The 72,089-nt window shown below is 29.6% G+C and overlaps 2 protein-coding genes across 2 annotated transcripts; both read right to left on the reverse strand.

Moving 5' to 3' along the window:
* Positions 1-29,049: 29,049 nt before the first annotated feature.
* LOC106690549 (ADP-ribosylation factor-like protein 6-interacting protein 4) lies at positions 29,050-30,086 on the reverse strand. The gene has a single exon (XM_014436006.3). The coding sequence runs from the start codon at positions 29,884-29,886 to the stop codon at positions 29,377-29,379; it is 510 nt and encodes a 169-aa protein (XP_014291492.1). The 5' UTR covers positions 29,887-30,086; the 3' UTR covers positions 29,050-29,376.
* A 4,477-nt stretch (positions 30,087-34,563) lies between these two features.
* Positions 34,564-41,312, reverse strand: Dtwd2 (DTW domain containing 2). Its single transcript, XM_014437039.2, has 4 exons — positions 41,108-41,312; positions 40,763-40,948; positions 38,425-38,620; positions 34,564-36,317 (listed from the first exon to the last, which is right to left on the reverse strand). The coding sequence occupies exons 1-4, from the start codon at positions 41,188-41,190 to the stop codon at positions 36,042-36,044; spliced, it is 741 nt and encodes a 246-aa protein (XP_014292525.1). The 5' UTR covers positions 41,191-41,312; the 3' UTR covers positions 34,564-36,041.
* Between the last annotated feature and the right edge of the window lie 30,777 nt (positions 41,313-72,089).

Here is a 72,089-nt window from a genome sequence, read left to right on the forward strand (position 1 = left end):
TATACCCCAAAAAAAATCTTTTAATAATCCGGCAAATTTAATTTTTACTATTGATCAACTAAAAATAGTTACCTTTTTTATTCATCAAAACGTCAGAATAAATTTTGATATATTACAGGAGAACATCCTTGATTGTAAAAAAATTTAGTTAGAAAGCCACAAAAGTAAGGTACAAATTTAAAATTTAAAGTAGTAAAAAAAAAGTTATTTGAGACGTATAAATCCAAAACCAGTTAATCATTTCTTTTTAAAACGTTAAATACTACATAACAGTTCCTAAGCCTGTTTATCACCATACCATCACAATTTTACAAGACTAACAATAATTCAATTTGTGTTTAAGTTCTGAAAAAAACAATAACAATTAAGTTGATAAACTCATAAATAAAGTATTGAAATATTAGAGTTCATCGAAAAAACATTAATGCAATAAAAATGAAAAAGAAACCTGCATTTTCTATACAGTAAGTTAGTTCGTAATTTTATTGCATTTACAATCCTTAGAAGATAGTAATGTTTCCTAAAACAGTTAAATAATTTGAACTAATAACAAAAAATGCTTTTATCTCATGATCATTGTACCTAAACTGCTACTTTAAAAAAAATAATTAAAATTTAAAAATTGTCTTGGTTAGTTTTTGGAATTTTATGCCCAATTTCTGAGAGTAAATTACTGACAATAGGGACAGAAAACAGACTCTAAGAATTAATTTTTTTTTTTTTAGGAATTTTAAATAATCCGAATAAATAAGGAAGTTGGGAGTATATTTGTATCTAGTAATGTATTCTAAGCTGCAATAATTAATGTCTATTTTTTTCACCTGGAGATAAAAGTTATTATCAACAGTGAATTTTCGTAAGTAAAACTTGTCTGTTTACAAATAAAAAAAAATGTTATATATTATCTTAGACCAAGGCAAAATGTGTTGTATATAAATTAAAATAACGGTTTTTTACAATGAATTTTTTGATATCATTTAATCTATGAACATTTTCCAATATTGAGCTAGATTCAAATATTTTCAAAGATTCTAAGCCTGTAATGTGAAGATAGGTACCAAGATTTCTTATTTGAGAATTTCTTATATTTTATTTTCCTTTATACATCCTTTCATCACCTTACAGCAGCAGCATCTCCTTTATTTCAATCCATCTATTATTATAATTTTTTAATTTAGTACCAATTTATTCCAACAATTTATTAATCAATTTTATCTCTGCAATTTATAGGAATATGTGTTTATGTTGCTCTCTTAACTAAGTCACTAACATAGATATTTTAATCATATAGGTCATCATATGACCTTTGTAGCAACTGTTTAAATAAAATGGTAAAAAAAAGTATATGGGCGATATAAATTCTATAAAGTTAAATTAAGAGTGGTGTGGGTCAAGCTTGATTTATTGGGACAAAACAATTTTTTTTTTTTTAAATTTCTTAAATGATATATGTATATTGTACCTACAAAATTTAAGGGTATAATACTCTCTAAAATTATATTCAGTGTATTAATGTATTAACGTCTAATGATTCAATGCAACATAAAAACGTAATAGCAAATTTTTAAAAATAAGTTTTTAATTTTGAAGTAATAATTTTTTTGTAACCAGTGTTCGGCAAAAAGTAATTGCTATTACTTTAGTTAAACTAGTAACTGTAATTTCGGAACCTTAATACCATCACAATAGTTCATCATGTAGTTAAAATTACTAACCAAACTAATTTAATTTCATTGAAATTACAGTAATTGTAATTACTTTTTGCCCAATACTATTTCCAGCCAATGTTTCGGCCCAAACAAGTGAGCCTTCATCAAGGTTACAACATAGATAAGAGAATTATATAAAAGCTTATAAAGTATACAGTAATACAATAATTTTAAAATAGAATATATTATTATTGATTATAGTATAATTAAGATTATAAACTTTAGAATTATTGTATGCAGGATCATCTTCTATCAGTAAGTATGTATGACTATAACGTGGCAGTCCTAAAATGGGGTTTCATTTTGTGAAACTTTCTGAATAAATTTGATTTTAGATGTAAAGTTGGGAAAAATCAATTATCTTCTAATTAAAATTATATAAATTAGCTATCTGTTAATACGGTTAAACAAAACTATTATACATTATCCTATATGTAGCAAAAATAAAAAAAACATAACTCATCAACACTCACTAATTTCATCCCATTCTCCCGACATGAAGTGGTATTGCCACTTCAATATCAATTTAAATTGACTCTCATCCACTGATTAACATTAATTAGGGACGAAAGTATATTCGAATTAAGGCTCTCGAATTAATAACTTGGAGATTGAAAAGAGTGACAAATCTGATTATATCCGTAGCAATCCATTACTGCTAAGTTGCCGTACACATTAAACAATTGTTATCCGATCCTGAGCTTGAATGATTTATCATGTTTTCGGTGAAGGTTCCCGGCAACGGTTTGATTCAATTAAGAAAATGAGTCGTGGAGGAATTGTGTGGACATGGCGCACGCCATCACAGCAAGTGGCCTGTGTTGAAGGCGCTTCAACCTGCACGCTACAATCTCTGCAGAAGAATACTAAATTTTATTTTAAAATAAATAAAAGGAAAATATTTAAGATAATACAGTCTTTCAAATGTAAAAAATTTGAAAAAAAAATCAGTAATGTCTATTCCGTAAAATATTTAGACTAATAAAACAATCATGCAGTTAATATTTAATAATTTTAGTAAAAACATGTAAAGTAATATGTAAGATACTAGATGACTAGAGAGTCCTTCATATAAAGCAATTAATGATAAGAAAGATTTTTTTAAAGATTTAATTTTATTATTTTTTGATTATAAATTTTAATTAAATTGACTTTACCAGAGACTTCCAGAAAATAAAAAATACTTGTTAAATTTCGAGAAAAAAAAATAATATGTTACATATTATCATTTGTTTATGAGTTCAATATAAATAAATGTGGTTCAATTTTTAAAAAAAATAGAAACGAATTTTCAGATAAAATATTAATAATAATATTATATTTTTACGTGGAAATGAATGTCTTTAATAACAATAAGACTAACTCTTGTGGGGTTTTAATTTAAGCGTAAACAAACAATTCAAATAAAAAGTTTTTTTTTCTTGAAACTGATGGTATAGGAGATAAGTGAATTAAGTATAAAGAGTGAAATAATTAGAGTTAAAATTTGAAAGAAAATTATAATGGTAGATGGAGTAAGGAAGAAAAGTATTGAATTTCGAAGATCGGATAAGGAACGATCGATCAAAGTGGTAATATTACCAAAAGTATATATTCTTATGAGCGAGAACCCATAGATGATTTAAGCTGAAGAAAATTGGTGATATATGATGAACGGTTAAATAACTTAATAGGCAAATGCTTCGGTAAATAAAGATAGTTAGCACCCATTTCTTGAGAGACAGTTAGTTGTCGCAGTAGTACAATACATGCTAGTGACAAGATTAAGATAAGATTGATTATAAATAAGGTTGGTGCTTTGAGGTCATAAGGTGAGACAGTTCTCTGTCGTAGTGACTACATGTGGTAATTGCTGTCAGGTAATGTCAAACTAACATACAAACATGATAGTACGACTGTATTGCCATTATAGTAAATGTCATAGTTCACAGGTTCATAGAGGCTGCGAAGGTTTCAACTGCCATGTTAACCGTAACTATAAAAAATGGCCATTATAGTGCAGGAACTATGAAATGGTTTTGTAATATTATATAGTTCAGTATTTTTGATTGTTTAAAATTTATTTTACCCACAAGCATTTATGGATTACATTAAATTTCATAGCAATTTAACGGTTAATTTATCTTCTGATACTCCAAAATGATATGATATCCTAGTTCTGGAAATGAAGATAAGATACGTAAAAGAAAGTTGAAAATCAGTTGTTTTTTATATAATTCGCTGAAAAGTCAATTAAAGATTATATAACTCATGTATCCTCAAATAAAAAAAATAAATAGAATGGCTTAGAAATGATTTTTTGATTTACTGTGCTTGTAAGTCCGTAATGGATATGTATCAATCAAAGAAATAAAGTAACGGATTTCAGGATAGGGTGGTGTAATATTAACTATATTTGATTTATAATAAAAGATACAGATACTAAGACATACTATTTACAATAATACCTACAAACTGGTATCAAACAGTGTACTCCGACTTCTCTTTTAAACTCTAGTCAGAAGAGAATGTTGCATATCTCCTTAGCATACTGGTATATTCATTTGGAATGTCAAGAGGTAGGGAAAATATGACTCGCAAGAGAGGGTTGAAATAGAAGTTTGAGTCCCATACTATTCTACTTGTGAAGTCTCACACTATTTTAGGCTTCCAGGAAATAGGAATAGATAAAGCCAAGACCATGGCAGTTTCCTATGTATAGGTGTATATTAAAGTGTCTGTGTTATGGACAATACCCATATACAAGTAATACGTCCTTATAGGGGTTAAACCAATGCAGTACTATGAAAAAAACAAAAAGGATATCGTAGGAGTGTGTGTCTTTGGTCGAAAATTTGTATGTCAGTCTAGGTTTTATTACTGCTCTGGGTTACCAATACTTGGATTATTTATTTAAACATTTATATTAATACATAAGGATATTTATAAGGCCACCATATATTATTCGATAACGTAAGACACAATTGTGTCTACATCGAGATAGAATGGCTCTAAAAAATTGGATACTTCTGATCGGAGTAATTAAGAAAATTGAGTTGAATATTTACTGCACCTTAAAGTGCCGATCTCATTTTTGAAATTAACTTTGTTATTATTGAAATGCGACAGATGAAAATATGAATAAATTTCTGTTAGAGATGACATGACATATCAGACTGCATTTCCTCTTCGTGCTCAGTTAAAGGCCTGAAGGTATTTCTAACTGCCCAAAGATTGAATGTGTAAGTACCCTAGAGCTTGTAAGTACACCCTTCTGGCTACTTCACCCTATACACTACAGACCTAAAGTTCCAATTAATTAACAGCTCACACCGGCCTTCCGTTCAATGCAAGGCCCTCGCTACAAATTAACACTCTATTCACCTCTGACTCTCAAAGGCTAGGATGCTCTCCTTCCAAAGGAGTGATTAGTGAGTGAGCAGTAGTGAGGAGGGATAGTCTTCGGTTTAGCAACACTCGCTGCTTTTCGGTTTTAAAAATGTGGAAAGGTGTTTTTACTTAAATCTTGCTTTAACTCAGTTTACTAGTGGTGATTATTTACGAGACTGAAGTAAAGCTGCGATTCACATTGCATGAACGAGCTATACAGTTTTCATTTTATGTAACTAACTGCCATGAACATATTGTAATTAGTTTAAAACAAAAAATATATTAGATAACTAAAAGGCGAAAAAAATTCGAAGAAAATCGTTAAAGTGTATAAATCATACAACATTAAAAAAAAAAGAAAAGTATATTATGATTTTTCGTGCTGTTTTGAATACCTATATGCCAATGTATGTAAAGATTTTAATTTTTCTATGGAACACGTAATTATCGTTTGTATACATATAAAATATTAATGTGAAAAATATTTTTCACTCTTTCCCAAAAGTTTAAATTATTATTTTTTATTTTTTTTTCCTACATATAAATAACAGTGGACAGCCTTCAGACTTAAACCTTTTTAGGTCCAATAAGTAAGAAACGGTGTTAAATTTTTAGATCTTTTTGATTTCTGCCTTGCCTTATACATGAGGGAAGGAAAATTTGGATCAGAGCTGCAAAGATAGAATGAAAATATTGTATATAAGTGCGAAAATGTAAGATATATATATTTTTATCTTGTGTATAAATTATTCTGTTATATTTTATAATTATTATTTTGTATATTGTCTCTCTACTATATAAAAACTTAAAGCCTGAATAGTTAGAAATGAAAAGGAAGCATAATATATTGATATTTATTAAACTATAGTGAATAAAATAATACAATATGAAATGCAGAATACATGTAAATTAGAGTTATACATTTTGACCAAAGAGTAGTTCAATTAAATGAATATTTTGTAATTTTTAAAATGAAGGTTGGCCCGCAGTTAGAGGAGGGCAGGGGGTACCCTCCTGTTTATCATTTAATTTTTAATTTTTTTTTTTTTCTTCTTTTTAGACTGTATATAAATATTTTATGTATGAAAACGTAGAACTCTAATATTTATTGCCACTTATTGTTATTCTTCAATAAAAAATTTAAAATTTCCTTTGATATATTATGATGAGGATGAAAATAACCAATAGAATAGGGCAAAACCATATAAAACTTTTTAAATATATATAGGTAAAACTGTGATAGGTTTTTGTAATTATTATAAAATTTTGTTTTTTCCTTAATTTTTCTTAAGGATATTTAACAATTATTTAGATTGGTTCAATTATTAGATTGATATTTGGTATTATATCAATCAAAAAGATTAAGAGAAAAAAACCTTAAAAACCACTATAATAGAATAGTAGTAGTAACAAAAACTTATCACAGTATTATTCTGTATCTATATGTGTTTCTATTGTTTCATCGATTCCCAGATAGGTTCGTTCCTACGCCATTCCCATTAAATGAAGATAATTATTTATTTTTTATCTGTTCTCTTAGGTGCAGTGAATTGTCCTTTTAAAAATCCTTCCTGTTGTTCTGCCTTCCCTAAGGAACCGTAGGAGAGAAGTAATCCGTAGGCAAAGGGAGAATGTGATCCGAAGAGACTAAGAATTAATCGAGAGAGAGCGGGTAAACTAAACTAAATTTAATTTCAACTTAAGGCGGATCGTCGAATTTATAACAACCCCTTGGCTGAGATGGAACAATGGCCGATGCTGGATGTGTTTATTTAAAGGGGAAACAATACAGCTCTAAGATAAGAGAGAGAGTCTCTCCTCTGTTAGCCAACGAGATTAGTACCTCTTTGTCTCCTCAACATCGTCCACTGAATTTTTAATGAGCGAATCTACAGAACGGGGGTTAATTGTTAAAACAAACGATTACTTTTATATAAATTTCAGGCTGACATTGGCTGTAGCCCTCTCCTCTGCAGACAGATTCTTCCGCCCCTAACTCTCATTATGTTGTCTTTAATTAGAACAGATGTTAAGCTTAACGCTGACAGCTCAACAACATTATTTTTCTTCCTCGTTAAAGAAGGTAGGAAAGCTTCATATCCTTCCAAGAATTCACATGAAAATTCCCATTCGCTTTTTCGTGTCCAAAGACATACCATGCCCGTCTGTAGTCAAATCCATTTAACGGACACATCATATAATCCGTTTTTTAATGACTCTTTTATGGACTGATAATTATATGATTCAATATAGATTTCATTAATTTTCCCTCACTACCTCATAACTTGGTACAACAGTTTCTAAAGCAGCTCGTTCGATACTGATTTTAATTAGAGATTAGTATAAAAATAGGTCAGAATCAAATTTATGTAATCCGCTTATACATGCTAAAAAGTAATTTTTCTTGACCAGCATATATTTCATAACGACTTTTCCCTTTCTGAAATTATTAGATGAAATGGAAAATGTATCAATCAGTATTAAAATACATTTAAAAGAACCAAATCTCACAATATTGAATGTGTATTTTGATCAATATATCGCCGCTCAAACTGTACCTCATTATAACTCTAAAAAATCAACAAATTATTTTAGAGGCAGCTCCAAAAAATTAATGTCTCTTAAACCAAGACAAAATTATATATTTATCCTACAAAAGATAGTTCAAACTAGATGTCTTAATGAATGCGTTATAATTTATTTTAAAATATTACTAAAATAATATGCTTGTTTTTTTTCCTTAGCGTTAGTACCCATTATCTTTCCAATAAAAGAGATATTCCTTTATCGTGCTTAATAAATAAAGACTTGTAGAAAAGTCAATATAATATTTTTTATTTATTTAGTCACCAACATATTTAAGAGTATTTTAAAATAAAATTTGAGTATTTTACTACGATTAAGACTGTAATTAGTGTGTTTTATGTAAAGCAAAATAACAGTTTCATTTCATAAAAGTTATGTTTAACTATTTTGAAAGCTGAAAGTGTAAGTTGAACATTTAAAGAAGTGCCAAATTAAGAAAATAAATAATTAAACAAGAACTATAGATAACAGGGCAATACAATGTTGCATATATTTTCGGGATAGTAATAACATACTTTGTGGCAAGTTTCATTATATTATATATTTCATATGGAATGATTTTAGTACAAACGTGAAACTATGTGTAATCTCTTTATTTTACAGTATGCACACAAGAAAATCTAATGGGATACAATTCAAATTAAAGGCCTAAAGTTGAAGTGGTAGCGTGAATACTACAATATAATGACACCCTTCAGTAAGGCATATCATCGTTGTTAGGAATCGATTACTCCTCTGCGATATCAATCTAATAACTAATATTTCAAATTTATGTCAGAGTCACGAATCGGCGTGACCGTATTGACCGCAATCAGTGTTTAATATTCCAATATGTCCTACTTTCGAAATGTATACACAACAAATTGTCAAAACAGAAAAACGTTCGTAGAGTTAAGTACTTGAGTTATCAACTTCTATGTCAAGAGACCCATGTAATTATATATAAGTACTATTTATATAATCTATCCTGATAAAAAAAAGGTTTATAGTTTATAGGTAAAATTTTTATGTTTATAATCATCCATTGTTCTTTCAACAATCCTTTTATTATTTGATAGTCACCTTTTTTTTAAAACATTACTCTTATAAATTATAATTGAACTCAGCTCAATCGTGTACATGATATTAAAAATTACAGAACACAGAATTTGAACCATCCTAAACATAGAAGCTACTAAACTTTAAATCAATTTAATGTAATTTTTACTTTTAATTCGGCCCTCTGAAAAGACCAGAACTAATGGTTCAAGAATATAAAAGATAACACGACGGATTAAAACATTTTTTTATAATTACAGGAAGGTGGTACGGCAGTCAAGAAAGGAATAAAAATAACTGAAAAACTATAAGTAAACAACATTTCGTCCCATTTCGCAAAGCTTCATCAGAACTAAGTCCTAAAAGATGAAAAGTAGTTATTTAATTTTTAAATTACTTGGATAACAAAAACTTTAACAGTTAAATAAAAATTATATATCACCATTGTTCAAGAAATTTTTTTTTTTAAATATAAAAGTCGCTCAAGACTACATTTGGTTATCTTGATTGACAACAAATTACATTCTATATGATTTACTTACAACATTATGAATTTATTGCTAATTTAAATATCAATTTAAGTTATATTTAAAAAATAATTTACACCGTCACTAGCTACGCTACTAAAATTTTTTTTTATCAAAACTTTTCATCTGTTCATGATACTGGATAATCTACAATAATTTATTTTAGCTTGCTGTTCCTCCTAGCCACAGAAATAATTATATATATAATAATTTAATAAATAAAATGTTATTATTTTCTAAATATATGAAGAAATGGAACATGGGAGGATTTTATATTATTATTTAAAACAAATTAGAATAAAAAATAAACAAATGCAGAGAAAAATCACAAAAAACAGATCAGGTGAAAAAATTTAATGTCAATAATAATATTACATAGTAGCAAATAATTTAATTTAAATGGAAAAAAATATGGTTATATTATGGTATATAGTAGGTTGCTAATATCTAGTGTGTATTTAGATAGCATTGCTTCAAAATAAAACATTTCTAGCTATTTAAAAAATGTCCAATAAATAAGGAAATTGTATATTTTCTGATTTCCCCCCCCCTTTTGGGCTAGTTGGGCTACCTTCATACTTCAAATATTTATTATTTTTTTTAATGTAGATAAAGGACAACACAGCAGTGAACATATATGATTTTAAAAGAATAAAATATGATAAAATTTTTAATATAAATTGTGGTAAAAAAGCTTAAAATAAATTATGAAAGGAAAACACACAAGAAGGAAATCATTAAATAACTATAATGGTAAAAGAGGACAGACCTTGAAGATGAATGTCAGAAGAATATATTATTAATGTGGAATTAATAACAAATAAAAGGTTTGAAGTACGAAGGCTGCTAATTAGAACAGAAGGTAAAAATATTAAAACATCACAAATTGGTGCCCTCCCCCAAAACAAATTATAGGTTATAATTTATATGTACATGTGTTTTCGAGAGAGTTGGCCAATTAAAAATAATGTTAATTGAATCGCACAAGGAGCTAAGTATACGTAACAAGAATAACATTTTTTAATAATAATGTTTTTATTACTAATAAGTTCATTACTAAAGCCCAATAAATGATCAACATAGAGGAATTCAACATAACCCTTTGAGAAGGGAATGGTTAGAAATGTCGTTAGGTAAAAAGCACTCCGTCAAAGAGGCATTAGTTATGGACGGATTATTTGTGAGAAAGCACACACAATATTCTCTGTGGCGTTTTGACATCTCTAATATGTGACCAATACCATTGCCACACCGGTCATATCCCTAAGTCAATACTATGTCATTTAGAACCGTATCGTCGTATGTGGAGCCTTAAACAACTGACGATTTGCCTGTCAATCCTCTCCAACATGGCTATTTTTGTGAGGAATACATCCAGTAGAACATTAGATTCTTATTTATGTAAAGTCTATATTATTAAAAGATGGAATAACCAATAATTGTTTTTTAAAATGTCGTTCGTTTGATATTGCTGTTAATTCGATATGACGACCTGAGGAACTTTGGCACGAACGACGGAGTTTCCTCACAGTTTATTCAACGGTTACAGCTGGAATGTGAATTACTCAGAATACTAAATACAAATTTTCTTCTATTAAATGAATGATTAGCTTTACAATTTTATGTAGAAGTTTAAAATATAAGTAAATAACGATATTGGAGGTAAAAATCAATTGAAACGAGGATTTTTGTTTGAATTGTATACAGTTAGATTGTATAAAAACTGTAATTGTTTTTACACTCTCAAGGATATCATAACTCCAATAATAATTAGAGAGAATATTTTAGGCGGGATGGACAGTTTATATTTTTATTTTAGGCGTTGTTATCTCCTTAAGATCGTAATGTACATCAACCAACACTCCATATAAAGAAATGATTTAAAGGTAAGATAAGAAAGACTGTGACGGAGACCGGGAATGGCGGGCCGCGTCGATTCCTAGTTTTGGTAAGAGATTTTGTATTTTCTCGATATAAGTATATTTTGTTGAAGACTGCTCTACTTGCTATTAATAAATATTTTCAAGATAAGTTAAAACGAACATTTATCATGAAAAATTGGGGGCGGGTGAAGGACTCAATAGTTAAAGAGGAGAAAAAAAGAAATTATTTCACACCAATTTTTGATTATTTTAATGAAAACCATATACTGTTAAGGGTCAAAAATTGAAACTAGAGGGGAAATAAAAAAAAAAAGCTACTTTTTGGAAGATACATGAAAATTCATTTTTAATTTCTTTTCAGTGAAAAAAAAAATTTACGTTACTTCCTTTCAGAATTTTTTTTTTTTACTTAGGCTATACAAAGGATACAGACGCAGTAAATCTCATTAAAAAGCAAATATTAAAGTATTTAAAATGCACTCCCCCTCTACTTTATTTTATTTCATAAAAACCTAACATTTTCGATTAGTTTTCATTCGAACCTCCATATCCTTAAACTACTTACTAAAAAACGTAATTTTACATTATTAGTTCCTAAGATATAGTATTTCATAAACCAAACGTGTTTTCAAAACATCGAAAAATCAAAATTTTGAGAATTAATTTTGGCAATTTTCTTGGAAACTACTATTCCTACGAAGATATTAATTATAAACTAAGCTACATTACATTAAACTATCTTTAATTTGAGAGCTATTTGACATCTGTGTATCTGTATATGGTTTCTCAGATATAGTTTTCCCATAATAATAAAATAAATTCACTAACTACAAATTTTTCGTAATTTTGTTATGAGAGGTTGCTTTTTTAAAAAGTGTATCTCGGGAACTAATGAACGCTAATAGCTCTATTAGAGCTCATAGTTTAGCAAATTCACTTAACTTTAAGTGATATTCTTTTAGCTTTTTTAAAGTTGTAGGTAGTTTCAAAAATTAATTTTTGTTTACGTTTTGAAACAACCGCTATTTTTATACCTCCTAACTATGGTTGGCAGTCATTAATTTTGCCTCTTAACTATATATAGCTTTCATTAATGTAATCAGAAATTGGGGTGAAATAACTGTTTAAATGTGCTGTTAAGTGGAGTATGCCACTCCCCTGTAAAAAACGTTGAGAAAGTTATTATGAAACAGAAATATACACATGCCTCACAACTAAAAAAATATATAATATATAAGGCGATAAAATAAGATAAATGTAAAAAAGCTAAAACGGTATATTAAAAAAAAAAAAGCCAAAATTAGTTGATCAGGAAATACATAAAAAAATATCAATCTAAAAAGTTATTTAGTTAGACTTATCAAAAATAATTAAAGTTTAATATTTGACCAATATGAAGCTCTCCGCAGTTTCATAATTTTATGCAATGTGTTTGGTATGCATTGATAACTTGTCTTGTTCTGTCCCGTTGATCTGTGAAACACTAATTGGTTATTTACTAAAATTTGAAAGTCTTCGGGTTTTGTTTATTGAAATCTTACCATTATTTCCCAACAATAATTATTTTATCAATTATAATAAATTAACCGGTCTCAATACAAGGACTCAACAACAGAAGGATGGCCTCAACACACTTCATCAATTTATTTTACAACTCCAAAGTTTTGTCCAAACTGGTAATTATCAAGGATATTAATTAATTAACAGCTATAATATTATCTATATATCAACAATTATAAAATTATTATTGATATTAAATTAACGTACCTCAATTTTCAATTTCAAAGCCTTATAATACTTTCCTAAATGGTTGCAAGCTAATATACCCCTTAATAAATAATATAGATGAAAACTATGGGTAAATGTGAAATATTGTAAGTTAATAAATATGATTACCCCTGTTAACTTGTTTTTTATAGGTTAATTAATTATATTTGATTAGGCCAACGCTTATTAGCTTCAACTATTTTATAAAGTATTATGGAACTGTGGGATTGAAAATTGAACTGTGTTAATTTAGAATTAATAATGATTTCATTATTGTTACACAAAAAAATTGTGATTAAAACTGTAAATTAATTGATATCCTTGAAGGATGGCCAAACGTTGGAAATATAAAAAAAAATACAGAATGTGTAAGGCTAAATGGATCTAATTCATTATATTTAATAAATAGAACCAGTCTTCTATACAATAAATACATAACAAATTTTTTTTTAAATTTCTTTTTCTCAGAGTTTGTCTTTTTTATTAATTCAAATTATATTGTATTTTTCAGTCTTGACTAATTTCCTGGACGCTTGTTGTTTTTAATTTGCAGCTAGGAGAGACTTAATTCTTTATTTTATAGTTAATATATTATACATTGTAACAATATGTTATATATTATATGAAAAATTAGGGTATTATATTATATAAATATTTCATTATATTATCAGCCATTATCATATCATCATCATTATCCAAAGCCTCGATATTATCAGATATACACATCGAAAACGAGAAAAATTAAGACATATAATTATATTATACACAAAGATAATATAATTCAATTTAATAAAATTCACAGAGAAAAGCTCTGTTTTAGCTGAAGGGCAGTTTAGTAAATAATTTACTAGACAACAACCTCAAAATACTGACTACCCTGGGCACTAACACCCTCTATCGGGAGGGGAGGGATTCGCAGAAGCACCCTCCTGGGAGGGCACCATAACGACAGCACCAAACCGCCTTCTCACCATAAGCGGCGGCTTAATCCCGTGTCGTTAATTGGCATCTCCTCGTTAGACCTGCATGTATGTGCAATGTCCTGTTGTTTCCCTCGGGAATGAGCTAACAATATGGTCATAAACCTTATCAAAGGCTGTTTAGAAGTGAGTATTGTGATTTAGAACTGTGAATTTGTATTCTTACGGACAAATCGTCTATCTGAATGAGACAAAGCTGTTTTTTTCTTGAGTGGTCTTACACTAAGAATTTAGATTGAATTTTCAAAGGTGATTCTGAAACAACAAATAATTTTCAACAAGATAGTTTCCAAGGACCACTATACATTTATATTGGTCATAATACGGCCTAGGGAAACTTCTACCTAGAAGACATGATGATGAAAGAATTATATTGTAATAATTTATTACTGCTCTACTTACCATGCACTTTGATTCTCATTACCATGGTTGTCCAAGAGAAACCTTTTCTACGTCAGGAGAAGATGGTCGAAGAAATAATGTAATTCAAGACACCGCACTTTCTAGCTGCCGATACTCCGAGCGGTCTATATAGAGTTAAAAGATTATTTGAAATTTCTTCTTCCTTCTCATACCATACCCTCTTCACAGTTCAATTTTTTCCTTATTCACTTTCCTTACATACGTTACTTACTCCTGTTCATCACTTCTTAGTATTTTTTAGTTTTACTACTTACCACCTTTTGACCAACATAAGTTTAGATACCACTTCTTCATTTCGTTAATTTTACTAATTTCTTATTTTATATCACTTCCTTCCAAACATTTTTTAGTATATTAATTTCAATTTTTTTCATTATAATAAAAAATATTATTATAAGAAGATAATATACAATTTTGGAATAGTAAGAATGTATTCAAAAAAGATAAGCATAAAAATTGCTTTTTTGCTTGTTATCTTTTTTTTTATAAATTCTTACTAATCCAAAATTATATATTATCTTCTTCTAATAATATTTATATCTTCTTAATTTTTTACTACCCTGCTTTTTACTATATAATGGTTGTTATCTCATTTTGTCTTTTCGACCCTCTTGATGAAGGCCTAATAATATTAGTTTCATTTATTTGTCTTCATTTATAATTTAACAGGCCTGTGTGTTAGGAATATACCACAGCCATGGCTTTGTATGGTTAATAAACCTTTGGTTAAAATAAATTGCATTTTATTATGATCAATTATAGTTATACTTATGAAATGAGATCTTAAAATTATTTACTTGGCGGTAATTCAAAATTAAATGATTTTCTAAAATCCATTACATCATTATCGTGGCTAGTTTTTTAGCCATGGCTTCTTTTCGATCACATGCAACAATGTCAAATTAAAATTTAATTAGTGAATTTTGTGTTAATTTAGTTTGGTAGTGATTTTATTAAAGAGCTACTCTAAGAAAAATGAGAATTTCCTTTTCCTTTTTTAGAGATGAGTTTTTATAATAACCGTTTAAATATAATCGAATATAATTAATAATTTACATTATTATAAATAATAATTTACCTTTCCTTGTTTATTATATTTAATATATAGAAATATATATATAGTATAGAAATATTTTTCAGACCAAGAATTTAAGTAAGATTTTAAAGTCCGTGACAAAATTTAAGCGGATGATAATTTAATATTTGAGGTTATCCACATTTAATTACGGTCATTTAGAATTATGAATTAATATTAGTTACGATAATATACGAGACGGTTATAATAACGTTGGCTCACAATAAATAGTTCATTTACCATTTAAATTATTTTGACCGCGCCCGGACCATCTTGGGATATAGTAACGAGCCAAATCCTCAGAATCTGGATAGTATGTTTAAAATAATCACCTCAAAAAATAAATTATGTAATAATACATAATGATCGTATTAATTATAATACAATTTAATATGATAATATCAATACCTAAAACGTATTTTTACGTTTTAGGTATTGATATTATCATATAGTTAATATGATAATATCAATAAAATATTTTTAGATAGAAATATAGGTAACACATTGTATATCTTATGAATTCAGCAAAAAACAACAACTTTGACTTTTGTAGCAATTTTTGAGATGTACAAGGTACTTCCTGCTTGAAATTCTTTGAAATTAAATTAGTTAAATGATTATCCGTATTTTTAACTATATATTAGATAAAATCATAATAAACTAATTTCAAAATCTTCTTTATAGTAGTCTTTATTTAATAATATAATATATCGTGTTTTTAATTCAGAAACCTGAATTTATCTAAAGTAAATTTTTTATTGGATCTTGAAGTTTGATGTATTTATTGTCTGTTGTTAGGTTTAAGAACAAAAATAGTGTTCAATTAATCAAACATTCAGTTAAGCACCTTTTTGGTTCTAAGACCAATATAAGATTCACTCAAACTTTACATAATCTAAAAAATCTAGTCAGTTTTTAGAATTAAGGGTGCGATGTGTATTAATCATTAGAAACAAAAGATATAAATTATTTTTTTAAGTTTTACCAATAGATACTATTTCTTTAATTTAATTGTGAAACCATTTTCATTTCTATTATTAAAAATACCGTTTGTACCGAAAGTATACCTTAGTTTTATCACTTTTATATCTACTGCAGCTTTATTATTGAAGAATAAAACTCAGAACTCGTTGTATTCCTTTTATAAAACAAGTTTCACAAAATAATTGTATAATTTATCAATTATAATTATTATTCAAGACTGATTTTACCAATTTGGAATTCGTACATATCCTTGTTATGTTGATTGAATGGTTTAGAAATTATTTCAGAATAATATATTGTATATAAATCAATTAAATTAACATTTAAATGTACTAAATTAAACTGGCACTAACAATAGTTTCCTATATTTGCTGGTAACACAATAGTAAATATAGTTTACCTTTTTGTTTGATAAAGGTATAAAATGTTATATAATTATCATCATTATAATATCAATCGAATCTAAGGAGATGCCGTGATAGTTAAACATTTTTTAAAAAATCCTTATAATAATAATTTAAATCAAAAACAAATAAATGTAAAGTAATTTTAATATGATAATAAAATAAAATTGGGCTGTCCGTAGCTCAGTGGTTGGGCAGTCTTACCATTCTGAGATCTAATGGCGGTGCCGGTTCGAGTCCGGCCAGAGCTTTACCTTTTTTCATTGAGTGGCGGTCCCACAAAATTAAAAATTTCGACCTCCGACCAGGGTGAAAATAATAGGAATACAAATAAATGAATTTCTATACCTGGCTGTATTGAAAATTCCAATACCATTAAAATAAATAAATAAAATAAAAGTGCAAATGTAGCTACTGATAATTAATCGATTAAGAACTTTTCAAAATACCTATACACTGATTACAAAGTTTGGTTTAGAGAATAGTGAGATAAAAAAAAAGATTAATTCGGTTTTTAAAAAAAACAAAAAGAAATAAAAACCTTTAACGATTTAAATTGGCTTATATATTTACTCTCAAAGTCAATTATATATAATTCTTTATAATTCATGCATATTTTGCATTTAAATTTTCGTTATCCTTTTCTTTTACTTGAAAAAAAAAACCTTCAATGTTTAAGATGGGTTTAGGCTATAAAACTTTGTTCTTGGCAAAAATAAAAAAAAAAATACTTTCATGCCTCCTTTTAATACTGATTAAAACCTAAATTTCACAAACATTTTCAACGAATATTTATGAATGAAATAAAATTTAATTAACGAAAGTGATTGATATTTTTGAAAATATCAAATGAAATCTGATATTTCATAGAGAAAAAATCTTTGGAAAAATGTTTAGTAGTAGTAATTTAGTTACTAGCAGAAGTATCTGGGGTGTAAGCTCACCTTTAGGGTGAACATCACTCGATCCACATTCGAACCCTGTGGAGCGGCTGGGGAGCGAGTTGTCAAGAAGAATAAAGATATGTCCAGCTTTATTCCAAACTATTAAAACAATAAGGATTGCTCCGGGAGAACAATATAACCATTTCCCAAAGGAATTTATTCAAAACCTAATCCCGCCGATACAATATCCAATTTAAGCCGGAATAAGCGCGACAGGAGAAATATCATTCTGAATATCATAATTGTGAGAATACCATTGTAAATCCAATTTCCAAACCAAAATTTAATTTTTATATTAATGTGTCTTTTTTTTAATTCCTAGTTTCGTTAACATTATCACAATATAACAACCACAAAAAACAGGGATAATTATTTATAATATGCTGTACCTATAGTATAATATATAATATAAATTAGACTATAATCAGTTGATTGGGAATCAGGACAGATTATAAAGAGTGAATACTTTTCAATAGAAATGGGTGTTTTCGACTGTGACAACACACTGAAAGTGGTTTTTTTTTCTCAATCAATACTCCAAGTCATATTTAGTAATAATTATACCATAAATTTAATTTAATTATTATGCTTGCTAAAATAATAATTTTTCTTGATTAAGATACATGTTAAGAATAATTACTTAACATGTATCTTAATCAAGAAAAATTATTATTTTAGCAACTATAGTTAGAACAATGTTTGCATACTAACTATAGTTGCTAAAATAATAATTTTTTTAATTGTTAAATTTAAATTTTATTTCAATAGAAATTATTTTATTATTTTTTAAATAGTAGTTTTTATTGAATGAAAATAGTACAAGCTGCAACAATTAAGGGCAAAGTATTCATTCATTACTAAACTACAGAAAAAATCATTAAATAATAACAATTAATTCCAACAAAATTAAAAAGAACATAATGGAAATAAATAACTTAGAAATATAAAGTAGGAAATAAAAAGTGTTTGAAGTACTTTTATATACTTTAAATAAGTTTGGTTCAAACTTTTTTATATTATATAACTGAAATAATAAAATACAAATAAATAAATAACAGAATAGGTGAACAAGAAATCAGGAAAACCGTCTAAAAAAAAGAACGAAAAATCATATAAATACATGATAAAGTATATTACAGTTATACGATTTTCATACTTTATAATTGATAATGTACCTGAACGTAAAAAGTAAAATATAATTATTTATGAAAATATAATTTTTAAATCTGAAATTTTATTTTGTATAAATACAAATTTTCGGATCAGAATATGAATGCCAATAATCCCTGCCTATAAACCACTCCCTATTACTGATCCCCATTAAATCTAATTCTAAAAAAATTATCATCCCTTCTACGTCTCGGTTTTCCCTCTGACGTTTAACATTTGATTAATTTTATATTTATTCAAATCTCATCTATATTAATTACTTTGTAGTTTATTATACTTTATATATTCACCTTTACCTTCACTACACTCCGCAAAAGAGTTACTTCAATTGTATTTAGCAGATGTAAGTCATTCATGTTATATTACTGTAAAAATTCACAGTTCGAGTTTCGTCACGCTTAATATTTTACACAGTAATAATTTTAAAATCAAAACCTTTTTGTTGCATTCATAAAGGACCAGTATTTGGTATACAGGTATTTTAAATTTTTATTTATAAGTTTTCGGGAAGTAGAATGGAACTGGGCAATTTTAGGACAAAAACCTAAGAATTTTCCGCTTTATATAGATTTTATTTCTTATTTTTTTCTTTATTATTTAGATATTTTAAATCACATTAAACTTTATAAATTTGACGTGTTTTCTATCATAAGTCAATATATTCACTTTTGGAAAGCTATTATTTGCAAATTTTTTTTTTATTATTATTGCAAAAGTTTTTATTTGACAGGGGAAAATTTAAATTAAAAAAAAAAAATTAATTGTGATGTAATTTTTGATTTGTCAAAAAAATGTTAACTTTTTATCGAAAACTCATTTTTAGAATCACATATATCTCCCTCTACATTGATTTTAACTAAAATTAACTTCGTTTAATTTACTAATTTTACATTTCATTTTTTTTTATGTATATAATAAAGTATTTTGCACATAACTGAAACATTTAAAATATCTGTTTATGAATTCTCAAGAATTAAAAAATAGATAAGAAATTAAAAAAAACATTTTGACAAAAAGTATTTTTCAATACGTACTGTTCTATTGTAAATGATGAACGTAACACCCCTAAATTCCGACATGCACTGTCCTGCTGACGGGGCTGTTGTACCGCTTAGACAAACCCAAGTGGGCGTGGTTAGTGGCGCATGTGTGGCTAAGCCCTCCAATGGGATAAGGGCTAGCGGGCACGCCCCCCGACCTCCGGATACATCGAGGGCTTACAGTTCCGACCGAATGTGGTGAAGAATGGAACTGATTGCATTTATTAATGTAGACCCCCATTTTGAAGGCTTACACGAATGTTTACACAGCAGTAGCTTATTATTTCCCCTTCTACCCTTTCAAGTGGCATATTAAATTTAATGTTTCTCTGTTTAGGATTTGTATAATTTTCAAATGAGGATTAGGCTTAATTGAAATTAATTTGTACCGATGAAATACATATACTTTTCTACTTCGTAAAGATTAATATTGTTTAAAACAATCGTTGTTTCTAGAACCAAGGATTTATAACGAAATTAATTTTTTGCATTTAGATTTAGATTTAATTTATCTAATTTATTTTTTCATGACAAAAATATTTGTCCTCAATTGGGAGGGGGCAAAAATGTTGGGTCTAAAGGTACCCAAAATTTAAATACACTTAAAATAATCCTATGCACATTATTTCATATTAATGTACCATAATATTTAATTTAAACAATTTCCTATTTTATTTTCTCATCTGGAAACCACTGTTTTGAAAAGCAACCCAGTTACATCCTATAATACATACTTTACCCATAATGTTAGAAGTAGTTGAATAACCCGGTAGTTGGAAAAGAAGTAAGATATGCATAATAATTGATTGCATATTTTTAAATTCTATCAATTGTGTGTAGCTTGGTCCGCCACGCATGCTGTCTGGATTTGCGGCAAGAGGCAAACATGTGGATTCTGCTTAAGAGCAGGATAAGAACCTTCAATGGATCTCAACTTGTTTCTTGTTCTAAATAAATATATTTAAAAAAACAAAAAAAAACAATAGTTCCCGATAGATTTCTGGGCGGCGGGTATGATAGTTAAGTCGAAATAAGAAAAAACAAGCTTAAACGGTTCAAAATAGCACAATGTGTGTGAATTTTAAAGAAAATGTGGTTGGTTCAGAAACACGCCATAAAGGCACAATTGTGATTAAAGTCAAGATACTTCATTAAGAAAAAATAGCAATATAAGAAAGCTTTTAGAAGCCATTACAACATCTGAAAACTAAAATAATGCAATGAATTACAAAACAGACACAAGAAATTTAAATATAACTTATGCCTAACTAACTGCTAATGAAACTGAGCAAATAAACTGTAATTCGTCTCACCAACAAAAATTGTTAAATAAAATAACCAACAGAGTGCACTGAAATAGCATTAATATCAATTAGTCTCTGAGTAAGAGTAAAGGAAAAACAAAATTGACAACCCACAGTCATCTCTGGGGAGTAAAAATAAGGGTATTTGAATTTCTTTCAAAATTAGTTTTTAAAAATATAATACAAAAAATAAATCTCCCCCAAAATGTGAATAAAACAACATATTAATTAAAATAGTTTATAAAAATGACGCGTTTCTTATGTGAAGTATTAACTAATATTTTGTTGAGAAAAAAAAAACAAGAAAAAAATAACAGCTAATACTTTCATGGAATATTTATGGAACCACATAATTTTAATATGACTGGGGAGAAGAAATAGAAGAAAAAACAGAAAAACGAATGAAAATGGTCAAAAGTAAAAAACATTATGTCAATACATGTTAATGTTAAACATAGCTATTATGTAATATGTATATAAAATAAAGTTTGTTACAAACATGACTAATAAAAAAATTTTATTCTTACATAGTTTTATTTTTTACAATGTATGTTTAATGAGGCCTAAGAAGCTTTTTCTTCTCAATCATGTTGATTGAGAATTATAAAAAAAAAAAAAAAAAAAAAAGGAAAAATAATGATAAAAACTTAAAGTGAAGATACTTCATTAAGAAAAAATAGCAATATAAGAAAGCTTTATAAAAGTTAATTATTATAAAAATTATGAATGTTAAACCCTTAATAGAATCAAAATAGCGGACACAATTATAAAATCGATGAGATTTTATATTAGGTTTCACGTAATAATTTTACGAGATTTGTCTCATTTCTAATCGTTGCTAATTGCAATGCTATGTACTTTAATATGTGATAATTGCATGAATAAAATTTAAAAGATAAAATTAAATGAAGACTTGTCTTAACTCATCATAAACATTTTCTTTAGCTTGGGCCTACTGGGTCCATTAATTAGATCTAGCACTGAATATTAGTCAATAACAGAGTTCAAACTACTCCATTTCATGAAGATAAAAATCTACCTAATGAAAAACACTTTTTTGCTTCAACAATTGTTTGTTCAACTTAACACCATTATTTTATTTTATATTTTAATTGTTATGGACATAAAAAAAATATTCATTAAACATTCCTAAGCTGTCTTGATTTTTGATTAGCAAAAGCATTGATTATTTCTTCAAATATCAAAGGAATTGTACCCCTCAGTTGATCCTTAATTAATTTTAATCTATCGATCACGGTAGTCAGGTGGCCCTATGGTACCCGAGGCCTTGGACCCGGGGGACCAGTGAGTCCTTAGTATAAAGATAGCATTGAGTGGCAATACTAGAGCGCAACTGAGAGAGTTGTGCGAATGAGGGGAAAGAGATTTTTTGACAGAAAAGTAAGGACACTGAGATGATACTTGACAATGTGTACAAATTACAATTACAAACGGAATACCACCAACCAATTAACACTGATGCATCTACTTTTTTTTATCCTCAACAAATATTCCTGTTCAAAATAATGTTAGTTCATAATGATGAGAAGATAGTTGATCGTGAATAATACATATGATTAGAAGATCGTTGGGGGGGAGGGGGGGAGGTCAGAAATAACACTAGAAATAAGTTGAAAAATCTTATTTAATAATGAAATGAAAAAATAATTTTATCCTGAGAAATATGTCCCTTAAGAATAAATACATGGTTCATACATAAAGATTTTTGTCTGGCAAGCATTTACAAGTTTTCAGTAAGTAAAATTAAATTACATTTGGATATTGGTTTAACTACTGTTTATAATGTTAATCAATATATGCCTATTTATTTGATTATAATGATGCAGAGGTTTGGGAATACAATAAGTAGAGGAATAGGTGTTGTTTAAAGGAAAAAATGTATGAGGACTGGCGAATGGAGATGGGAAGAGGATTCCAGAATGAGGTTGCACGAAACTCGAAGGATTTGCTCAAGAAGGCGGTTCTAAAGGAGGGCATTTATAAATCAATCGGTAGGGATCGTGCCAATAATATAATAATAGTGCCAACGTTTCGGCCAGAATTTCTAGTCTTCATCAAAGCTTGGATGTTTCATAGGAGATCGGAAATTTAAGTCAATGTTGAGTTCATTTATATTTTTTTCTTTGGGGGGAGGTAGTTTTTCAAGAGTTTAAATAATTTATTTCTTGCGTTGGCATTGCCTTAGCGTTATTTGCGCCTATGTATCTTACTATATCTCAGTTTTCGGCATAGTTTGATAACTATTGTAATTTTTTTTTGTTTACGGTTTTCTATATAATAATTGATCTAATGATAAAGTAATGGTACTTAATTGCCAGGCTATAACTTTTTTGCAAATAAGTACCGTTGTAATATTTTTTATTTATAAATAAATAATTAACTCGTTACATTATTAAATTAATAAGGAAACTAGAAAGAGTTTTAAGAATGCTAGGAATGATTTTCCCATCTTAGGTGTGGTAGAAATTAATGTTAAAACTTATTTGCAGATTTATATTTTATGGGCTAGGTTTTATGCATGGAGCATATGTATTAAAAGGTAAATGAGATCATAACTGTGATGGAATGTTAACAAGCGAATACAGTAGCGATCGATATCTTATTTCGTTGCAACTAGCCCCTAAACATTACTTTAGAAGCTATAAACTTTATTTCAAAATCTATCAATTTAAAACACGCTACACAAATATGGTCGGCTTTCATTAAAACATTTTATAATTTGCACTATAAATAAAGATATTAAATGGAACCTCTAGTTTTAACAAAACTATTGATTAATAGTTTTGTTAAGTGATTACTGAGTCTAATTTTAGTGATTGATAATATTACTACAATAATACTTAAAAGAATAAAAACCTTCTAGAGTGAAAATCATATTTATTAATAAATCTTGAGAATTCATTTCACCTTAATAGTAATGAAATAATCTTAAGATATACTGTACATATATATAAATGAAAAAATAACTTCATTTTTATCCAAATGAATACGAAATCCTCATCTCTGCTCTTTTTTAAAATTATAAAATGGTTGAATGTTACCTGGATAAAATAAAGTGAGAATCGTGCTAAACAATGTTAAAATTACACAAGCCATTGTCAATGAAACGACTTACATCACTTGATTTTGGAGTCTAATGTAACCCTAATAATATTGTCCGCGCGCTAGCCAACACCTTGATGCATCAGATCGGCGCTACTTCAGTGTTGCCAGATCATTACAACAATTAACAAAAGTTGTAAATTTTAGCCTTTTTTTTAAATCCCCACCACCAGATTAAATTACTGACTCTTAATTATTATAGAAACGTTATTATAGCTCTTATTTCATGATAACTAATTTAACCATATTTTCAACTTAGAACAATAAAGTAATTTTTCTTTCCTAAGTCCAAAAGCAAAAAAATCGTATTAACTACAAATCATTTTTTGGCATTTTGGCACCCTCACAAGTGATGCACAATGCGGCCACCCTATTCTCCCCTCCTCCCTCTAGTTAGTAGTAAAGACTCTGACCAAACATTCAAAGGAAAGTCCCTGAAATCATACGCGGTTATCAGGAAAGTTGTTAGGGAGGAGAAAGAGAAGAGAGCAAAATTTTAAAAATTTCCTACAATTTTTTCCAGATTTCCCAACTTCCAGAAGATTTTGAGAGTATTCCTCAGAATTTGTCATTTTCCCAAAGTATTGTTTAAAAAACTGACCTCTGTAATCAGCTTTTGTAATCAATTTTGAGTTTAGTATCCATCCTAATTTGTATTTTACCAACATTTTTGCAGTTTGAGGTACGTTCTCAATTCTCTCAACTTTCTAGGTTTTCAAATAACAGAGGGGTATATCCACCCCCTCCCCTGTCATCCCCTTTTTAAGAATATAAAAAAAAAGTCAACAATGCATGAGTTCCATAATGATGATTATGTTATTAAGTTAGCTGTAAAATTCTATTAATAGGTGTTTTGAAGTCAAGGGGTTTGTATTAACTTTAAACAATTCTTTTTAATATGTGGATATGATATCATTTGATGGTCTCAAGAGTGCTCAAGATGGTCTCACAATAATAGAGAAAATTAAAAATTAACCAAGATTAGTTTTAAAGTGGTTTGTAGTGTATGCATAGTATTAACAGAATTTAAGCTGAGTTGTTGAGTTACTGTCCAGAGCATCAAATAATTATAGTTGTAATCTTTAATCATATTCAGTTGAATAAGTACAACTATAAAGGCCTATAGTTGAATAAAACTATATTGAGCAATGAACAAAACTAATAAGATCAATCATCTGGTTAGTCAAACTAGATGATTCAGGCTTTTGTTTTAGTCATTTAACTTCTATCAAGATAAGTTTACCTTTTGTAAAGGGTCTCATCAGCAAATAACTACATTAGCTTCCCAAAATAAAATATAAATAGAATAATTTCACAAGAATAGTTTTTCAATATTACAGTACAACTAAGTATCTGCTATGTACAACTAATAAGTGATTTATTTGTTTAAACTATCACTACAATATAAAATTCTTGGATTCAGTATGGGGAAAGGGCATTCTGTTTCTTGGTTAATACAAGGACATAATGGGGTAATCTATACTCAACCACCAGGCTTCCCTCGAAATTCACTGAAAGGTACCCGCTTAATGGAGACAGAGTATGCCCGGGGGACCTTGGGCCATTCAACCATTCAACCAAAGGCTAATACAAAAGAAAAAATTCTGCTAGAGCTAGGAACAAATCTATATTTATTTTCATCACACTACTACTAATTTGCTACTGCATTATACAATATTTCACATAAGTTCTTCAAATATACTTTTAAATCTTATATTTTTCTTTAATAAAAAATAAATGTTGATTTATTTCCCATACTGCCAAGAAATAAATATTAACTGCCGCAGATGGTAATTGAGTCCATACAGCAACTATCTAAGACGTTTGTGGGCACCTACTGAGCTATCATCACTTCCCATATTCATATCATAATCAAAAAAGAGGCAATTTTTCGCTTTATAATGGAAAATAAGAAACATAAACACAGTACTCAAAATAATGGTAAATAAGTAGCAATAGGAAATGTAACATGAAAACTTAACTTTATAATAAATGAAACAAATTAAATTTTAATTTCTATTGTGATTACATTTTTATTAGGGATCAGTCAAAATAAGCCAAATAATTAGTTATTCTTTCACTTATGAAAGTTGATGTTTGTCATCTTCAGGGGTTGAGTGTTGTGCAGGCAAACCAACCACCACAGAAACTTAGGTTGTGATGAAAAAACATATTAGTCAGCCCAAATTAATAACACACAAACCAATCTTTTTTTTTTAATTTTGATTGATCCTTGAATGAAATTAATTGATCTCTAAAGTAAATATAATCATTGTAAATCATCAACAGTCCAGTATCCATCACTTATAATTTTTATTTCTAACCTTTGATACACATGATTTGACTGACTTAATCTTTATCCCAGTGACTTATAGTCTTTTGTATTTACTTATCATGACGATCTAAACTAACAATTTAATTTCAATCTTTTGAGACCTATGATTTGGCTGACCTAATCTTTTTCCATCAGAATTTTTCCAGCCAGAATCATGATGAGAAAAAAACAAACTGGTATAATACTATATTTTTTTCAACAAGATGTAGCGGTTTGACCTGGAAGAAATCTTGCAATCCAAAATAAAAAGTAAAGGTAGGTGTTAATAAAGATATTTTCACTTATATTAAGGGTTCAAAACATCACTAAACCCAGACAAAAGTAGTATTAGCATTAAATTACAAGCAAATAATTTGATAAACCAAATCTGTTGATGAGCAAAAGGTTTTATTCCTTTAAATAAGAACGAGAAACAATAATACAAAGCATACTTATCATTCTATATCATAGTGATTTACATCTTATTAAATTAGAATCCTACTTTTATATCAATCTTATCTTCACATAACTTACTCTCTGTGTACTGGAAAAGAATCAAATAAATTACTACATCCATTTTGTAGAATGTCCAAAAACTCATCAGGAAAATACAAATTGATGAGAGCTTGGTGGCTTAACGAATTATGAATTAATCATTCATAGGTATAGAATCATCTAGAAATCATTTGCTGCAATTATAGTTCAAATTTACAATGCATAATGTATTGTTAAGAATATTAGTAATTGAATTTATGCACCAATTTATATCTGACTGTAAGTAGCCTACATTTTTAAATTACAATAATATCACAAAGTGGTACTAATCTTCAGGCAATTTTTTATTGCATTTTTTTTTATTTACTTCCAACCTGATCATATCTGATAAATAGAGGGTTATCCTAGAGGTAACCAACCAGTGTGGGAGGGTCGAGATTTTATTCTATGAGACCGCCACAAAATCAAAGTCAACTCACCCAAAACGGAATTGAACCAGTACTCCTGTGCTAAGGTTACTGTGGTGGCACCTCAACTCCCTTTGACACAACAGCCGGTACTGCTTAAGAAACTATTTCCTGTTTCACATTGCCAAGGATGGAAGACTAAATTGAAAAATTCATCATTTGAAAAATTGTATTGATGTATGTTAACCCCCATTTAAAATTTATATTAGAGTAGATGAAACTTGATATTAGAACATCCTTTTATTCTTCAAGCACATTCACCCATTTCAGCTAAACATTAGTATAAAGTTTTGATATTGATAAAAAAAAAAAAAAATCTGTGGTGTGCATATTACGTAACTTTCACTTACCAATCTATTTTAAGCAGAAATCAATTTCTGGTTATAAATTCTATTTATTTATGTGTTTTTGGTCATTCTGCATAGCCTTTTAGGGTTTTAAATGTTTGACAGTAATTTTTTTTAAATCTTAGATTTTACAGCACTATTGTTGAACACCTCTTCCCTTAAATTTGTTTTCCACATGGGAAAATACTTCACCAATAGTTAATTATCAAATTCTTTCATATCCTGTATTTATCCATTTTTTTGGTAATACAAATAATGAGACCGGATTAATTATTTCAAATAAATAAAATAACAGGCACTTTAGAGGAAACTTTTTTTGAAAATTCAACATTTAAGTCCTGTCAGACTATTTCAATCAAGATCAAGCTGATATTAAACACCATTGAATTGTAAATTAACATAACGAGTTTAGTCAACATTGTTAGAGCCCCTTAACAGAGGAACTATTGAATTTGTCTAAATTTGATAATATAAAGAATACACAAATTAAAAGTTATTTGATACATCTTCAACAATCAAAATTTATTTATAGGAGATAAAATTAATATTTGAAATATGTTTTAATTCCTTTTCTTCTACTTGACATTATTACTTTCGCCTATCTATACATAAAATACATAGTATTTTGATCAGAATCCATGGCAATATTAGTTTTATGGTACTCTGAGTCCAAATAACCAAGTCTCGCAAAATGGTCTCTGTACTATTCATTGCTTGCTTTTTGGCATTATAACAAACTAATTGCTGAAAATCAAATACTTTAATTGAATAGAATGTTTGAAATAATTATAAAATAGTAACACCAACTATAAGGAATTCAATATTGCTTCTTAATGATCGTGATGACATGAACTTATACCAAACAACCCAGACCCATTTTGTTTTTAAAATTAAGATATAATAAGCAGAATGCATCTTAAAAAATATATCATCTTAGAAATAATAGCACAATCAAATTCCCTAGATAAATGATTATGTAAACATAAACCAGAATGTTAGAAAAATGTTAAGAGGAGTAAAAAATGAATTATAGATGTTTCACACATATATATTTATCTCATTAAATAAGTATAAACATCAATATGTTTCTAAAACAAAAGTTCACAGAGCATTAACGCATATAATTTAAAAACATATCATGAACATTTGAAAATGACAACTAAACTACTTTTTGTTACGCAAGGAACATTAAACATCATAGAACTTTCCTCATCACATTGAGCACACTAAATGGTAACAAGTAACCATCAAATGACACTAATTTCATTCCAAATAAACAAAAAATTCATAGGTACTTGAACTACATTGAATCCTGTTCATACACTTAATGAATATGCGTATTCATAAAATACTAAAATTAGTATTAAGAAGTCAGTAGCTACCATACATATATGCATTTAAATCACTAATCCTTTGGTATAAGTACTTTAAAATTTATTAGATAGCTTCGTTTGGAAAAAGTTTCCATCACCAATAGTTGCTTGCTTATTAATTTTTTTATGCATGTCTTTAGAAACAATTTCTTCCAAAACCTCACCACTACCTTTTATTAATCTGTGTCTGCCAGTTTCGGAGTCATAAACCCTTTTAATTATACTCTGTTTTTTTTCCCACTCTTCTTTAGTCATTGGTGCCATCTTCTTACGTTTTTCTATGAGTTCTTCAGGAATTTCTGGACCAATGTTATCAGATTTCTTCTTCTTTTTCTTTTCCTTCTTATCTTTTTTGTTCTTCTTGTGTTTCTTTTTTTCTTTAGCCTTCTTTTTACTGTGATCTGAGTCACTATTACTACCTGATGGAGAGTGCTCCTTCTTTTTCTTCAGTTTCTTATGATGTTTCTTCTTCAAAAGTTCTTCAGGATTGGAATCTGAGCTTGAACTTCTTTTCCTCTTTTTACTGCTTTCCCCTTCATGAGCAATGCTTGAATCCTTTTTCATATCTTAATGATTCGTTTGAATAATTATTTGTACATGTAAGTCATTTTAAAAGCGAGATAAGACCAAATTGTTCAAAACTATTCAATCCAAAACACAAACAATATTCACTATGACAGTTCTACATCAACGGACACAATAATAAACAAACAGCTAAATTATCTATTATTCCAGTTTTTATGCCAAAGAGGATATACAGCTCAACTTATTCAGCATGGAATAAATATCACCTGGTACTTCTGTCTTTATAATGATTTCTTACTTATTCCATATTTAATTTAAATATTCTATAAATCAACTCTTAATGAATTTGATGGAAGATTAATTAACTAATGAACATAATTGAAATTAAAAACAACTAACATGTACATTTTAAAGCTGCTTACAAAAGTGAAACTAGTTGTTCACTAACTACAATTTTTAATTTGTAAGGCGTACCATATTTTAGATAAAAATTCTCTAATAGAGTTATTTTGAACATAATTATATAAAAATTAAAATTAAAACTACAACAGAATCACAGAGTGAACACCCACAATATGACAAGCAAAAATATGGAGATATTAGTGATCCACATCAACGGAATGTTAGGCATTTTAAATACATTTATCTTTTTGCCTTTATGCAGTCTGATAAATCATGAAGAACATGAAAAAAAAAAATAGATTCAAAGTAATTCAAAAACAGTAATGAATAGTCTTTTCGATATCAATAATCCTTATTCATAAGGAATAATGAATACTTTTTAGGCGTTGATGTCCAAAAGGTTTTACACCTTTGAACAAGAACAAATAAACAAGGAATAATGCAATGCTATTTTTTAAATATTTGACTAAGCTCAGAAGTGCTTTATACAATATTTTAGCTACTACAAAAGAACAATACATTCTTATGATAGGTGGAGCTCGTATCATCCAAGATAGATTCCTTTCAATGTCGATTAGTACTACGAACGATAAATGTACCATTTGTAGCAGTGAGGAGAATTTGAAAAAACGTGTCATAAAAATAAAAAATAAACTCTTAGACTGTTCCAAAACTCATAACTTATTACGGTTTGTAAAAGAATGAGGAACCTTTAGTAGTAACGTTCCTAGTTTTTTTTAAAGAGGTAATTCTGGTGAAACACTGTAAAGAAAAGACTTAAGAACCAACCTTATGCCATAAATAGGAATTATTATTACTGAACCATGCATTTGATCGACATTACAAAGCAGAAAAAGATCTACCATAATGTATGATAACACCTCCATGACGAACTTTTCATCTAATTGTCCTTTAAGATGAAAGTTAATAAGGAAGATATAACTTATCATGCGACAAGAGTTCAAGAAAAAACACAATTATCAGCATTTTTTAAGTAAAATAAATGACCTATGTTGTCAAGCATTCGTAATACGCAAAGAACTGGATTAGAGCGTCAGACTCACATCAGTACATCAGACTTGAATGATAAACACAAAAATTCGACTAGATAAAGATGGTAGACCCGTTTGAAAGTCCTTTAAAAATCTTTCTAAACATTAAGAAACCAGCACCATTCCGGAATCGATGTAGTTCCTAGGAGCATGGATAAGCAGCATTCTAGCTACTCGAATTAGAGCGGCGATGGTTCGAATCCTACCTGTGTTGGTTTGCTTTGAGGCAAACATAATATACATCACAGTCTGGTTAACAACTAAGGGTGATTCTATAGAACCATCACTTCTGTTCTATTATATAATAAAACTAATGTTTGTTAATTATTATTGTTTTTACTATTCAACTAGGATATGTAACGAGCAGTGCCTACAGTATTCTACATTATATTATTTGTTTTTCATCAAATTGAAGTTTTACACTGACTTGTAAGGAAAAATGGATGATTTACAATTTATAACTTGCCTAGATAGTGTGATACTTTTTTTTTTTTTAATTATTTATTTAATGTAATTTACAACTGTACAAAATAATACAATAGGTAAATATGTAGTATGTTTCATATACACTTGAAAATCATGGGAAGGAACCACCCATTGGTGGTACTTTAAACATTAATTTAAATTAGAAGGTCCCGTGGCCATCTTCTTTTCAGACGCCTCGGAGGATTATCAGGGATTGTTAAGGATGAAAGATTAAGAATTAATGGGTTAGGATGGTTAAGGAGTTTGGAATGAAAAGATGCATATCTGTTTTGGGTCAAATCTGCAACGAATGGGATGTTAAGGTCTTTGTGAATGAGTTTATTTGTGACGTAATAAGGAGCATCAAGGATTTTACGTATGATTTTGGATTGTAACGATTGGATGCGGGAAGAATTTGATGGTTTGGTGGAGCCCCAGAGCTCAATTCCATAAGTCCAAATTGGTCTGATTATCGTAGTGTATACTAATTTTTTGTAATGAATGGGAAGTTTAGAGCGTTTGTCAAGTAAGTGTTGTAGCAATCGGAATCTACGAGCAGTTTCTTGTCGTTTCAGTCTTGTGTGTGGATTCCAAGTAAGTCTCTTGTCAAGATGGAGTCCTAAGTATCGAATCTGTTCAACAGGCGTTAGTGGTGTATTTAGAAAGGATACTATAGGACAGGAGGGCAGAGTCGATACGCTTAAATTCATTTTGTGGGTGCGCAACGAAATTAAAGTTAACCGGCCTAATAATAAATAGGTAAAAGAAATTTTAGAGTATATTAAGCTGTACCAAAATTAACTGCGTTATCGAATTTAAGAAATAAATGTTACAGAAATAGATTTTAGTATAATGAAGTTACAACGAACGAAAATTTGCCACATAAATATAGAAACAATTATCCAGATGCGGATATATCACATAGTTTTTTTAAGATCATTCTTTCAGCAAAAAGTGTTTCTTTTATTAAACTCTCTCACTTTCTCTCTCTCTGTATATATGGAGAGGGAGAGAGAGAACTATCCATGTACTTGGATACCAAGAATGAATGAATGCCAAGTTAGTGGAACACATTGCATTTCAAAGATGCAGTAATGTGTATTTCTATTTGATTTCCCTGCTTAAATTTAACTCAATTAATTATGTTGCTCCCAGATATTCAGGATAAAAATTATTCATTTAATATTTTCTTCATATGTAAATGCTTTAAGAACTTCTACCACCTTATTTTTATTTTCTCAGACATCAGAAATGTAATTAAATAAAATCTTTAAAAAAAAAAAATACAAAACTTTGCTGCTATTATGGTTATTAATAATAAAACCTATTGATATAGTTAGTGGTAACATACATAATAATTTGTGAGTACAATACCGAAGGAAAAATACCAATAAGAAGACAATAATAATATTATTGTAGCAACCCTACTGAAACCATTATGAGCTACTTGGCAGTCTAGCTATCGACATGTGAATCATTGTGATTATCACACAGAAATCATGTATTGATATATATATATTATTTCTTGTAAATAATTTGTTTGTACAAATTAATAACCAAGTTGTGAATTGTAATATCTCTAAATGAATTATTTGAATCAATAGTGGTTACAACAAAATCTTCTGATCCACTAAAAGATAACCTCTTACATGTAGCATCTCTCCATGGTGTTCAATAGCCCACAGAATCAACTAAGCACAAACTTGGCTAACCAAAGAGTGAAAATCCCCTTCTGGGATTTCTCCACCTTAGTGGTCAGTAAGTAACAATAAATGTATATAGTGGATCAATACATTCTGGTGCTATTTTTAGAAAGGTATATTGGACTTTTATTTCACTCAGCCTTCTCAGATCTCTCCTTTATCCTATACCAATTTTTCCTTTTGTCAAGGACCAACTGCTAGATCCTGTAGGACTTCTCATCCCCTCTATGACCATAAGCTAGTTCCCTATGGAGTGAAGTTTCTATCCTGTGAAAATATATGGCTAGTTCCCTGTCAATTCATTTACTAGCTACTTAACTTATGAACATGCATTGTCGAAAGCTTCTGATGTAGAATACCTCTCATCTTCAATGGTAGTCAGAACTAATTAATCATACACAACCACCTCAACAATACCATTATCAGAAAGCAAGGAGATTAATATTGACAGGTTATGTAGTCCAAAACAATTGATCTGGAATTACCTGGCATTTTTACACAACCATAAATGTCACAGATCACATCTGAGACAAAAAAAGATTAAGTAGAAAACACAGATCTATATGCAATGAATTGAAAAATAATTAACAGTATAATAATCTATTAAATTAAGAAATGATTAAATAAAACAATTATTTTGAGAAATTTGTAGAAATAGATAAAATTCTTCACAACTATTAGTTTCTACAAGATAGTATTAATAAACAATTTTAAAAGTGTAAAATTTATCTATTAAAAATTTGTATTCCTAATAATTATTTTGTATTTTATTGACATCAAAATACCAATTTTACAGAAATGTAAATTCATTGTTAATAGACATTTCATCATTAAAAAAAAAAAGATCAGTTTTTATGTAAAAAAAACAATGATGAAAAACTGATTTTTATTAAACTACTCAACATTCAATTGGCTTTCCTGAAAAACTCGCATTTTGACATTAGACTTCCTTACTATATGATTCTTAATTTTTTTTTTCCATTCCTTTTAATAATTAGTAACAGACTGAATAAAATCCCAATGATGAATCTTCAGGATCAGGTAAGAATATTCACTCAAAATCTTACAATAGTTACTCTAACAAAAAAAAAAAGTTCAAGAAGATAAATATATTTTCAAAATTCACCAATTTGATTTCAAACAATAAATAATCTATGCAGCACCTCAAATATGTGACAAACTATTAACTTCAGTGATCTTGATTCCAAATTTACAGGATGAATTTGTTTGATAAAATGCAAGAGTTTTAACAATAAACTAACCGAACACATAAATTTGATCTTTCCAAGATTCAAAAATATAAAATGAAAAATCAATCTTAATTCTGGGACACTTGGTCCTCTGATATGGGACTATCCAAACAATATGGAGAATTTGAACAGCATTTGTCTGGCTACATTATGTGGTGTTGAACAAAATTAAATAAGACATAATAATTATATAAATAAAATAAAAACATAAGATACAAAAAAGATACATATTTATGCAAGCTGGTATGGATATGTATTATTTATAAATATATGGAAGATAGATAATCAAGGAGATGGATATATAATTGATTTTTTTGAGTTAGCTTGACCGATAAAGGATTTTTCAAAGTAGTACTATAGGAAGTGATGTAAAATTCAGTTGGTTGGGTCTTGTATTTAACAGGTGGATAGAAAGACACAGAGGGAACATGTCCATAATATAGGAAGATATTTCAGTTCTTAAGGATTGGAATATAAATGCGCCAAGGAATTGACTTCGGATATTGGGATAGAGCCAATTTTGCTAGGAGTAACAGTGAGAGGTATAAAAAAATCTGTTAGTAACAAAGATGAATCTTATGAAGAAGTTCATTAATTTTTTTAGATCTCATCTCTTGTTCACCACTTAGTCATCCATCCACTAGGCATCTGTAGTCAAAGTGGGAGAGAATTAGGGAGAATACTAGAAGCTGATGGGTACTTGCATATGAATATGAATATGATACATTCTAATCATGATAGTGAAAAATTCAATTTAAAATAATTCTTATAAAATACAACAAAAAATATGTCAAGTGAAACAAGCAGTTTAATGCATCCAGCATAACAATGTGTTAAAAAAAAAAAAAAAAGTGTACAATTTTGGCAGCGAATCAAGTAAAACAATAAATGAAGCTTTTGATAGAATACAGAACTTCCTATTATTTTCTCAATAACTACTATTGATAATTAAATATTTAAAGAATAATTGATCGATTTGTCTCATTTCTTAGAAAGAACAATAAACATTTCATGAGACAGTTAATATCAATATAAAATCAACAAAAATAAACATTAATTAATAATTCCCTATTTGACTGAATAAAGGATGATCTCTGTTAATCAATTTTTTGGTTTCCACGAAAGATCATTCCCAAACAAGTGTAATCACAAAATTATTGGGAGCTGGAATTAAAAGTAAATGACTAGCATAAGTTTTTTTCTTTTGACCAATAATTATAGGAAAAGTGTGGTGATAAAATAACAAATAGTCTATGAAAATAAAATAAAATGTTTTCCTCAATATAGACAAATGTAATCAAAAATTATTCACAATATAACTATTAATTAAATTCCTTAAGAAATTTATTCAATCGTTTTCCTAATCGTCGAGGATATGTGTTAGTTTTTATTCTAAAATCAGTGCTGTCATGTATAACAGCTCCATGATTCAACTGATAACAGCAAAGCGCTCTTAATGGCCGAAGCAATGTTGCCCTATAATCAACAGACTCAAGTACAGAAAGTGCTTCTGTTGCAGTTTCCAGTGTCGACAAACAGCCATCAGTAGGTTGGCTTCTTATCACATACTCACTTTTATTTTTGACAAGCAGTTTTACCTGAAAAATTTAAATGAGTTATATGAAAAAGAAATAATGACATTGTATTTTAAGATTCATAAAGAACATATCACACTGATTTTTTTTAACGTGACAATGTGCAAACGAGTTTACCAACTAAAACACACTTGGTTCACTCTTTCTTAAGAAAGGAGAATTTAAACAAAAAATTCAAAATGTGGAGATGATGGGGGTATAGTTCAGTGGAGTACTAATGAACACAAACAAGGAAAACTTATTTCATTTTACTTATGACTACGTTTTGGCCTCAACTTCAGGCCTTCATTAGGGCAACAAGAAATAATGGTCTTCGAGAGGTCCATTTTGAGAAAAATACTTGGACTTGATAGAGAGGGCAATGTATGGAGAAGAAGGAAGAACGCAGAGTTATTGGCCTTGTACAGAGACAATGATGTCCAGTTTACAAGGTTGGGCAGACTCCGATGGGCGGGTCATGTGGTGAGGATGCGCAGTGATGACATCCCAAATAAGATGCTATCCGAGCAGTGATATGGAAAGAGAAGAGTGGGTAGACTGAACATGAGTTGGTTAGATGCTGTACCTACAGATGCCCAGGTCCTTCTGGGAACCCGAAACTGGAGAATTGCAGTAGAAGACAGGACGGCCTGGCGGAAGCTATTAAAGGAGGCCCAGGCTCGGTAACGGGCTGTCGTGCCAATCATGATGAAAACAAGAAGTAAAGAATATAACAAATTATATTAAATGTATAATATTGTAGTAGTATGAATTTATACAAAAAGATAATAAGCATTGAAAATATCTGGGAAAAAAATTCAAATAACAGAAGGAATATTTTATCACTTGAGATAATGTTTTCAGTAATTTTATGAAACATCAATTCTTTCAAGTTACAAAAGTTTTGTAATCAATTTCTGTCTGTTAACAATCCCTTGAACTTCAGAAGGTTAAATCTCTCCCACAATTATTTGAATTGAATATCCTCCTATTAATTATTATTTTCCCTACTAAATGAGGTTTTCTCAAAGGGCCAGGAGAAAAACTGTTATAAAAGAATATGAATTTTCAAAAGTGAACTCTCTAATTATTTTTAATGAATTCTTAACAACTAATTCATTATTTTATGTTGAAACTATAGAAAACAAAATTATAAGTTTCTTACTTATTAATAATTAGGATCAATGCAAATGGACCCTTAGTTGCCTGTTACTGGCATTAACTTCACAAAAATCAACACATCATTGTTTTGCTTGAATAGAGAAATATCTGACAAAAAAAATATTTTATTTAAATTGCTATTGTATTCCAAAGATAGTACCGCAGAGCTGCTATTACTTCCTTTATGGAAGTTGCCTTACAGACTTTTCTAAAGCTACTAAAGTTGTTACAAAGTAACTCTAGTCAATGGAAGTACAATTGTATAATAAGTACAATCAATGAACTACCTCATACACGAATAATCAGTTCTCTAAGTTCTATTAACCCAGCCCTCTTTCCCATAATTATTTCTATACTGTAGAGACAATTGTTTTTTAACCCACAGCATAAGAGGTGGGTCTGAGAGACCCATAAGCAATATTATTTGCATTCGATTTTAGTGTACTGAACTAATCAATTAAAAAAAAAAAATAATATAATCCACTTTGATATGAATAAATAAAGAAGAATATATGCATTACATTAAATGTATTATAAGATATAAAAAGTAGTCAAATAATAGTTACTAGATACAACCTGTCTGTTGTAGTTTAGGGCTAGTTTTTTCATAGAATATGGTAGTGTGAAATGCGTTCAGGAGAATTACTGGCCCTTTGCACCTTCACCTGCTAGCATGTGATTGCTAATAACCTTTCAATTTATTAAAAAAATTTTATAACCAATACAGTAATATTGTTACCTATCATAAAATCAGAGTCCAAATTTGTCTCAACAAAAAGAGCATTAAAGGAAGGACTTTTAACAAGCTTCTATCATAGATCAAAAACTAGAGGGGTTCCAAGATATGATTACAAATTGTAAAGAAAGAGTTAAATCAACAGTTAAGTTCATTTAGTGCTATGTGAAAAAGTTATAATATAAATTAAAAAGACTAAAAATCAAAATAAATAATAAATAATTTTTTAATTACCTGTTTTATACCATGCAGAATAGGAGCATTATTATAAATACCCTTGGCTTGAGGCCAAGTTCCGTCTATAATTACAATATTGTAACCATTTTCTTCAGAATCTACTTTCGGCACAGTTTCCAGATCAACTGCATCTTTCGATGGATACAGAAGTATGGTATTTGACATTTTCAAAATATCTAACAGTCCTTCATGCCTGTGGAAAAAAAGAAATAGTGAGGCAGAGAAATAAAACACAAAAATTTATTTCAAAAATTCTTTAAGGCTGTGATGGGCGACTGTGTTGGGTCTGTAACATAGCAGCTCAGAAAGCACACCAACGTGAAATCTGTTAACAGCAGATTGGATTAATTTTTATTCCAAAGGATCTTGTTCTTCCAACTCTGGTCACATTAGGATACCCTTCACTGGTTCTTTTTACTTAATGAAAACAAATTTGGAATTAATTACCCAGCAACAATGGCGACAAAGTGGCCTCTACATAACTATTAAATATTATGATAACGTAAACCTAATATCTTGTGATTTGACAAGAAAGACTTAAAACTATAATCTTATCCTAAACATGATTCAGGGGGGAAAAATGAGAAAACAGATCATATAATGTCCATCAGTGTGGGATGGAGTCCATCAAGATTAAGAAGAGTCTCAAAGGAAAATCAAACAGTACCTTTTGGAGACAAGAGTACAATCCTTGACCTCATAAAAGTCTTTCACTCATTCCAAGTTAGATCTATTTTATAACTGAATTTATTTCCCGATTAAGATATTAAAGGAATATAAAAGCTTTTTTTTTTTTCAAAGAGTGGTACCAATAGTCAGGACAATTGTGATATTAATATAGTTGATAAATCTTTAAAATAATCACCACTTATCCATCTGCCTCAGTTACTATCAAGTTTTTCTACCACAGGAAGCTTGTTGTAAACATAATTCACTTTTTATATGCTATATTGAATGAAGCGAATTTGATTAGCACAGAAAACAATTACTGTTAATTAATGTGGGAATCAATACATTGCAACATGTTGAACATATACTGCTATGTATCGAGGAATTAGCCATGATTTCAACAATATGTGGTTTATTAAGTTTTTTTTGCCATCTGTCCCCGATACCTGGTTAGGGTAGGAGTCTCTTACTGAGTCCCCGGATATGAAAACATCTGTATGAAGTTTGTCACATTACCAGAGGCCCCTGAGAAAATTAGATTGGCTAACCTTTAAGTGTTAAAACACAAAATAGGTTGTGACGAGGGACCAGAATCAAATTAACCACGTGCAGGCCCTTCCTGGACAAGTCAAACTTTTTGTTACACATCCTCGGCCCTGAGGAGGGGGACATCTGCCTCGGGAGTCTTCGGACATCGATAACCAATCAGAGAAGAGATTTAAAAATAAGGTAACGCCCCAAAAGGGAAGTGGGAGAAAAAGACAAGAGGGAATTGAGAAGAGAAGAACAGAGACACTCAACAGGAAGGCTTAGACGGAGTCACAGTCAGGAGGCAGACTCAGAGGATGCACTTCGACCAGACGAAGTCGTGAGAAGGGCCACCAGACCTGGACATCCCTTATGAAACAGATGACACCTACGGCACTACATCCCACGGCATCAGCAGCTATAAGTATAAATTAACTAATAAGTAATCATGTAATAATCTATATTTTATGGCAACCTTTATCTGAATCATTTGAATCACTTTAATCATAACAAATTGTAAATAAATTCTTAGTTTCTTTATGTAGTTTATACTATTATATATCCCAATATACCACTCTTTATTATACTATATAATTAATGGTAAGAACATTTTATAAATATAAAGGTATTTAATTGGTAAACTGGTAAACACACAAACAGCCTTTGGAAAGGAATCCAATCATGATAATAGTTTTTTAGGACTCAATATATAATTAATTAATTAACTTATTTTGGATAATAACCTTCAGCGATTATCCTGGCATCCCAAGTAAATCTGCTACTAGTACATAGCAATACATACATTTATTGAGTGATGAAGTTTTGGTTTATGTTGTAGGTCATTAGCAGTAAACATCAGATTCGGTATACTATATTTATATGTGTTTTATTTAACACCACACCCCCAATTATCATCTTCCTAAAGTCATGTACTGTCAACCATATCTTCATTATCATTAATTTCAAGAAACTACATCATATTACATGTCTTCGGATAATCTTTTATTAAATAAACAGACACAAATAATAAATAGGGAAAATATAGAAATCTTGCATTTTCAACACATCATAAACCATGAACATTGCAAACTTGAACACATGAAAACTTCAACACTGCTTGGATGAATATAAATATTACTTGTTCTGTGGGAACTTCTTCCCTCTGAATACTAGGCATTTCCCTTCAGCAAGTCCCCTTTGAAGCATGGGTGCAGTCCTTAAACAACGCTTTTCTTCAGCTGGATGTTGAAGGATAATCACTCTTGACTTTGTTTTTAGTGGCACATCAGGCAAACTACTGCACCAGCATACAACACTTGGCCTGCTACAAATACAAACATTAGGTGTAATTAGCTATAAATTAAAAAAAGTCTCATACCATTAGAAACTAAAAAAATGGTTACATTCATAAGGGTAATAGGAAAATAAATATTTATCATGGTAATGAGTGGAAATACAAAATTTTCTAGAATCATGAACTTACCCACATTCAGTACAGACCCTTCTCATTTCTGGAGGATCTGCTGGCAGTTCAGCCAAATCCATCCATGGGCTGAGCTCTTCCATACTTTATGAGTTCACTCATATGTCATCTGAGAATAAAAGAGACAAAATACACCTTAATTTCTAGAAATTGCATTGTCTTGGGGAGGTTATGAACAGAACCTCATTTCTGTATAACCATCAAAGTCGGGTGGTCAAATGATTGGGAACTAATCGATTCTATTTTCGAGATATGTTTTTGCATTTTTTACAATTGAAAACTTACCCGTTTTAGTTTTTGGAATGTTCTTAAAAGAGGCAAATAATATTAAAGATTGCATATTAAGTTTTCTTCACATTAAAATAAACAAAACGATTGAAACAGCTCTTTGAGACTTGAGGCATTTGAGACTATCTTCTTCCAATTATAAATATAAATAAATTATAAGCAACTAAACTGATTAGTGCAATGATAAAGTCGTTACAAGTAACTATCCTCGGTGATATTACACGCCTATTTTGGACAGCCGATTTCGAAGTTATTTATTGGTTTGACCTTCATTGTGATGAAATTAAATTGTCTCTTTTAAAAACAAAAAATCAATGAAGAGAAAAACGTGAGAACAGAGTGTGATGGAAATAACAATTTTTTTAAAATAATGATTTGCATGAAATCTTATTAGTAGTAGCTAATTTTATTGCGAATCTTTTCATGTATAGTACTGAAACATTAGATTTCATCGTGATGAAATATTTGTCACCACTCGAAATGTCCTAAATAACAATTATGGCAATAAAAACTATAAAGTCATATAACCTTATAGAACACAATTGTCATTTAAATTTAAGTCAATAAACGTCCAGACAAAATCTGTAGGAAAAATACAAAAATGAAGTAATGTTCAATATTTCTCTTTAGCATCATGTGGTGAATCTTTTTATCTATAATTTTATTCCAGTCTCCCAATAAAAAGAACTAAGTTATTAATTTAAAATAGCTTTTCAGCTCAGAAAAAGGAAAATTTTATTTGAACGAAAATTGTTGGCATAACGATATTGCCGTTAACGTTTCATTGTTTTCAGGGAAGTGCCTAATTCAATAACTAACTGGCTTCTACTGATTGAGTTTAGTCGTTACTAAATTTGTCTGATTACTTTTTTCCTTCATAATATTACGATTGATTTTAGAGTGGCTGTAATATGTGAATCTAAAGTAACAATTTTAAATGAATATTAATTTTTTATTGATTAATTAATTGATATTTCATGATTTAGAATCCTTGGAAAACACAATATGACCCTAGTAGTAATATCATTCAATGGCTAAGATAATTAAAGAACCTTTAACATTTATATCCGAAACGGAAAGTTTTATATTAAACAAAAACATGCGATATTGACAATACAATTTATTTACATAATAAAAATATCAGGATAATTTGGTTACCAACTGTTTTAATTGTACTTTTTTTATCCCATAATTGCGAAGAAATTTGATTCTGGTAAATTATTTTTTTTTTAGTATGAAATATTTATAGTGGAATCGGTAATAAACCTTTATACAACAATTTTAAAAATTGTGAAAAAAAAATATGAACTTTAAGTATTAATAAATGTTTTATTCAATTCATTAATTAAATAACACTTATTTTTTTTAAAATTTGCGTGTCTAGAGTGAATTTCCCGTTCACTGTTAAGTTTTTTAAGGTTGGTACAAATTCTTTTTCTCTTCAGATTTTATTCAGAAAAAGCTTTCTATCTTAATGTGAGAATTATGTATAATTTATTTTAATTCCTATTTACTTTCAAGTTTTAATACTTGCATTGTAGGAAATTCAATTAAACTGTAATCTTAAAAGTATAAAGTTATAAGTATTCTTATGATTAAGATAATTAATTATTTATTGATTATGGTAGCAGTATTTTTTAGTTTGGAGCCAATTCTGGTAGCAAGCCATTTTTTTTTTTAGCTTTATAGTCCACTGGCCTGTTTCTATATAATTGCAGTTATAGATTGAATATTAATGATTTTACTTGTTTAATGTACTTCGGCTTACAAATTTATTGGTATGGAAGTGTTTTATGGGATTATTTTATTAATTACTACATATTTCATCTTATTCAAATAAAATTACTGATTTTTTTTTTCTCTATTAGTCAAGTCTGGAACTGTGATCTCAGTATGTACATAATTATCTTATATTCTCATTTACCTATCCCATTTACTTTTTTACTTGCATTGGTATATATAAAAAACTTTAAATTCTTGTTCTGAGTTCCAAGATTTCAGGATTTATACTGCTAACATTTTCTCAGGACAGAAAGTATTAAAAAAAATTAGTTAGTGGCTTATTCTCAATATTTTTTCTATATTATAATTTAATCTTTTATTTGTAAAAGCTTTCGATTATTGGAAACTCATAAAATTTCAAAAAAATTAGTTTTATCTTTAGAAATAAACTTTTAGTTTGGTTTGAAAAAAAGTATTTTTTGGGTTAAACACACTATCTTGAAATTTTACCTCTGACTGAATCATTTTTAATATTTGCAAGTTACTTTTTACCTAAACAAAGGACTGTATAAGATAAAATAATTTGTAATATTTTTTGTAGTGTAAGAATAACATTTTTAAGATTTATGATTATATATTTACATATATTGGAAGATCGATGATTGACTGTGTGATATTAAAAAGAAGATGATCTGAGTGCAGTCAAAAAAAGATACTCAAACAGTCATAAAACTATTTTATATGAGCCAACGTTTCATCCCACATTACAGGGCTCCATCAAGACTGCAGATGAAGCCTTCCGACGTGGGGCGAAATGTTGGCCTTATTAAATAGTTCTATGACTATTCATTACTTCATAAAATTCAATCATTACTTTATAAATTTGTGTTACCTATAATCAAAATGAATTATTGAAAATGAAATGACTGAATTTAAATCATTAACATCAAGGTTTAATCCATGGCTCGCACAATGAAAATATAAGGCAGTTTTGCACTATACACCTCTGATGATTTTTTGGACGCCACTATCTTTCCCCGCCATCACCGTCCTAATAATAGCATGTTTCCAGAAAGAAAACATCTATCAAATAATTAAAGGAAACAATATCTGACTGAAAATCTGGTTTCTTATTGAAGATAAATCCTCAAAATGTGGTAAATTTTGAAATTGAAAAGATTTTGTGATTTACTGAAGTTTTGAATTTTAAAAACTTGAGTTATTATTGTTATTATATTATGGTTATTATTGTTTGTTGATATAACAATTCTATTTTAAATTTGTTCTATAAGCATAAATATTCTTTTTTTTTAAATATTAACACAAAAACCAATTATCCACTTTCACTCTCGACTTTTTATTTTAAAACTTCCAACATTTCAGCCCTTAGGCCATTTTAAAGGAGATAACCTTAATCATTGAATTGTCATAATCATTAAAAAAATGTCTTTTTTGCAGGCCAAATGCCCATGTCATATACAAACCATACAATTTCAATACAAAACTATCCTACAAAAATGGTTTATCCTTTTCTATTAACCTCATCAACAAAGTATGACAATTTAATGATTAAGGTTGTTTCCTCGAAAATAGCCTATGGGCCGAAACTTTGGAAGTTTTAAAATAAAAAGTTGAGAGTGAAATTGGATCATTGAAGTTTGTGTTAATATTAATGTAAACCACTGTTAAACAATCAATATATTAAATCAGTAATATAATTCTTTTTTTTTTTTTAATTGCAATAATTATGCTTGGTTCCCTATAAGGTTTCGTGTATTACTAAAAATGATCGGTTATTAGTTGTTTCTATAAAGGTTTATATATCATCCTATTAACTATCTTTCTCACTTATTCCATTAAATTCAAGCAGAAGATTTATAGAAAGGAGTGATAAATTAAGGTATTTTATAATCCACCAAGATAAAGTCCTGAATTAAATTCAAAATCAAATCAAATTATTACTAGGAGGGTTCAATTATTGAAACTACTTAGTGTGTAATTAATGAAACTTATGAATAATTTATGAAAAATTGATTGATATATATTGTAAAATTTAAAGAACATACTAATAGGCTCTTAGAGTTTTCAAGCTGAAGATAATAAAACACTACACTAGTCCAATCTTCGTACAAGGTGCCTAGTGCTTAAGGAATAACTGGGAACTGGATGAGATGAATAACCATAAGGATATTGTGAGATATATAAAGCCCAGAAGAATTAGCTGTTTTTGATGAATTGGAGTGTTTGACTAGGGAATGAAAGGCTATATACAGAAGGAGGAGTGGTGGCGAATTGTTCAGGAGGTCTATGTCCATCTTGGACTGTAGAGTATACCTAAGTAAGTAGATGAACAAATTGAATAATTTGCCTGGTCTGCATATGTAAACTGACTTATTAAAAATATTGTGTGATGTCTTATTTATGTGTTATGAACAAAGATTAAATGTTTGTTCTGTAAGACTCCATAGAAATATGGTATTAAATAGTTCTTGTGTACATTTATTTTGTATGTAATCAGGTGTTTAGAGAACAAAGCTGTAACTACAAGACATCATTAATTAAAGAAGCTTTTTTTAGCCCAAATTTTGACTCTAAGAAATAAAAGTAAAAAATTAAAAATTGTGTTAGTTAAATTCTTAATAACATAAAATAATCTTAACTCTTTGAATGTTTTAAATGAAATGTATATACTAATTATATTTCTTAATTTCAATTAAAAAAAATAATAGAAGAAACAAACTTTTCCTAATAAATATTAATTGGGTTTGGGGGTTTCCACTCCTCTGTCTTCCTGGTTGTTGCCCTGAGAATAGGAGTTTGTTACCCTAGAGGAACAGTTTGGCTTCACTGAAGGTCTACTGTTACTTTGGGTAACAAACTCCTATTCTCAGGGCTGAGTTCAGGCTACCTGGCTTCACTGCAGCAAGGTCTTGTCCGGACAGCAAATTTGTCGTAAGGCAGCTCATACAAAAGCGAATGGAGAAAGGTAGAGCTGTAGACATAGCTATTATAGACCTAGAACAGGCTTATAGATGTGTACCAAGGCTTAAAATGTGGGAATCTCTTAAGAGTGCAGGTATTAGTATTGCCTTAATAAATGCAGTACAGGAGTCTGTACAGAGAAGACGAGTACGGAGTGAAGCATAGCTCTTACTTGTCTGAGCCTTTTTCTGCATTCAAGGTTTCTAACATGCAGATGCAGTATGTCCCCAACCTTGTTTAAAATTTATTTACTAGAGGCAGTAAAGGAGAAGAAGGCACAACAATGGGAAGGTCATCGACATCATTGCATGAAAGGCTGTTCTCCCTTTTCTTTAATAGAAGAAACAAACTTTTCCTAATAAATATCAATTGGGTTTGGTGTTTTCCACTCCTCTGTCTTCCTGGTTGTTTCCATAGCAGAAGCCTCTTCGACCACTTCTGGCATCCGCTGACAGTGCCCATACCATCACAATCTGTCCCTTTCATTGTTCTCCAGAACTCCTTCGGTCACCACTAGCCTGCTTCTAATCTCCTCATTTCTGACTCCATTCAGGCGGGTAGTCTTCAGACATCTCTAGAAATCCATCTCTGCTGCTTATAGTTTGGAGTAGAGTCCTGGGTTGGGTGCAGGTTTCTCCGGCATAGTTAAGTGAGGGCTCAACAATACTTCTGAAAATGTACTTTTGTTGTCTGTTAAGATGAATGTATTCCAGAGGACTGGGTGCAACATTATAGTCACCCTCCTTGCCAGAACAACTCTTCTAACCTCTGGTTTCGATGCATTGTTCCCATCTGTCGTTGACCCCAGGTATTTGAAGGAGTCTACCTTCTTACTTTATCTTCCTTTAATCTGAAGGTCTGCAGTCTCTTTGCAGTTTACTGGCAGGTGTTTGGTCATATCAAAATTTATTTGTAGACCCCACAGGCTGTATTCTTTTTTCAGGGCCTTCAGTGCTTCTTCCAAGCTATCTCTGCTATATGTGACCCCACTACCTGGTCATCGGCAAAGAAAAGGGAGAACAGCCTATGTCCAATGATGTCGATGACCTTTCCATTATGCCTTCCTCTCCTTTACTGCCCCTAGTAAATACATTTTAAACAAGGTTGGGGACATACTGCATCTGCATGTTAGGACCCTCGAATGCAGTAAAAGGCTAAGACAAGTAAGAGCTAAGCTTCACTCCGTACTCGTCTTCTCTGTACAGACTCCTTACGGCATTTATTAAGGCAATACTAAACCTGCACTCTTAAGAGATTCCCACATCTTATGCCTTGGTACACATCTATAAGCCTGTTCTAGGTCTATAATAGCTATGTCTACAGCTCTACCTTTCTCCATTCGCTTTTGTATGAGCTGCCTTAGGACAAATTTGCTGTCCGGACAAGACCTTGCTGCAGTGAAGCCAGGTAGCCTGAGCTCAGCTCTGAGAATAGGACGTTGTTATCCAAAGAAACAGTAGACCTTCAGTGAAGCCAAACTGTTCCTCTAGGGTAACAAACTCCTATTCTCAGGGCTGAGTCCAGGCTACCTGGCTTCACTGCAGTAAGGTCTTGTCTGGACAGCAAATTTGTCCTTAATAAATGCAGTAAGGAGTCTGTACAGAGAAGACGAGTACGGAGTGAAGCTTAGCTCTTACTTGTCTGAGCCTTTTACTGCATTCGAGGGTCCTTACATGCAGATGCAGGTCCTTGCATGCAGATGGTCTCCAACCTTGTTTAAAATTTATTTACTAGAGGCAGTAAAGGAGAGGAAGGCACAATGGGAAGGTCATCGACATCATTGGACATAGGGTGTTCCCCCTTTTCTTTGTCGATGACCAAGTAGTGGTCACATTTAGCAGAGATGGCCTGGAACAAGCACTGAAGGCCCTGAAAAAAGAATACAGCTGTGGGGCCTACAATAAATTTTGATTTGGCCGAACACCTGCCAGTAAACTGCAAAGAGACTGCAGACCTTCAGATTAAAGGAAGATTATGTAAGAAGGTAGACTCCTTCAAATACCTGGGGTCAACGATAGATGGGATGAATGCATCGGAACTAGAGGTTAGGAGAGTTGATCTGGCAAGAAGGGTGACTATAATGTTGCACCCAGTCCTCTGGAATACGGTCATCTCAACAGACGACAAAAGGTACATTTTCAAAAGTATTGTTGAGCCCTCACTTAACCACGCTGCAGAAATCTGGACACTTAACCCAGGACTCTACTCCAAACTACAACCAGCAGAGATGGTTTCTAGAGGAGATGCCTGAAGATTACCAGCCTGAATGGAGTCAGGAATGAGGAGATTAGAGGCAGGCTAGTGGTGACCGAAGGAGTTCCGGAGAGCATTGGAAGGAACAGATTGTGATGGTATGGGCACTGTCAGCGGATGCCACAAGTGGCCAAAGAGACTTCTGCTTTGCGGACAACCTGGAAGACAGAGGAGGGGAAGACCCAAAACTCGGCGGAAGGACAGTGTGGAGGAGGACATGGCTTGCAGAGGCTTGCTGAGGAAGACTGGTGGGATAGAGAGAAGTGAAGGGATGCTCTTACTTAACCAGGATAAAACCTGCAAAAGTAAAGTAAAGTAATTAGAATTTGTACAATTTTTACATAAAAAATTAATAAATATTCGTGTTTATGGTAGGTAATAGTATATAATGTGTCTTTGCTTAGCTAAAATTAGTATAATAATTTTTAGTTTGCTTAATCTATACCTCATCTCATAAATGTATTTTTATTATCTTTTGCCATTATTTATTTGAAATCAAGTGACATCATTTATTAATCATGAGAGATAGTTCACAAGGAGAAAATAATTTATTATTTATTGAATTACTTAATTTTTGCTCTTCTTAAAAGGTTGATAAAAAGAAGCTTAAAAATTATTGGTATTTATTCTATAGGTGCAGTCCAGTGGTCTTGGATTTTTTTTTAAATTTATAAATATGGATAAATTTCGCTTGCTTAGTTTCTTTTGATATTCTGCATTGAGTGCGGTTCGGGAGTGTCGTTCAGTGTATTGATTTGTAGTATTTGGAAGTGTAGTTTATGTTCTCATTAATTTTCTTAATTACTGCCGTGGATATCCGGTTTTTCTCGTTTCAAAATCTGCTAAGTTTAAAGATCTTGGTGGATAGTGAACTTCAAGAAAGAAGCAAACTACATGTCTGAGACATCAAGGGTAAGTTACATTACATTATTTCTTTTTTCCCATTTTTTTTTTAATTTTCTCTTAGCTCTTATCTAAGAACCTCATTCAGTATACTTTCTTGGGTACTTCATTTGATTAATATATAACATCATGTGTGAGAGTTTATCTAATCCGTCCAATTTTATTTTAATGTTTTTAAACAAAGAAGTATATTTTTTTACGCAATTGTATTGTGATTGGCAACTGAACACCTATTCTGACTCATATTATCTCAGAAAAAAAATTACAGTTTTGTTCCTGAATCTAATGTTAACTTGGTTATTTATTTAATCCTATAATTTTAACAAAGTTAAGAGGAAATAAAACCAACTGCTGCAGTGCGCACATCATACAACTTTCACTTACTATCCAACTTGCAGTTGAAATTAATTTGTGCTTGTTTCGAAATGGCAACTTTATTAATCAGAATGGCAATTCTCTTTCTTACTATTTTTTCGTTTATAGGTAAAGTAAAAAAAAATATTAGGTACTACTAAGTTTTCCCCTTTAGTTAATTATCAAATTCTTTCATTTTTCCTATGTATTCAATTATTATTACTACTGAAAATAAGAAATGATACTAAAGAAATTAAAGTTATATTAGAGGATAATTCCTTGAAAATTTTGCATTTAAGCCCTCTCAGACTCTATATATCGATCAGAATAAGACATAACTGATATTAAAGACTTCTTAATTGTAGATATGATTAGTGTAATAAAAATTGTTGAATTCAATTTTGCGAAAATAGTAAAAAAGTGTAAAATCAGTGGTATAAAGAAGTACTTTCAGGTAAGTGGATCTGGACAAAAAGTTGCCATAACATCCTAGGGAATTTTCTCAGTTTGAGGCAGGCTCTTCAATAAAAATCTTACCAACTTTTAGAATATTGAGGGAATTGAAACCTCCTCCCTAGCATCTTCTATGACAAAGCTCCTCATTTATCTATTTTTACTTAAATAACATTGGTCAATAAAACATTGTGAATTTTCTGTTATTCACCTATAATTGTCTTCAAATTTTAAAATATTGACTCTTTCATCAGGGGATTGTTCTCATTCAATTCAGAATAATAACAAGTATAAGAAATGATAGCTCGATAGACTTATTTCAAGCATATTATTTATCAAATAAGTTTCCCCTATACCGACTCTCTGGAGAAGTTGTCCCTCTATAATTTAGGTAAACTGGCTGTCTTGGTTTCTCCTATTAAGTTACAGTAATGTTCAAATTTTGGAGTTTATTTGATTGATTTGGGTTCAGTTTTCCTGCACTAAAAATTAATTGTTCTTTGATTTCTTAAATGCAAAAAATTAGTAAACATTTTGATCCTAAGGTAATAAATTTTTTCTCTTTCTATATGACTGAAATGAAGCTTCTCTTCAATAATGGGGAAGCAAGTAATAGTTTAAATTTTAATTTAGTCATTAATCATTTATCATTTTATAAATTTTTTGACTAATTTTTCAATCATTTTAAACTAACTTTGTTATAAACATGTTTTCTTCAAAGAAGTGCCTAAATTATAAATTATTAAATAATGTCATTGATAAATTGTTTTATACAAATGGAATGGGTCCATTATCTCCAAATTTACTTTTTAAACATTATAAGACTAAGTTAAGAACATAAAAAAGAAACTAATTAATTAACAAAGGATAATTAATAATAATTTCAAGTATTGTTTTATGTATATTATTGTAAAGAAAATATGGGAATGAAATTTAAAAATAAGTTGTTAATTTTGTTTTCAGATTGGTGGCAGATCATGGACACCTAAGTAATACCAGGTATTTAGACTGTTTATTAATTTATAGCACTAATTTTAATTAATAAATACTTGCATTTAATATTCTATGATAAAATTGAATTTATAATTGATTATATAATGTCATTGTTTTATTTTTGATAATCAGTAGGTCTTTTGTGGGGTCTGGTATTTCAAGGTTCGAATAAGATTATTTAGCTTTTCTCTGTAAAATTCTTTTTTCTCATAAAATATCATTACGTAAAATATTTTTAATTATGTTTTGTTTTTGAGTTATTATGAGCACTATTAAAAAGTAAATCTAACTCAATAGGAATCCGCCCAAATACTTCAACAATAGCTTTAGTTCAATAATCCATATTTTTGCAAATATTAATCTTATTTTGATGATTTATTTTTTTGTTGGGAGGGAATTCAATAACCTTTCAAAAAACATTTACAGTCTATAGATTACGTTAATATAATGTGTAATAATAAATAATTTACCAATGAACTATACTTTTTGGGTTGTGTCCTAATAATGTTTACTTTTCTCCATAACTTTCTACTGGTCAGATCAATGATTTTAGTAGCTTTAAAGTTCTCCAGCATAATAAAACAATTTTTTTGGCAAAAAACAGGTGTACATTGGTCCAATAGTTTATTAGTTTACTGAGGATACACATACTACAAATTGGCTCTATGTATATACAGATTAGATAGATGAAAATATAACGGTTTCCTATGGTAAGCAACACAGAATACTTTTACAATAAACATGGATTAGCTGTATCTTTGCTTATTTCGGTCATATTTGTGTTTGAATTGAATTGAATTATGTTCCATATAGTCTCTTAATATTTTATATGGTAGTATATCATTTACAATAAAATGTATACTTTTTGAAATATGTTTATTTTTCTTCATAACTTTCACCTGGTCAAATTATTGAATTCAAGGTCTTTAAACCTTTCAAGGAAAGCAAGGAGTATTTTGTATAATTAAAGCGTCTGAATTGGACCAGTAGTTGGAATCAGTTGATACAACATGGCTGTCTTTTTTCTTTGGTTGAACAATTCCATGGCGTTCCATCCTAAACTTATTATTTTATGTAATTGATTTTAAATTATTTAAAACAGGCTATTTAACACTTGTAAGTTTTGTAAGCCACATAACTTACTGGTAGTCTGGTTTAGGTTGGCTTTGCTTTGAGTTTCTTATTTTATTCATCTCATTACAAACCAATTGTGTTAACAAATCTTTGGTGTAACATTGCATTTTTTTTTCCAATTCTATGGGGAGTACTCATCAATCTAATTTTATTGTTTGGCAACCAGACTTCCCTCATACATTTTATTTATTAAACCGATACATCAAGAACATTAACTTTCAGGCTATCCCAAACTCTTTTTTAATGAATTGGATTTGTTAGAAATTAAATAAAAATATAGGAGCAGTTGTTTCTGGTAGCATTTTCACATTCTGATTTAAATTTGTCTTTCAATGCTATAAAAAATATAAAGAACTCTTTATCACCTCCCTACTCCTTTTAAATTAATTTCTATTGTTAAAAATTAAATTAAAATAAAATAACATATAAAATGAATATTTTTGCTATATTTTATTTTGAAATTATAAAAATTAAAAGTTAATAGAAAATTGTAATACTTATCAAAATTTAGTTTCATGAGTAAAATAAAAAGAGGCCATTCTATCGTAATTATCTTTTAGTCACTTTTCCGTCTCTTAAACAATTTATGAAATGCAAGATTAATGTAAATTGGTATAAGGAGGGGCAGGAGGAGGGTGTGTCCCACTCACTAGTGAATCTGGCCACTGTAGGAGGCCCACAAGAGGCATGGAGTGGACCACAGGAGGCTCTGATTATATACATTTTTGTTAGGATTTATTGTCAGAAATATTTTATTAATTATCTTTCCTGATGATTGTTATGTCAGCTGAAAGTGAATAGTTTTTCAAGGGGGTCCCCTTATGCCCAAAGTCAAGATTTTGGGTAGGCCATACTTTGTTTAATTCCTGGCTTAGTGATCCGCATAGTTCTATGGGTTGGGAGCCACTGTGGTTAATGTTATCGATATTAATTATTCATTTCCAAATATGTACTAGGTTAAGTGTTTTTATTTTCTCTCTCTGGTTTTTTTTCAATTTATTTATGAGCTTTTATAAATTCATTAAAGCATTTCATGTTTCAAGTAAATTAGTATCTTACCAAGGAAAACCGTTCTTTACTGCAAATGATAAAACAATATACTTATTTTAAAAAAATCATCATCATCATGTTATTTAATACGCATGGTATGGTTTCATTTGTAATATATAATAGTTTTACTAATGTCAACTTGGTAGTCTACTTTTTGGTGATATTACCTGGCTTTAATTTGTTAATATTGTCGGACTAGAGGTAAAAATGATCTGATGACGTTTTAGGGAAGATGAGATATTTTACTGTCTATCTTTGCCTAAAGCAAATCTCCACTTGAATTTTTAAAAAAATGTGAAATTAGCTATAATAATTAATCAAGTATAGATTATTTACAATTTAGCCTATACGGAAGCATAAGTTTGGATAGATAGGTAGTAACTACATAGAAAGGTAGCAGAAAACCTTATCATCGCAAAAATATCTCTTAATTGCTTTATCTCTAACCTGATAATAGTATCATTTGTAACCAAATTTAAAAATAACCTTTAAAAATGATAGGAATTAATGAGTAATACTAAACATTTGCTATGTGAGAATAAATCACTAAATATAACAAAATAAACCTGCACGAACATAACTAATGAAGGGTCTTAGTACTCAAAAGAAAATATTATTTCTTGGCCAATAGTTATTTGAGGAAACGATGAGGTCAATATCCAAGCTCTACACCTGCAATTTCCCAAAAATAGTGAAGGGTTATGCAGTCACAATATAGAGACCTGGTGTATAGCAAGAAGATCCCAAGACCACAAAATCAATTCAGATCTGATAGAATAGATATTAAATCTGCTCTCAGACAGACTCAAACCAAGGCTTGGGAGCTAAGACCACCACAGTTCCTCTAGTTCTGAACTAATCCACATCTGAATACAACCATGAATACATTGGCAGACCTAGATGGAAGGAGAACTCCTGAAAGATGAAGAAATTTTTAATTTTTGTTCATTTAAATTTTTTTTTTCCATTACTTCAAAATTAAAACCTAAAATGCTTGAGTTTAGATTCCATTTAACAATTGAGACTATGTTCTAAATTTTCTTGATAAAAATAATTGACCATGGTTTGGTTTCCTCATAAAACAGTATAATTACTGTTATATAACTGAACATTAGAAATGCAAATGAAATATAGAATCTAGTAAAGGTTTTTTTTGTTAATGCTCCTTTAAAGAGATATTAACCAGTCTCTTCTATACATGTGAAACCTTTTTATGTTTTCACATCATTAGCGATTCATATATAAAGATGTCTCTATTAAATTTTATTTTTGTCTCAAAAACGTTTATAATGAAATATCCTTGATGATTTGATTTAAAGAGTTAAAGAACAGAATTCCCAGAGAGTAGCTGTTCCTTCCTGAATAAAGTCTATTGGTTCTATATTAATATTAATCTTTGATACATAGAAATTCTTTATATATTGACTTTATTTTTTGGAAATTCATTCTAAAACTTTTTTTAAACATTTTATTCATGGTGTAAATAATGCCTTGGAGTGTGCTTGTGGCACAGGAAGGTCTGTTAACGTATATTTTTGTGAGGATTTATCGTCAAAACTATTTTATTAATTAAGTTTCTTGATGTTTTTATGTCAGCTGAAAGTGACACAAATTGCACTTTTAAGCAACATAATTTTCAAATACTTTCCAAGGGAACCCCTTTATGCCCAAAGTCAAGTGTAGGAATGGGCCACACTTTGTTTAATTCCTGGCTTAGGGATCTGCTAACTTCTGTGCTTTGGGAGCTACTGTGGTATATGTTTTCGATATTAACTATTTATGTTAAACTATGTACTAGGTTTGGTTTATTCATTTCTTTTTGTTTTATTTCCATTGTTTTGTTTCAATATATTTATGAACTTTCATAAATTCATTGAGCAAGTTCATGCTTCAAGTAAATTAGTATCTGGGTGGCGGAAACCCAAATGGTACTGCAAATAATAAAACAATATGGTTACTTCCAATTGAGATCTTTTGGAATGTAGAATATTTACTATTTTTGGAGACATTACAGATATTTCATCAAACCAGTAAACTGATGGGATAGCGGAGGGAGGAGAGGGGTGAGTACCCTTCCTCCTAAAAATAAAAAAAAATTTAAATAAATAAATCAAAATTAAAGTTATTTAAAATATATTTACTTAAATCAAAATTTTCACCATTTTATTATGCAACTGTTGCCAGATGCTGTTCAGTCCCACCTAGAAACAAATTATAAAAATGTCCATAAACAGGTTTTAACAGAATTAAAGCATTTCATATTTTTAGTGTTATGTTCATTAAAATAAGCTTGTTCCTCTTTCATAAAACTAGATCATGGTGATAGTAGAATCATTGATCATTAACTATGAGCTATGCAGAAATAAGCGGTGTAAGTAGTTCTGTTCTCATCAAAATTAATTTTCATAACATAATGCACTCAGCAAATAGAAAAATAATTATTTCCCTATTTATTGTGTGGATTAAATTCAAAAACTTTTTTAAATAGTTGGGATATGATTATGATTACTTTCAACTGAAAAAACTGTCCAATCAAGATTTGACTTGTACCACTTCTATTGAGGGCCTCAGGTTATCATCCCATTCCATTTAATAAAAGTGTCGATACTGATTAGTCGAAGTAGAAGGGACGTTTAAGCCATGGAATTATAAGTTTTTTACTTATAATTTTATCACTAAATTGTTTTATTGTTATGAAGTTTTATATGAGGTAGGTTTTAGGATAAAACATTTTAAACAGATTTGTTTATAAAATATATAATTTTTAGGTGGACACTACTAAAATAAAGCCGTCTAGTCTATAATTTTGAAAATTTACAGCCAACCCACACAAACTCTAAAAGTGTTATTTGTCATGTTCAAGGAATTTGGCTTTTCTTGTCTGCTAATCAGAATGTTTGGTTCTCAATGATTAAAAACCACTTAAGTGAATATCTATGTCTGGAAACTCGGCTATTGCTGCCTTTTTGTTTATTTTCTCTCCTCTAATTTAATCTTCTTTTTTCTCCTCTCAATTACATATATATGAAGTATATAGTATATATATATATATATATATAGTAAGGAAAAGTATTGCAATTGTGTAATATTTCGAATTCGAGTTTTCGACGGAAAAACATGTTTTGAGGTCCCTTGAGTCCTAAAAATTTAGTCTTGAATGAAGGTTCTGTAGTTGAATGCCTCATATTACTCTCCCCCCCCCCCATTTCAAATAAAAGTCGTTCCATTAGAGGATGCGAAATATATATATATATATGAATTCGAATTATTATTGCATCAGACAAATAAAAATTCTTTGTTCATAATTTTTGCCTTTCTTGGTCTTAAGATTTGTTTTTTAAATAGCAATAACTTCAACACGAGCACACCAATTTAAATAAAACTTGAGAACGCGTGTAGGGTGCTAAGTGAAAGTTGTGATACGCGCACTACACCAGATTTTTAAAAATTCTGGATAGTTTAACATTATTGAGGTATTCTTCTCATACATAAAAATATTTGTTTTCTCAAAATCGGCCAATTGTAATGATTCGATAGTTACTAGTAGCAATATAAATTGTATAGGTGTATATTCCATCCTAAATAGGTGTCGCTACGATCACCGATACTAGTGGATGTGTCAACAAGTGTCCTCGTAACTAGATACATGTTGGAGAGAATTACCAGTCTGTATCTACCATGGCTCAGTTGACCGCAACTGCTGTTATTTCTCATTCTACCGTTGGCTATTTGTAATGTAAGCAAAACATGCTGAGGATGTGTTTAAGTAGTACTTGAGTGATACACGCTTGCTTTTGTTCTTCCACGAAATCAGTCGTTATGTACTTCACTTTGAAAAAAAGTATAGTAATAATTAAAAAATCTACGAAAAGTTTTTAAGGTCCTTGATTTAAAAAAAATGGCTTCAATGTTTTTAGGCACCCTTCGATATCCTTTTTTCTTAACATGGATTTCTTCCATGTTAATTTCTTTCTCTGGACTACCAGCTTATTATTTTTTTTTTTACTTTCAATTTAACTTAGCCACAAGACCAGCTAATGTAAAATATCATTAGAGTGCTACCAATGGGTAGTTTCTCTACACGCCTGTAACACTCCAATTTAACTTAGGTCAGATTTACTAAATGTATTATAATGTACATTTGTAATTACCAATAATTAAATATTAAAAAAAAAATAATTAAACTTGGAAATAAAAATAAAATCATCAAGTCATTAGAACCGAAGACGGTAAAGGCCGAATCACTTATTATCGTAAATCGAAACTTGTTTACAAGACTATCAATTTATACCAAACCATCGATTTTAGCGAAAAAGTTGCTGTCACGTCACAGGTATATACAGCCTGTGACGTGACAGCAACTTTTTCGCTAAAATCGACCTACCTGAAGTGCCACTTCATTGAATCGATTTTTCGTTTTGAAAACTATTTTAATGATTTTTATCAAACTTGGCAGACCAATGCACAAGTAAATGGTTTATAATGTCGGGTAGGTAAAAATGTTTTTTTTACCTCATTGAAGTAGTCTAATAAAGCATAAATGCGTATTTTTCAATAATTCCTCCTCTAAAATATCTATAATTTTGTTTATTAAAAAAAAAAAAATTAAACAGTTTTCATTGTAATAAATATTAAACCATCGATAAATACAAAATATTAAAGAGTTTTATGAATAAATAAAGGAAAAACAAAGACATGCGATTTGAACAGAAATAGCTGAGACCAACTTATCTTCTCCGATTACATTACGACTTCATCTTCATTAAGTTATTCTTGGAAGGATCAGACATTTATATTCGTTGCTTCCACCTCAAGATACCCAAAGTACTAATTTTATAGCAACAGAAAAATAAAAATTGCATATTCATAACTTTCGCTTTCCCTTACGTTTATTTTTTTTTTTCGAAAATCACAAAAATAGTGATAACATCTTCACGACCCCCACCAATCTACACAACAATTAGGGTCGCACAGATGGGAAAATATTAGCTATAGTTTAAACTAATAGCTAAAATTGCCATGGATACGACGTTTATTCATGAATGAACTATTGATAAGTAAATATCATATCCATGGCAATTTTAGCTATTAGTTTCAACTATAGCTGATATTTGCCCAACTCTGTAAGTTGGTAAGTGAAAGTTGTATGATGTGCACGCCGCACCAAAAGTTTTCTCTTGAAATGGGTTTCTTCCCTGTTTACTTATTTCCCTGAATGTCCAGTTAATTTTTTTTTTTTTTTAACTCTTCGCTTTAATATGAAAATGAATATTAATATTAAAATTAGCAAATGCATTCATACATCAAGTCATTGGAATCAGAGGTGGTAACGTCCGAACATCTTACTAAGGTAAATTGAACCTGGTTTAAAGTACTATCAATATTATCAATTATTGTTATTATTTCGCACTTCCTCAGTTATTGTTGGGAATATTAAATTACCCAATGCCGATGGTTAAGCTCTATTTATGAAATATTTAAAACTTTTCTGACAATGATGGATGTTCCCAACAGCATTATTATTTTCCTTCTTCTAGGATCTGGGTATGAAGTCCCAGTTCTTTGCAACTTCTATCTCTTTTGGGATTAATCAATTAATATAGCTGATAAAGGGCAATAATTTTCCTTCCTTTAGGCGCTAGAGTTGCTTCAACTCCTCACTGAACTGTTGATATTTTATTTATTCTCTCCAACGATATTATGCATAGAGTCGTCATTGAAATCTTCTATTTCCAATGTTGTGACTTTTTTCTTATTTTTAAAAGAATCAGAATATCTGATTTATTGTTCGGTGCGGCATGATATTTAATTATATACTGATCCCAATGAATAATGATTTCTTTGACTCAGAGAATAGGCTGTGGAGTGTAACGGTTGTCTTTGACGATTACAGTAGCTTTGTAATATGTCGCTAGACTTAATCACTTTTGCCAAGTTATTATGCGTTTCTAGATCCTCTCTTCCTGCTAAAATTTCGTGTCATCTGTTAATTAATACTGGATGGACTCAATCTCTACTTAATAACTATTATTATTTATACCAATTACAATATTATCAATTGATTTTTATGCAAACCGAAAAACGCGCAGTAAACAACCCTTAATGTGCAAAATAGTGCCGTAAGAACTAAAAACAAACAAACAATACCCAAATCCTGCAATAATCAGCATAATTGTTTATTTTTCCATAATGAAGAGATGAAATAAAGAAGCTAAATCCATTATATGATTTTATATTCCTATTATGAAGGCAGGAATAAAATTTTTCAACTTCTTTAAACTATCTCAATTTTACATATTAGAAAAAATGTACTAGGTACATGTATGTAATATGTGGAAAAGTATATTTAAAAATTATCTTCCAAGCCAAATTCCCTTTTACTTCATCCTCAAATCTCTAATTTCTGTCAATGAAGAATACAAATAATTAAAAACGTATTTATTAGTACCGACTTTTCGGCCAGATTCAGAGGAAAGATGGTAGAAAAGAATATATAAATAAAATAATGTAAAAATAAATATAAAATAAAATAATGTTCATTAATAATAAAAGAATAATTTTAATCGTTGTCTACCATTTTCCTCTCTTTCCTTATCATTCACCCTTATCCACTTTATTAGTGATGTTCACCACATCTAATTGTTATTTATGTTACTTACTACTTATTTATATTATAATTAGTTTACATAACATTTGTATACTTCGGGACCTGGTTGTCTTACTACAGGTATCCCGAGTGTATGTTGAATTTTTTATTTATATTAATGGGGAAAAGGGGTGTAGAAATTGTGATATCTGCTTATCAATAAACATGTATATATTTCGTTTAAATCGATATATTAGTTCCCTGGAGGGGCAGATCGCGTTAGTGATGTTAGTTTAAATAATTATTTGATTATATGACCTAAGAGCAAATCATGGGGTCTCATATAGTAGGAAATTATTTGCTTATCTGGTGACGTCTTCGCCGCTGCAATGACGTCTTCTAGCCGCTTCCCGGTCTAGGTTCAGGGGTTGGCGAAATGGTGAAAACCACTAAATCGCTGTGTTCGCGAGGTTGCTTCTCCCTAATGCATCGTTGTGCAAGACAAGACGAATTATCTTAACCCGGCTCCATAGAAGAAGGTCCGTCGGCAACAATAAAGATAACGATAAATATTAAAAAGAGACATGCAGGATATACAAAATGTGTAAGGAAATTCAAACGAACACGCCCTATCTACACCATAAAACATTACACATTACATTTATTAAAATATAGTTATAACGAGATGAATACACATATTGAATTTTTGAATTGAAATATTTAATCAATTTTCAATTGCGTGTATATATTTATTTAGTTTATATTCATATTATTTTCTTCTTTCACTCTTCACTTTAATATTACTATTTTCCTTTTTTTTTTTAATATGCTGAGATGAAGAAATCTTCCAATTGGAACATATTATTATTCTATATTTTGTACATCGTTACGGGATTTACTCATTTACTATGTATCCACATATTTGTAAATTATATAATTTTAACGATAGAAATTGACATAATTGACAAATATGAGGATACATAATACATGAGTATGATGTAAATCCCGAAACACAAAAAATTAATATAATCATCATCCCAGTAAAGAAAATCCAGAATAATATTATTTTCCTTGTATAGTATTATATTAAGTTTCAATATTTTAATAATATTGCACTATTCATTTTCTTCAATAGTACTAAAGTACCTGTATTATCTGTTATCTTATATTTCTTATATTTGTGTACTTCCATTTAATCATTATCGGTGTTATCTCGTTTTTTGTTCTTAGCCCGGATGAAGGCCTACACTTCTGGCCGAAACGTTGGTACTAATCAATAATGTTTTCATCTTTTCTGCAATTATTTTTTGTTTGATTTATAATTAAAATGATATTTATAGGTAATGATATAATCATGAAAATAAAAATTGAAATTTTTACTATTCACAACAAACCAGGCCGGGAGACTAAAGGACTAGAAGTGGAGGGAAACAAAAAAAAAAAAAAAAACACTTAACAAGCACATTCTAGACAATTTTTGGAAACCACTAGTTAACTTCAAGAACATCCGTTACTTGTTCTTTTTTTTATGTTAAATTCAACTGTTTATATATCAATCAATGCATTGCTTTACCACAAACTAGTCAATTTTAAACTAAAAATAAACAAAGAAAAACAAATAAAAGTAATAAATATTGGTGTACCTAGATTTATATAATACTAGCAATTTTATTCAGGCATTAAAATCAAAATTTAGCCCTAAAAGATTGTTATACGTTTTGTTTCATGTAGAAATAAGCCTAAATGAGCAAAATTTTGGAAAAAATAAAATAAAACAAAATTGACAATTTTCAGAAAAACTCTAAATGAGCAAAATTTTGAAAAAATAAATAAAATAAAATAAAAAATTTTCTGCTATATATTTTAATAGTATTTAAATGCCTTTTCCATGATTAGAATATAGGTGGAAAATGAAGCAACATTTAAATAAAAATAGTTCAGTAAATACTCTACATATAAACAATGGAAGGTGAGTTTTATTGTCAAGGATAAATCCGTTCCAACTCGGAAAGGATGAAGAACTGGAAGCCTCCATTGAAACCATTAATAGCGGTCAGCGGTATCCTTATGGTGCTCAGACCCTTACTTGTCCAGTCCCTTCTGTGCTAATCCGTTATGGAGCACTGGACGCCATCTGGAATTGTTCCATTCACCTCTCTCTCTAGATATAAACGATCTTGAGACATCTGGCAATTTCTATGGTTTGTGGCTAATCCAAAGATAATCTAAATGTAACTGTACACATTGCCTAAGAGTACTTGTATTGGAAGATGTAGAAAAAAATATTTATTAACAACAATGTTTCAGTCCACTTTGGTGAGCTTATCAGGGATAAAGATAAAGAGCTTATCATTGTTACTTCATATATAGGTAATTGAGAGGAGAAAAAAGAAGATGATATTGGAGGAGAGGAGATGAGTAAAAAGGCAGCATATAGCCGAGTTTCCAGACATAGATATTCACCTAAGTGGTTTTTAATCATCGAGAACCAAACTTTCAAAAGAGACAAGCGTTGTAAAAACAACAGTTATAGCTCGTGATTTAGCTTCCTGGAACAGAAATGGAAAAATACAGTTTTTTATGCATTAGATATTGTATGTGTTATGTTAGTTATAACTAAAATACAATTTAATGATGTCCTTGGGTTCTGGATGTGCATTATAAACCCATAAACTATCAGGTTTCATTTTCACAATTTATGAGATACCGAATGAAGTGAGTTACACAATATCTTAGATCTATTGTGTAAAATATATTATAATTATTTTATTTGTTATAAAATAAAAATATTTATTATTTACATTCTGAAGCTATCTTAGCTATCGTGGCCCGTCGCAACCACAGCGAACTCCACTTAGGTTTTCCAGTCTAGGGAGAAAAAAACTAGCTGGTGCTACTGCACATCCTCGGGTACCGTTCGTCGGCGTCGCACCCGTTCATCTGAACAACTTGTTTCCTGCAAGATTCAAGTTTTTTTTTTCTTTATTTGCAATTATTATTCTCCCTCCAACTCCAGAGTTCCGTTAAACTCTCAATGGTATGCCTTATTTCATTGTGTAAAATCCTTATATGTTCCTCATAATGTCATCTAAAACACTGGATGAAACAAAAAATGCCGAGTAAGATTGTGTAATCATACTTAGTTGGTTTCAAATGTTCGTGGCATTTTAGATGTAAATACATAATTTCTATTTGATAAAAACTATCTAAAGTTTTTAAAAGTCAGAAATTCACATTTGTTGGAAAAGTAAGAAGACCTATTCAATTAAATGTTCTAACGTTTGCAAATTATTGTTTAAATATGTAAATTAAATTAAATTGCTTAAATATGTACCTAACAACGTAAATAATCGGATTTATAAATGTTTATTGTTGTTAATTTTATAAATAGCATTAACATCAGGAATCGTTTATTTGCTGATCATAACATCTCTTATCCGGAATATCCCAGGCTGCATTTTTTGAGATAAACAGGATTTAATGCATTGGTAGTCAGCAGCTCTGTCGTTTGTTCGTTCTACTTTAATAGCACAATCCTTCGTGGTCGTCAACACCATTTATTTCTTATTTATTTATGTTTACATTTATTTTATTTTTATATCAGTTCGATGTATTATTCGAGATATTAAATTTTGTGACTATAAAAATTATTTGCTTTATTATCGTTCCTTGATTATTGATGTAACAGGTTTTATTCCAAACCATTGAGGTGTGATATGATACGTTGTCATTCCTGAAAGGTGGGGCCAGGAGCTAAACTTGCTATTAGTTCGTTTGGTTTCTTTTTTTTTTTTTTCATTCTTTCATTCTTTAATTACATAATTATTATTATCATTTCTTAGATATATTATTTCATTTTTACTTGTTTATTTTTATTAATTTCAATTATTCAATACTCATAACTAAAGATTGGATATTATTGTAATTACTATCTATACATTTTTGATGTTAAAAAACATTCAAAGATGAATATAAACTATTTTATATTTGTCTTCATTGTTGTACAACGTTTCGGGACAATGGTCCCATATTCATGCACCTTGATAATCCCCATACTTGCCATACTTTCAATTTCACTATTGAAATCATGTCATCCATATAACAGGGTTGAAAATTGTTTTTTTAATATTCTTGTTTACATTACATTTTTTGCTCTCTAGCTTCAAATTTTAACAAACCTCAAAAGAAAATTGAATCATAGAAACGATATTTAAACAACAGTAATTTTATTCAGTTCTAAATTGCACATTTTGGTTTCTTTCTTTTTTTTTCTTCAAAATTTTGGATATTATGAGTTTTTTCTGTACAAAATTGTACATTCTACTTTTTTCGGACTAAATTTTGATTTTTGATTCATAAAATGTAATGTTAATTATGTAAACTAAATTTCTCAGATTATACTCCAATAGGCATATAATATATTGTATGAATACTAATATTTATTCATTTTAATTACATTTTTCTTTGTTTAAAATTGGAGAGGTAGAGGTAAAGCAATGCATTAAAGGAGTCGATATAAAAAAAAGTGAATATTCTTGGAATAGTATTAAGCTGTGGCTTTGGGTTACTGAAAAAGTCTCTCTAAAATAAGATTGTTATACAGAACGTTCTGTGTTATTGTTTTTACCTGGAATTTCCCCTCGACCTTTGCAGTCCTTCATTCTTCAGTCTGACTGTTGTTACAAGTGAAATTTCTATTTTTTTATATTATTATATTATATTACTTATGTATATCATTTAAATCAAAATCAATCTGTTCAATATGAATTTACCTATACATTTTTAAGAAAACTTTTTCTTCATTGACTTATAAATTATTACACGTTGTTTTTTAGTTATGGTATATTCCTATGTAAAATACAAAAATAAAAAGCTCAGTGGTTTAATCATTTAGTTTTGTGTGCATATATGCATAAATTTAAAAAGTATTCAGCGAGTTTAACATTCAAAAAAGGTTAGGGACGTTTTCTATGTATTAATTTTATAAATAAACAAAAAGTTGATTGTTGCTGAATTTGAGTGTTATCCACGCATTTTGGGTTTTTATTGCACGATTTGGCACGGTTAGGGATTTTTACTGCGCGGTTTTCGGTTTTTTATTTCACAATAAAACAGTCTCTACTTGTAACGTAAATGTCTTTTTTTCTGCTCGAGACCCCCACATAATCAATTGTTGGCCACTTGGCAGATCTACTAATAAAGAAATTTATATATTAAAAAAACAAAAGAAGAAAACTATATTAACCCTCAAAGTATTGTTCGTCGACCTATATTTCTATTACCTTTAATAATTTGTGTGCACCTAGAATGGACTCCTGAGTAGATTTCAGATTCGAGTGTTGAGTTTGTTTTTTGTGATTTTTTTTATATAGCCTCACAGTTATAAAAAAGTTCCTTTTATCATATTTGTCATAGCCTGTGCCTTATATATTATAAACATTTTATGTTAAAGTTTATAACGTGGATTTGTTGATTGTCTTGTATTTTTTATGAAGCTGTTTGATCTGCTAGGAATATTATTTTTCCAATAATTCTGCGAATTTTTATTTGATTTGCTTTTCTTCTTCTTTATTTTTTTAATGGTCCCTATAAAAGATACTTAACAATGCGCGTTTCTAAAAGACGATTCCAGGAATTTTATAACCCCTCCTACTCTCTGATCACTAATATTGACGAATCCCGTGAACCTATCAGAATATTTTGAAAAAGTATAAATTAATATTTACATATCTAAAAGGAATAAATATGGGAAAAAGAAATTTATCGATCTCCTTACTATTTATAGTTTATTATTACATATAATTCTTAATTATCAGATCGGTCTGCCTTATATGGTTAATATGACAGTTTAATTTTCTTTTAACAATGGATAATGGGGGTATATAGTCTCGTTCAAGAGACACACAACGTTTTGCGATGTTATAATCATTGAATAACTATAAATAATTAAAAATATTAATATTAATAATTAAAGAATGAAAAAAAAAAAGTTGAGAAACGAAAGAAAAAATAATAAAACAAGTGATTGACTTTATATTGAAAAAATAATCAAAGAAAAAAAATGGAATTGACTTTGTTTTGGAATTATTATATATATATTTCATATAGGATGCTTAAAATTCACAGTAGTATATTACTAATTATTATTATTGTTTGCACTCTCCTACAGCTTCAAATGCAGCCATCGGTAACATGGAGTGTTTTACTGTTTCATGAATTTTTAAACAGTCACTTAATTCAACCTTACTGACTATACTGGTACCAACACGAGACTATATTGGTAGAAACACGAGAGGAAAATATTTCTATAAATTATTAATATTACTGGTAATGATGCATTTTCGTTGCACCTGCTTATATACCACTTGAAAATCTACCTACTTATTTTTAAAAATATTTACTTTGAGCTCATTTTATAACGATGTGTACTACTCAACAACTTTTCTGCACACAATTTCTTTAATGAGAACCAGTAGGCGTTAAGTTGAAAAACTTGACCTGAACAATCCCTGTATATTTTCCTTGTTTAAATATAATAGTAAAAATAAATTGAGTTGTTTTTTATTAATATATATATATGTGGAATTTCAGTAGGTGCAACAAAGGAGGCAGGTTCTCTACAAGAAAATCTTTTTACTTCCACTTCCACTTACTTATGCTGGGAAGGAGAAGTATTATTGCAAATTCACTTTTTGAGGTCCAAGACCAATAAGTCTCGCAAAATGGTCTGTGTTTGAACAACCTACCTCAGCAACAAAATGTTCCTATGAAATTGAAATTATGTATTTTGGGCAGGAATTGAAATTATTATGTAAGCCTGGGATTACAGCCAAGTTTTTGTTAAAATTGACTGACCGAAAGTGCCACATTATAGAATTGATTTTTCACATTTTTCCTATGTTCTCGAAGACGCTAGAGGGCTTGGATTTTTATCTCATTGAAATAGTCTGACATGGTTCGCGAATCGTTAAAAAAACCTTACTCTGAAGTACCTTTCGTTTCGTTTATTTGAAATAATTAACGATCTCCTCTATCTCAATATCTACTAAAAATTGATAAAAATAAACTCATATATAGAGAAAATAAATTCCAAAGTGGTCCGACAAGATGGTAACACCTATCGGTCGGTGCCAAAATAACTTACATAAGTGACAAATGGAAAATAAAATATGTTTTAATTATTGGAGCATTGTGGAGGCTGCTAAGGTTTGTTTGTTAGAATTGTAGAATTTATATAAAACAAATAAATACAACACTTGAGTGAAAAATAAAATAAATAAGAAAATTAATGAAATAACGTTTTTAAATAAAAAATAAAGATGGACCATAAATTTCAGTTGGTTATTTATTTGGATATCTTTTTATACATTTTTTTTCCCGGAATTTTCATTTGATTTACTAGGTGGCTCAAACATTGAAAACAAATGAGTAAACTCGTGTTTTCACTTTTTTCAACCTTAAAATCTTTGGAAGTGATTTAATAGCCCGATTTCTCATTAAATATTCATAAATTCAATCACAAATATGCCGATCGCTTTGAGAAAGGATTCATGTTAATCTTGCATTTCAATTATTCCAATCCATACGAATTAATAATTTCCCTTGATCTGGGATTATATTGAATTTATCGTAAGAGGCTTTTCGGCCGATGAATTGCATTATGGCCGTAACCACTGCCATTATCATTCAACTCTGGTTGTGATATTCGGTTTTCCTTACTTGTTCATCCGTAAGCCTGTATTAATTTCCTTAACATTAAATAATTTTCAGTTTGTATTGTTTTATTATATTATTCTTAGTAGTTGAAATAATCAAGTTATACTTACTTAGGTAAATATCCAATAAATAAGTATATCTGTTAGACTTCTAAAAAAAATAAATCCATAAAGTGGTTTGTAGTCATATATTAAATTAAAGTCATAAAAATTAAATTATTTTTCTTATTCAATTTTATGCTTGTTCTCAAAATAATAAATTTTTTTCAGATGTTTGTTTGAGAGGAAATGTGGTATTTGAACTATTTATTATCGACTATATTTATTGAAATTAACTATCTCCTATTTTTAAATCTAACGAAAAATTGATAAAAATAAACTTATATATAGAGAAAATAAATCCAAAGTGGTCCGACAAAATTGTAACACCTATCGGTTGGTGCCAAAATAACTTACAAAAGTGGCAAATGGAAAATAAAGTATGTTTTAATTATTGGAGAATTGTGGAGGCAGCTAAGATTTGTTTGTTAGAATTGTAGTATTTATATAAAACAAATAAATACAACAATTGAGTACAAAATAAAATAAATGAGAAAATTGGTTTGTAGTCATATATTAAATTAAAGTCATTAAAATTAAATTATTTTTCTTATTCAATTTTATGCATGTTCTCAAAATTATAATTTTTTCAGATGTTTGTTTGAGAGGTAATGTGGTATATAATATAAACGTTTGAAAGACGGTCTCAAATTTTATTGAGGAATGTATTGCTAATTTATTTTCATAAAATCCGTCTGTTAAATCTATTTTAATCTTTTGGATTTAATTTTTATTATTATACTAATGAAATCTTATCCAAGTACGAAAAAGAGTACTACGCAACCAAATCACCTGACATAACTCGATAAAAAAGTAATAAGGAAAAAAAAATTAAAATAGTTCCAATACAAACTCTCTTCGAAGGAGTATTATGCTAACGTTAAAAGCCTGGAGTTTTTAGACAGCCCTAGGGAGTTTCGTATTCAACTTTGTCTTGAAACTTATGTTGAACTTAGCGGTGGCATGCCGCAAGCATTATTTGATCGATGAACGATCTAGTTTCATTGCAAAAAAAAGGAAAATAAATAAATAGTGTCAAGAATTTACTTATCTTGAAATTATACTAGAATTATTGTTACAAAAGGTCAGGAGTCCAGGCCACAGACCATTCATCTGCATATAACTTTCTGCCTTGACACGGAAACGCATTTATGGGGGCCCTAGAACTCTTATTTATTAATTAATTAATCTAATTAAGTAAGGAATTAGGTCTTTTTATTTTATTAATTCACTTATATAGTAGGTACATCATGGCGAAAAAGTTAAAGCTGTTACAAATTATAAAGCAATAAATACTGCGTCGAATGTGTACTATAGTTTATTCATTCGTTCAAGTAGTCGAATTTAAGAAACGATATATCTTTTTATTTTAAACTTTGTCCAAAACTGAGATAAAGTATTACATAGAAATCCAAACTTAACACTACTACTAAGCAGCTAATTAGTTCAATAAAGTAACGATTTAAAAATTTTATATATGTTATTTGACATGTTTTACTATATAACATTTTCGCCAGTATGTACCGATTAGTGAGTAACAGGCTTTATATTATACTTTTTGTTCTCCAGTGCCTACAAAATATTGTATGAGTGGCTAGTCCATTCGCAGAGAGAGGACTTGAAAAGTAACAGGCACAAAGGATTTAGAAGAGTGCGCCCAACTGCCGATCAATCACCACTCTGTGAATGATCGTGATAAAGAGGAACAATATAAACTGAATATAACCATGCATCATTCATTTGTCGATATTAAGTCAGCATACGACAGGATTGGTAGAAAGGCAGAAACTTACTGTAGGAAAGTCATAAAGTAAGCCAGAGAATTTGGCGCAAGAACGGTGTTTAAGATTTCTGTGATGGCCGAGTGCGTTGAGCCACAAACTCAGTATTATCTTGACAGAAGCGGTACCGCTTCCGACCCGTTATCTTTTTTTTATTCGGATCCTCGACATATAATTTATAAGTACTTCATTGTATCTAATCTAATGTAAGTAGATGATGTTCTATCAATTTTATTAAAAATTACATTTTTTATTACTTGATAACTTTTTGTTGAATGAATTATTTGTTTTATAATGATGAAGAAGATAGTTGACCGTGTGTAACATCTATGAGAAGATCTTTGGGTGTCCGGTCAGAGAATAATACGAATAAGTTTTTAAAAAACAACTTATTTATTAGTGCCAACGTTGCGGCCAGAATTTCTAGTCTTCATCAGGGCTAAGAACAAAAAACAAGTTAACAACCCGTGATTTTGGTTTATATATTGCTAAAAACATATACGGATATAACAATTAGATAAAAGGGATACAAAAAGGAAAAAACAATCAAACAAAAAACCCAGAAAATTAAATAAAACACACATTCTGGAGAAGAGCTAAATTGAATTTATTCTCTTTTAGGTGTCCATGAATTTCCTGGCAGCGGGTGGTTGTAGTCTTTCTCGACTGGCAGCAATTCTACCAACCAAAATAGGTTCTTTATTTTCGTTATATAGTGCTCTGAAATAATGTAAATTATTAACATCCTATCAATAATCGATATCATGTATATATATATATGTATTATCGAATTTTGTCCTAATTGACAAAAATCAATTACAAATAAAAAATTATTTGTTTAGTGGAAAAGACTCTTGCAAAACTCTTTTTTTAACATTAATTTTCGGTTTGAATCTTTCCCCTTTATAAAAGTTAATCTTTATTATAAGCTGAAGCGGGAAAACCTGTCTTACTTGGACATTTCATGAAAAGTTCACCCAGGTTGACTACCCAAACTTTTTAATAACACTGACATTGTGAGTATAAAATGTTGTATAAGTGCTCGTATGGAAACTTTTGGTATATATTTTCACTTATTTAACTGAAATTTTCTTCTCATTAAAAAATTTAGTATTTTTTTTTCCTTAAAATGTTTATAAACAATGGTACTGAACAACCAAAAATTTCACGAGTTACTAATTCAAATGTTATTTGGACAAAAAATATAACCTTAAAATTTATGTATTGTTTCTATATGTTGTTATTGTCTAAAGATGTGGGATATTTGAAAGATAACACGTGATATTAACATTTTGATGGTTACTGTTTACACTGATAACGAAATTTTAGTTGCATTTTTATTTATAGTATATATATTTTTTAAGGCAATCCACTGCGAAGTTGTTATTTGTCAAGTTATCGACCAATCTATTATAAACAAGGTGGGAGATGGTGGGAGTTTTTCACTACGTTTAATGAAAAAAGTCAACGTCCCAGACCGGACTCGAACCGGCGCCGCCCGCAGATCTCAGAACGATAGGCTTAGGTCTGGGCATCAGATCTACGGACGAAAAGTACAGTTTACATTGGTCAACAGGAAAATGTTATATTGCATTTCCACGACTCGATGTAAATTCCATATCATAACATTTCGCTGTTGACCAGTTTAAACTGTAAATATAAAAATGTTCTTAACATTTTCGTTTAAGATAGCATAGTTTACATTTCTCCATTGACAAGTGTAACCAGTACCCATCAAAATGTTAAAAACAAGAATGTTGTTTGTTAAGAACATTTTTTCTAATAAAAAAGGTAACGTACGGATGTGCACCTTCATACCTATACTTCATGTTAAAGGATAAATATTTTCTCCGAAAAAATAGACTCTAGCACCAGACAGGTCTTTGGAACGTGGTATTGCATTATATATCCGTTTCATGCCTAGAAAACGGTTTCGGAAGTTTTTATATAGCAGTCCTCCAAAAAGTTTTTTAATTATAGATCATAATCAATCTTTTTGAATAAAAAACCGCTCTCGCCTACATCTAATTTCATATTAATATATTTGATTATACGCTTATCGATTGATAAGTGAATGACTATACACTGATAAGATATTCAAGTAGAATATTGCATTCGCGTATTCGAGTTTATTTTTCCATGGGATAAGCCAACGTTTATTTTACAATTTTTTTCACTATTTATTTCTCTTGTTTATCGATGGCACACTACAGCCAGCTTGCTACTTGCTCTATCATCGGCAGCCAGATTGATTTTCCTTCAATTTTGAGAGTCTAATAAATTGATTGCATGTTCGTGCATAAGCAAACAATCTTGGCATCGTTATCGTGGTCGACCATTTTCAAATCTTTATCCTCATCTTCCAAGTTCATTGAACCTGGATTCTACTATATATTTGCCTTAGAAACTTCCTCTGAAACATATTATCGACTCATGTAATATATCATCTTTATCAGCGTTTCACATTTTGAACCACAGGTTTTATCACATTGATGTAGTGTATTGGAGTAAATAATATAATGGACAGAAATTTTATAAACATTTTTAATAATTGATTTCAACACAGGACGACGGAACAAATGGGAGATGATGAGTTCTTATTTTTATTGATAATCTAATATATTTTCATCAAAGTCTAGGCTGATTTTTCTTTCCTTTTTTCCCTCTAA

Source organism: Halyomorpha halys, unplaced genomic scaffold (genome assembly GCF_000696795.3).
Source record: "Halyomorpha halys isolate HHAL.00 unplaced genomic scaffold, Hhal_1.1 Scaffold51.1, whole genome shotgun sequence".
Classification (NCBI taxonomy): Eukaryota; Metazoa; Arthropoda; class Insecta; order Hemiptera; family Pentatomidae; genus Halyomorpha; species Halyomorpha halys.

Excerpts from the sequence above, each read along its gene's own strand:
- LOC106690549 (XM_014436006.3), bottom strand. The coding sequence starts at position 29,886 with ATGAAAAAGGATTCAAGCATTGCTCATGAAGGGGAAAGCAGTAAAAAG.
- Dtwd2 (XM_014437039.2), bottom strand. The coding sequence starts at position 41,190 with ATGGAAGAGCTCAGCCCATGGATGGATTTGGCTGAACTGCCAGCAGAT. Across the intron at positions 38,621-40,762 it reads AAGAAGTTCCCACAGAACAA|GCATGAAGGACTGTTAGATA; the intron begins GTAATATTTATA and ends TTTTTTCCACAG. Across the intron at positions 36,318-38,424 it reads TTCTGCATGGTATAAAACAG|GTAAAACTGCTTGTCAAAAA; the intron begins GTAATTAAAAAA and ends TAAATTTTTCAG.